This window comes from Pelmatolapia mariae, linkage group LG18 (genome assembly GCF_036321145.2).
Source record: "Pelmatolapia mariae isolate MD_Pm_ZW linkage group LG18, Pm_UMD_F_2, whole genome shotgun sequence".
In the NCBI taxonomy this organism is placed as follows: Eukaryota; Metazoa; Chordata; class Actinopteri; order Cichliformes; family Cichlidae; genus Pelmatolapia; species Pelmatolapia mariae.
In genome coordinates this window covers 8,046,757-8,099,510 of record NC_086243.1, presented here as the reverse complement: position 1 = coordinate 8,099,510, position 52,754 = coordinate 8,046,757, and the positions used below count along the sequence as shown (strand labels likewise).

The 52,754-nt window shown below is 39.5% G+C and overlaps 3 protein-coding genes across 7 annotated transcripts; 2 read left to right on the top strand and 1 right to left on the bottom strand.

Annotated features, from left to right (window-relative positions):
* Positions 1-7,119: 7,119 nt before the first annotated feature.
* LOC134617621 (caspase-8-like) lies at positions 7,120-20,197 on the top strand. Of its 2 annotated transcripts, none has more exons than XM_063462928.1 (9): positions 7,120-7,181; positions 15,801-16,535; positions 16,621-16,709; positions 16,839-16,985; positions 17,077-17,252; positions 17,394-17,499; positions 18,369-18,499; positions 19,268-19,317; positions 19,735-20,197. In XM_063462928.1, the coding sequence occupies exons 2-8, from the start codon at positions 16,199-16,201 to the stop codon at positions 19,272-19,274; spliced, it is 993 nt and encodes a 330-aa protein (XP_063318998.1). In that variant the 5' UTR covers positions 7,120-7,181; positions 15,801-16,198; the 3' UTR covers positions 19,275-19,317; positions 19,735-20,197. The 2 variants fall into 2 exon arrangements, with proteins under 2 accessions (XP_063318998.1, XP_063318997.1); XM_063462927.2 differs by lacking the exon at positions 7,120-7,181 and adding an exon at positions 12,054-13,644 and having other exon boundaries at positions 13,795-16,535.
* Positions 20,198-34,260: 14,063 nt separating this feature from the next.
* On the bottom strand, positions 34,261-43,995 carry LOC134617618 (caspase-8-like). Of its 4 annotated transcripts, none has more exons than XM_063462923.1 (16): positions 43,928-43,995; positions 42,232-42,310; positions 41,608-41,671; positions 41,171-41,514; positions 41,067-41,086; positions 40,746-40,886; positions 40,483-40,658; positions 40,235-40,340; positions 39,419-39,551; positions 39,287-39,324; positions 39,137-39,197; positions 38,953-39,011; positions 38,737-38,848; positions 38,445-38,572; positions 35,312-35,670; positions 34,261-34,665 (listed from the first exon to the last, which is right to left on the bottom strand). In XM_063462923.1, the coding sequence occupies exons 4-16, from the start codon at positions 41,490-41,492 to the stop codon at positions 34,506-34,508; spliced, it is 1,815 nt and encodes a 604-aa protein (XP_063318993.1). In that variant the 5' UTR covers positions 41,493-41,514; positions 41,608-41,671; positions 42,232-42,310; positions 43,928-43,995; the 3' UTR covers positions 34,261-34,505. The 4 variants fall into 4 exon arrangements, with proteins under 4 accessions (XP_063318993.1, XP_063318992.1, XP_063318995.1 ...); XM_063462922.1 differs by having other exon boundaries at positions 41,171-41,499; XM_063462925.1 differs by lacking the exon at positions 42,232-42,310 and having other exon boundaries at positions 41,171-41,499; positions 43,928-43,966.
* A 1,310-nt stretch (positions 43,996-45,305) lies between these two features.
* Positions 45,306-48,535, top strand: LOC134617620 (caspase-8-like). Its single transcript, XM_063462926.1, has 6 exons — positions 45,306-45,409; positions 45,541-45,884; positions 45,972-46,003; positions 46,133-46,235; positions 46,327-46,870; positions 46,959-48,535. Exons 2-6 carry the CDS (start codon positions 45,548-45,550, stop codon positions 47,119-47,121), a joined length of 1,179 nt encoding a protein of 392 aa, XP_063318996.1. The 5' UTR covers positions 45,306-45,409; positions 45,541-45,547; the 3' UTR covers positions 47,122-48,535.
* Positions 48,536-52,754: the final 4,219 nt, after the last annotated feature.

The window sequence follows — 52,754 nt, the reverse complement described above, 5'->3', positions numbered from 1 at the left end:
TGGAACACCACCAAGCCATTGGTTCAGATATGTGGATGACACCTGGGTGAAAATCAAATCTCAGTAAGTACCACAATTCACAGATCACATTAACTCAGTGGACCAACACATCAAATTCACCAGGGAGGATATGAAAAGTGGCAGGTTAGCCTTCTTAGACTGTGAGATTTCCATCAGTAATGGGGGACATCTAAATGCTGACGTGTACCGTAAACCTACACATACGGATCAGTATTTAAGGTTTGACTCTCATCATCCACTGGAGCACAAACTGGGTGTCATTAGGACGCTACAACACAGAGCGAACACCATCCCCACTGGCACAGCGGCCAGGGAGGCAGAAGAACAGCACATCAAGAAGGCCCTGAGTAAATGTGGTTATCCCAGCTGGACTTTTGTCAAAGCTGGAAAGGCACCTAAAGAAAGCTCCAGCCGATCCAGGAGAGAAGGACAACCGCTGCCTAAGCGAAAACCTGTAGTGATGCCATATGTGTCAGAAGTATCGGAGCAGTTGAGACGCATTTTTTCTAAACACCGGGTTTCTGTGGCTTTTAAACCCCAAAACACGCTGCGCCAAAAACTGGTCCACCCCAAGGATCAGGTCCCCCAACACAAACAGAGTAACATAGTGTACGCTGTTAAGTGCCAGGAGGATTGCCAGGATTTATACATCGGGGAAACCAAACAACCTCTGGCGAAGCAGATGGCACAACACAGAAGAGCTACCTCGTCAGGCCAGGACTTCGCAGTCTATTTACACCTACAGGCCAGTGGACACTCTTTCAAGGATGAGGATGTACACATCTTGGACAGGGAGGAATGCTGGTTTGAGCGCGGAGTCAAGGAGGCCATTTACGTGAAAAGGGAAAGACCATCTCTGAATCGAGGAGGGGGCCTAAGGGTACATCTTTCGCCATCTTACAATGCTGTGATTGCACCCATTCCCCAACTCTCTGTGAATGGTACTCATGGCCATTGATCAGTGGTCTTTGATCAGTGGGTTTTGGTCAGTGGTTGTTGATCAATGGTCATGGGAATTTGCATAATTAAGATTAAGAAACTGACCTCCCAGCCCATTGTTCCTTCAGTGGGGTGGTTTCAGTCATTATGCAAATGTACTGTTTATAAGATTGGGGAAAACTGCAGTCAGCTGAGACTGAAGAAGTCACTTGGATGAGTGACGAAACGTTTCTTCCACAAAACGCTACGTCCAGATGAACAGAATCAACTTTTGGAGAGCACCAAAGGTACCACACAGACTATGCAAATTTCATGGAGAACATGATAGCATGTGGTGATGCAGAGAAAATGGGGTACACCACCCTCAAAAGCCCGGCAAAATATGCGTAGTCTTTGACTGCTCTGCACAATATCAAGACACCTCGCTGAAAACGCACCTGCTTACAGGGCCTGACCTCACAAAGACTTTGGTGGGAGCGCTCCGTAGGTTCAGGAAGGGCTTCATTGCTGTAATGTGCGACGTCAAACAAATGTTTCACCAGTTCCATGTAGGACTACTTACGCTTCCTATGGTGGGAGCATGGTGACCTAAGCGTTCCACCCTCAGTCTTTTGAATGAAGGTTCATCTCTTTGGCGCTTCTTCTTCTCCTGGCTGTGCCAACTTTGGTTTAAAACATCTAGCCACGCAAGGTGAGAGAAAGCTCACTCCAAACACTGTGAGGTTCATTCAAAAGAACTTTTATGTAGATGATGGACTTGTAAGTGTTATGTCGGAAGCAGAAGCCATAAAACTAGTCAAAGAACTGTGTAGAGAACTGTGTAGCACAGGTAAACTAAGATTACACAAGTTCATCTCAAACAGTGAAAATGTGATAAAGTCATTGCCGAGAGAAAAGTGTACAGAAAGTATTAAGGACTTAGATCTGGCACTTGGAGAGCCTTTAATGGGAAGGGCACTTGGTGTTCAGTGGTGCGTTTCTGCTGATGAGTTTCCGTTCAGAATAACTGTAAAGAGCACCCAATGACAAGAAGAGGAATCCTGCGCACAATAGCATCAGTGTATGACCCACTGGGATTGGTCGCACCCTTCATCCTAAGAGGAAAGCAAATCAGTTATGTCAAGAGAAAGTTGGATGGGATGAGCCACTCTCAGATGATCTCCGCACACAGTGGGAATCCTGGCTCCTAGATCTTCAAAACCTAACCTGTCAAAGGTGAAAGTTCAAAGATGTGTCTTACCTGCAAACACAGACATTGCACAATGTGAATTACACCATTTTTCAGACGGTAGTGTGACAGGCTACAGACAGTGTAGTTATTTAAGAGGAGTAAAATCCAAAGGGGATATTCATTGTGCCTTAGTCTTGGGAAAGGCACATGCAGCCCCAACCAAGGTCACTACTGTCCCTAGACTTGAACTAACGGCTGCAGTAGTTGCAGCAAGAACAAGTGTAAGGTTAAGAAATGAGCTGGAGATAAGTGATCTTGAAGAACACTTCAGGACAGATTCCAATGTAGTGCTGGGGAATGTGAATAATGATGCTAAGAGATTTCACGTGTTTGTGGCAAATAGGATTCAAAGGATAAGGTCACTCACAGACCCATGACAGTGGCATCATGTACCATCTGAAAGTAATTCTGCAGACCACACATCAATTGGACTCAGTGTCCAACAGCTACTCGACTCTAACTGGTTTAAAGGAGTTTTTGTGGCAAAGCTAGCTACCCATTGAAAATGACAAGTTTACTGAAGTCAAGGCAAACGATCCAGAGCTAAAAACAGTAGATGTGTCCAACACCAAAGTAGAAGAAAGGAGAACAATACTAGACCGTCTTACCAAATTCTCAGACTGGAGAAGAGCTGTTAAAGCTATTGCTTGTCTACAGAAATTTGTGAAAGATTTTAAAGGACTCACACAAACAAAAGGTGAGAACACAAGTCAGACAAAAGGCGGAACTGTTCATAATAAAACTTGCACAAGAAAACACATTCAGCAAAGAATTTAAGGACTTAACTAGAGGAAAGGACATTCAACTGAAGGATAAGACACACAAGCTGTACAGCCTAAGTCCATTTGTTGATGAGCAGGGAGGATGTTTAACAAGAGCAACTCTGCACCCATATATCAAACAATCTGCCATTATTCCCAGTTCAAGTTATGTGTCGTCTTTACTTATTAAACACTATCATGAAAAGGTGCAGCATCAAGGAAGGGGAATAACTGTAAACGAGCTGCGCTCCAACGGGCTATGATCACAGGATGCAGCAATGCAGTTGCTTCTCACATCTACAAGTGCACAACCTGCAGAAAGTACAATTTGAAAGTGAGTTTGTTCTGAGGACCCCCTCTTCAAGCCACATGGGAAGTGTTTGGGAGAGGCAAATTAGTACTATTAGAAGTGTTTTAACTTCTATTCTTTATTAGAGTAACAACTAAATATTAATAGCATGATGAAACATGTCAGGTCCCAGAAAAACACTTTTTGAATTACCAGAAATACATGAGACCTATTTTCCATACTCTGCCACCATAAAGCCTGCAAAAGTTACTATTAGCCTGTTATTGTGAGAGGATGATCTAAAGTCTTTGCTTTCAATATTATTTTTGCCTATTTGTCAATGCTGGTACGAAGCCTGTCTGTGCTGTTTTGATCCCTTTGCAAACGTTTCTTTCAATAAATCTCAGAAAATCAGTTTGGTTTTAATGCTCAGTTTATTTTTCCACAACACTTTGATCATCTGAATATTTCGTAAGTGTGGTTTTAGTAACAGCCAGTGCTCAGCAGCTACTAGACAGTGTTTTCCTTATTTGTGGCATGAAGTTCTCTCTTTTTCTTATGTGTACTTTCAAAAATTCATATTTGAACATCTGAAGCTGCTCAGCATTAATAAAGAATTACACCAAGCTACAGCTGAAACAGTCATCAGCAAAAGTGCTGCTTGCACATAATCACTTCAGCAAAAAAAGATTCTACACACAGTATGTAAAACTATTAAGAAGTCTATGAATGTCCTGGCAATTCCTGAGCCGTTTCAGCATCCACCTTTAAATCAGCTCCCTTACAACTCGTACTATACAGCTTCCTGCTGTAATGATGAAGACGAGTTGAAAACACTTAAATCTCAGTAATGTGCAACTCACAGACTGCACTTGTGGAACTCATTGGAGATGGAGGTCAATGCTGAGTGTCTAACAGCACAATTTGGTTAGTGTTCACATATTTTTCTGAAAGCAGGCTCAGTTGGGGGCAACTACCTGCTGCGATGAACAACCTAGATAGGAAGTTTAGGCATAAAGCAAAGAGTGTTTGTAAATAACTCTGCTTGTAAAGAACAAGGATGACAGATAAAGATGCCATATTCTGGACCGTATGTGGGTTTTTTCCACATGGGTCACAGTTTGTATAGCTTGGATCGAACGTCACATAAGGCAAAGAGAGAGTTTGTGAAGAACTCTCCTTGTAAAGAACAAGGATGACAGATAAAGATGCCACCAGGCACTTCCAGATTCTCAAAGTCACAGCCTCAGAGGGTGCACACACACAAACACACCACATAGGAGGGTGAGCGGGGTCGGGGGGTCAATCCTGAGGGTCCAGCAGCACAATTTTGTTAGTTTTTACACATTTTTTTGTCTCTTTCATTGTCCTCATCATCATCATCCCGTTTTCTCTTCTGTCCTGCTTCTGTGTCAGCTGATGTAGAGGGTGATGACACCGTGTCTTCATTTTCATTATCCTCACTTTCAGAGGTGGTGTCTGATGGTTCGTTGCCTGAGTTGAGGAACCTGAATCTCTTCCTGTTCATCTCATTACTGTCACCATTATTATTTTCCTCTCTTTGGCGCCTCCTGGAGCCAAAGAGACCGCTTTCATCAGCTTCCTCTCTTGGAGGGCTCCTGGATTCTTGAGGTTCTGGGATGATAGGTATTAACTCTGGGACATCATCATCAGATTCACTGTCAAGGTCGCTTTCATTTTCAGTGCCAGAATCAATGTCACTTTCCCAGACCCACCACATGTCATCAGCAAACTGATCTTCTTCCCAGGGCAGATTAATGTCCACGTTTACTGCTGGTAGATGAAGACCTTGATGGTCCCAGGGATCTTCAGCTAAACCGGCCAGGTTGTTTTCCATGTCAGCTGCTGGAACAGGTAGCCCTTCATCGTCCCAGGGACCTTCTACTCCTACTGCTGGATTTAATCCTATGCCAGCTGCTTGCAAAGCTAGGTCCACTCGTGCAATATCGTCAATATTCCCAAGCCCCAGAGTATTATAAAAAATTTCTATCACAGTTTCCAGGCTGAATTCATTGAACAGACCACGCATTATAGTATCCCGGAGCAAACTCATCTCTGGACCTACTGTGTCGTAATGTTCAAAGCGCTCCACTAAATGAAGCAGCGGGCGAAATCTTAGCTGCACATCTAGAAACAGAGAAATATTTTATAGTGAACACTCATGATGAGAGAACAGTCCACAAATTCCAGTTGGTGCTATATTACATGCAATACAGGCGCACCTGAAAACTAAGTGCTAAAAACTACATAGGTGAGGTTACTACTGTATGCACTGCAGTTCTGATGAACTTATTAGCTTTGAATATCAGGTTTTCCTCAGGCCACAGTCACTATTATAAAATACTACAAAACTACTTAATCTTACTCTTTCCCTTTACAAAATAATTCAATCTTAAAATTAAACTGAAAATAGCATGCAGCACCAGCATTTAAATAAGCCCGTGAAACATCCCTGCTTAGACAAAAACATGTATATTCTCCAATCCCCCATTGGCGGTCACAAAACAGTTGATGTACCGGGAGAAACACTGTACGAAACGGAGGTATCTAGACTGTGTGACCGAGGCCTTTACGAGCATGTGTTGTAACAAACTGTCAGATAATACATCACAAAATTGAAATGCTTACTTTGGTTAGGGCCGTTGATCTCACCGTCTCCGCTATCCATTTTAAATATGGTTCAAATCCACTGGACTGGAGGAAAGTGATCAGTAAGCTGCAAACTTAAACTGGCTGTTTACAATTTTCACTGTAGTTAAAATAGCTGAAAAGTTTAGAAACATTTTCTGCTGTAGCTGTTAACACGCGAAGAAACTGCAATCTGTGCTGCAAGAAACGCTGCTAAATGTTTTTTTACAGAACGTTGTCATGGATACACGGGGTTCTCACAATGATTCGTGAAGTCATACTGGACGTCGGATTCAAATGTGACGTCAGTGCTTCGAACGTGGACTTTACCAAATATATATATATATATATATATATATATATATATGTATTTCTTTCACAGGAAAACCCAGACCCAGGACACGCTGGACAGATTATATCTTTCGGCTGGCCTGGGAATGCCTTTGGTCAACTTGGTCAACGCCGGATAGGCTGGAGGAGGTGGCTGGGCACAGGGAGGTCTGTAGTGATGGTAAATTTGATTCTTTTTACTGAATCGAGTTTTAATGAGTCACTCACCAAAGTGAATCGGGTTTTTTGAGTCATTTGATTCACTGAGTCAGTTGACCAGAGAGTGCAAAAAATGTACATTTTCACTCAAACTTAATTTCTTTTCTCTTTTCATGTAAATCCTACTGCTAAGATGAGTGATTCTAAAAGAAAACAACAATTTTATAATGCAAAAAAGAGCAAAAAAATGTCTAAAGGGAACATTTATCTTGTTTATTTTTATTTTATTAGTATTTTCCTTAAATGTGTCAAGTATATATTTTCTCATCTAAATGTCCACTGAGCCGTGAGCCAGGGGGCGGTAATGCGCCTTAACATTGGTTGCCAACCAAGAAGAAGAAGCTGTGAGCCCGGAGGGAGGGGGTGAGTGAGTGAGTGATTCGTTCGCTCTATGATTCAGCACAGGAGGGAGGGGGTTAGCGAGTCCTGAGTGACTCGCTGGCTCTATGATTCAGCACAGGAGGGAGGGGGTTAGCGAGTCCTGAGTGACTCGCTGGCTCTATGATTCAGCACAGGAGGGAGGGGTTAGCGAGTCCTGAGTGACTCGCTGGCCGTTTATCAATGCCCAAGTACGCGAGTACGTACTCGCGTGCTCGGTGAGTACCCGCCGAGAACGCAAGCACGGACTCGTGGGCCGTCTCTCAATTCTCAAGTACGCGAGCACGGACTCGTGATTTGTACCAGCGTACGTGATGATGTCACAGGTCCGGAGTTTTTACTGCCGTCCCCTCCTAATTTAACTGTGAGTAACATGTTATGAAGCTTAACTTTAATCACAGCCAAACCAGTTTACTCAGGAACAAAGAAAACACTGAAATAAACCAAACATTAACATTTAGAAGTGATCTAAGTGACTTATATATCATTTTTAACCTCAGTAGTGAAACCTCTATTAATAAAAATAGTGTACATGTACATACGTGTACATACCTTAATAAAAACAAGCAGGTGAGATGTTAGAACGCTTTTATTTCTATTCTAGTGGACACTCAATACTATAGACAGCTGCTGGAGTTTCTTTAACCTGAGTAGTGAGAAGACCGCGAGCGGGCGGGGAGGGGAGGGGGGGGGGACGATGTGCCGGGAGTCCGCTGTTGAGTTTTGGACGAAATGCATTCTGGGATATATAGCTGTACCAAGTCTACACCGATGCATGCTCGATAAAACGGGCGGAGCGAGAACACATCCGGGACTTTTTTCGCGTTCTCGGCTTGATGCGTACTTCGAATTGGAACAGTACTTGGTCTCCGACTGATGACGTATCACGAGTACACGAGAACGCAAGTACGCACAAGTACGCATATTGATAAACGCCCGCTGGCTCTATGATTCAGCACAGGAGGGAGGGGGTGAGTAGCTCAAATGTGCTGTTAGCATGTTAGCAGAGCGATGCTACTGTGAACCGAGGAGCTATTGTCTTGATGTGAGCTTCTACTCAGGGTTTTTTCTTCCAGTTCAGAGCAGAAATGTTTTTGTTAAGATACTGGATGTTGTGTTTTTCTCCACAATTTTAATTATAAGCTAGATATATTGCTGCTAACAGCAACAGGGATGAGTCAGTGAGTCAGTTGGGCTTGTGAATCATGATTCATGAGTCAGTAAAGTGATTCTCGAGTATTGAACGATTCGTTCATGATTCGCGCATCACTAGAGGTCTGGGCTTCTCTGCTTAGGCTGCTACCCCCGTGACCCGGCCCCGGATAAAGGGGACGAAGAGCGATGGATGGAGGGAGGAAAACCAAACGAACACAAATTACACACCTCATACAAAGGAGACTTTTTTGGCGAATAGCGCACTGTTTGGCAGACGGTCTGACAAACTGGTGTTTGCTAATAAGCTAACGAAACTCAACATGGACATAAGAAGCTTTTTAAAAGTGGGAGAGACGCGGATGAGGCGAGAGAGGTAGATACGCAACTGTCTCCAGTTGCAGCACAGTCGTCATCACTTGTTTTACATTGTGTGTGTTTGTATATTACATACATTTGCTACGAGAAAGTGAGAAGAGACTTCAAAGTAAAAGCCCTTCAGATTCCATTCAAACAGCTATTTATTCGTCTCAGTTTAGAAAGATGTTAAAAGGAGGCTTTGTGGTTCCACGTGCAAATTTCACTTTAGATCAACAACATACACCATCATAGTGTTACTCGTTCAGTCCGAGTCAGTCTGATTTTAATTTCAAAATAATAGCCCTTTGAAATCAAGAATGTGGCTCACTGTGTGGCACTGATGACATTTTTAGAAATAAAACACAAACCCTTCATTTGAGTGCATTGTGTGATTTGCCCATTTCCATTTCTTTGTACTTTTCAAAGATATGCATGTCTGTGTATTCAAATTCTGCCATAAAGAAGAAGATAGACGTTCATTTACAGTGTGAGGTCACTGTGGAGTCTAGTAGATATTTGTGTGTGAAATCAGTCAAATATAGAAAATGGAAAACAATGATAAAAAACAATGTAAATGGAGTGTGATTATTAAAACTTTATTAGAATTATTATTTTTAAATGCTGCCAAAATGAAAGGAAAGCATGAATTTAGAAATGATGATATCTGTGAAGACAGACATCATTTGGTGGAAAGGTCATAAAATCAGACAGAAATAAGCAGCCAGCAGAATTCAGACTGATGTACATCTGTGGCTGCATGAAATATTGTAGTTCTGATGGCATCAAACACTGCATTAATAATTAGCTGTTCTGCAGTCTGAAATGTCTTGAATAATAATCACAATGTTTATTGTGATTTGGGTCAAGTTGACAAATAATATGAGTTAATAACACAATAATCAGAAAATCAGGAACGATGAAGAAGAGGTGAACATCCATAGGATGAGACACTTCAATTTTTGTTCAATTCACTTTTATATGTATAGCATGAAATCACAACAGAAGTCACCTCAAAGCACTTTATATTGTAAGATAGAGACCCTCCAATAATACAAAGAAAACCCCAACAATCAAATGGCCCATGTGATTAAGAATTTTTGCAACAGTGGGAACAAAAAACTCCCCTTTAACAGGAAGAAACTTCCTGTAGAACCAGTTTATTTGAGGGGCAGCAATCTACTGCAACCAGTTAGGGCTGAGGAGAGGAAGCAAGGACACACTGTGGAAGAGAGTGTTACACCTAATCTTAAAAGTAGAGATGGTATTTCCCTCCCAAATCCAAACTGGGAGCTGGTTCCACAGAAGAGGGGCCTGTAACACAAAAGCAGGTTCGTGTATGCTTTGTGTTTTAGCCCTACAAGCTGGGACATCTTCAAACAAAGCAGCTAATGACCACACCGACTTAGAGGAACGCACTGAGGCTGTTACAGCATACAAATTAATAGGGTTGATATTGAAAGAGTCAGTGAAAACAGATTTCCAAGGTGATGATAGTTAGACTTAGTTGGAGAGCACATGTTAAATATATTCATTCCAAAGTACTTGTTTAGTACTCCAGTACTAAACAAAGAAGAACAGGTATTACATGACAAAGAAAAAAATGTTTAATTTCTACAAGTTTAGAAATACCAAAGGCCTGCCTCTGAATTTCTTCAGCACGCCGTCGCTGCCTGACTCCAGGCTATCGTGTTCTCTGTTGTTGGCTGTAACGCAACAAACACAGCTTCAAGTGTGGTGTCATCTGTAAAAGATAATGTTCTAATCATCTCCTCTCAGACCGTTGGGCTGTCGGAGGCTGGTATTAACCCTCAGACATAAACAATCAATTTTGTGGTTTAGGGCTGCAACCACTAGGGGGACCACATGACTTTCTGTGTTGCTTGCTCAGCACACTGTGATCGTAGAACTTCTATGTATAAAGTTTTGTTACATTTAAATCTTTGTCAGGTGAATTCTATAAGACTGAATAAGCCTATTAGCACCATATAAAGCTCAGTGTAATGTGTACAATATTTAGGGGTGGTGCTCAAGGTCAAAAAAGCACATTTGGAGACAGAACAAAGACAGGATAGAGGCATGCATTATTTATTGACTCTGAATGAATTTGAAAACTGAGTTTCTTACATCAAAGTTGTGTTTGAACATATATAACAGTAAATAGCCATATTTAATATTAATCTGACCTAATAGCTGGACATAATACATTTAGATTATAACTCATCATTCATGGGTCTGAAGCATTTTTTTCTGAGAACATGCTTGTTTTTTGTCAGCCTGCTAGCCAATCCAAGAGGAACTGTAAGCATGACACTGACAGTACTATAGATCCTACAGGCAAAAAAAAGGTTTATCAGGAAACCAGGTTGTAGTCATGGGGAGGGCAAGTAAGCACTCGGAGTTGATAGGTGTCTTAAAATGGAGCTGCAGTACCTGCCAGAGTCTGACGTTTGATCAAATTAAAGACTTTGCAGAATAAAAACAAAAATCCTCAGTTCATACTAAATACATGTCTGTGTCAATATGATATAAAGGCAACATTACAAATCAACGTTTTGCTTATGTGGCGGTGCAAAGGCAGAAAACCAGTAAAGGTGACTAAATGGTGCTGACAATGCCACCTGGGGAGGGAGTTACAGCCCAGGAGAGATTACAATAGCAATAGTGCAAATGTTGTGCTAGTTACAGAAGCCCACAGACTCGTTATTTACAAGCAGAGGTGAGGCAGGTCATTTTCACAAAGCAAAGTTTATTGGACAAAACTACTAAAAGCATAGCAGGAAAAAAGAACGTCTTTAGGCAGGGCTGGCAATACTAAACTGTTAATTATAACACTTTATTAACAAACATTAATAAAAAGGACAAAGTTCGCTGCCACAGTGCTACTCTAGTTAAAATAGCAACAACTTTGAACATATATAACAGTAAATAGCCATTTTTAAAATTAATCTGACCTAATAGCTGGTCACAATACATTTAGATTATAACTCATCATTCACAGGTCAGGGGCATTTTTTTCTGAGAACATGCTTGTTTTTTGTCAGCTTGCTAGCCAATCCAAGAGGAACTGTAAGCATGACACTGACAGTAGAGTAGAGCCAAAAAGGTTTATCAGGAAACCAGGTTGTAGTCATTGGGAGGGCTAGTAAGCACTTAGAGTTGATAGGTGTCTTAAAATGGAGCTGCAGCACCTTCCAGCGTCTGAAGTTTGATCAAATTAAAGACTTTGCAGAATAAAAACAAAAATCCTCAGTTCATACTAAATGCATGTCTGTGTCAATATGATATAAAGGCAACACTGCAAAACAATGTTTTGCTTAAAAATAAATATATATTGAATGAAATCTGCTGATCAGAGTATTGCCTGTGTTCGTCAGCAATAAGGTACACATGAGCCTTTCTCTCCAATAGATGGGGCATGTTCCAATACTCCATTTTTGATTGAATTCTGGACCGTATGTGTGTTTTTTCCAGATAGGTCGAAGTTTGTATAGCTTGGATCGAATGTCACATAAGGCAAAGAGAGAGTTTGTAAAGAACTTTCCTTGTAAAGAACAAGGATGACAGATAAAGATGCCACCAGGCACTTCCAGATTCTCAAAGTCACAGCCTCAGAGGGTGCACACACACATACACACCACATAGGAGGGTGAGTGGGGTCAGGGGGTCAATCCTGAGGGTCCAGCAGCACAATTTTGTTAGTTTTTACACATTTTTTTGTCTCTTCCATTGTCCTCATCATCATCATCCCGTTTTCTCTTCTGTCCTGCTTCTGCATCAGCTGGCATAGAGGGTGATGACACCGTGTCTTCATTTTCATTATCCTCACTTTCAGAGGTGGTGTCTGACGGTTCATTGCCTGAGTTGAGGAACCTGAATCTCTTCCTGTTCATCTCGTTACTGTCATCATTATTTTTCTCCTCTCTTTGGCGCCTTCTGGAGCCAAAGAGACCGCTTTCATCAGCTTCCTCTCTTGGAGGGCTCCTGGATTCTTGAGGTTCTGGGATGATAGGTATTAACTCTGGGACATCATCATCAGATTCGCTTTCAAGGTCGCTTTCATTTTCAGTGCCAGAATCAATGTCACTTTCCCAGACCCACCACATGTCATCAGCAAACTGATCTCCTTCCCGGGGCAGATTAATGTCCACGTTTACTGCTGGTAGATGAAGACCTTGATGGTCCCAGGGATCTTCAGCTAAACCGGCCAGGTTGTTTTCCATGTCAGCTGCTGGAACAGGTAGCCCTTCATCGTCCCAGGGACCTTCTACTCCTACTGCTGGATTTAATCCTATGCCAGCTGCTTGCAAAGCTAGGTCCACTCGTGCAATATCGTCAATATTCCCAAGCCCCAGAGTATTATAAAAAATTTCTATCACAGTTTCCAGGCTGAATTCATTGAACAGACCACGCATTATAGTATCCCGGAGCAAACTCATCTCTGGACCTACTGCGTCGTAATGTTCAAAGCGCTCCACTAAATGAAGCAGCGGGCGAAATCTTAGCTGCACATCTAGAAACAGAGAAATATTTTATAGTGAACACTCATGATGAGAGAACAGTCCACAAATTCCAGTTGGTGCTATATTACATGCAATACAGGCGCACCTGAAAACTAAGTGCTAAAAACTACATAGGTGAGGTTACTACTGTATGCACTGCAGTTCTGATGAACTTATTAGCTTTGAATATCAGGTTTTCCTCAGGCCACAGTCACTATTATAAAATACTACAAAACTACTTAATCTTACTCTTTCCCTTTACAAAATAATTCAATCTTAAAATTAAACTGAAAATAGCATGCAGCACCAGCATTTAAATAAGCCCGTGAAACATCCCTGCTTAGACAAAAACATGTATATTCTCCAATCCCCCATTGGCGGTCACAAAACAGTTGATGTACCGGGAGAAACACTGTACGAAACGGAGGTATCTAGACTGTGTGACCGAGGCCTTTACGAGCATGTGTTGTAACAAACTGTCAGATAATACATCACAAAATTGAAATGCTTACTTTGGTTAGGGCCGTTGATCTCACCGTCTCCGCTATCCATTTTAAATATGGTTCAAATCCACTGGACTGGAGGAAAGTGATCAGTAAGCTGCAAACTTAAACTGGCTGTTTACAATTTTCACTGTAGTTAAAATAGCTGAAAAGTTTAGAAACATTTTCTGCTGTAGCTGTTAACACGCGAAGAAACTGCAATCTGTGCTGCAAGAAACGCTGCTAAATGTTTTTTTACAGAACGTTGTCATGGATACACGGGGTTCTCACGATGATTCGTGAAGTCATACTGGACGTCGGATTCAAATGTGATGTCAGTGCTTCGAACGTGGACTTTTAAAAAAAAAATATATATATATATATATATATATATATATATATTTATATTTATTTAATATATTTATATGTATATTTATATTTATTTAATATATTTATATGTATATTATTTATTTTTGTTTTACAGGAAAATCAAAAGAAAACCAATTACACACTTCATACAAAGGAGATTTTTTTTGGCAAATACCGCACTGTTTGGCAGACGGTCTGACAAACTGGTTTCTAAAAACAAATCCTCAGTTCATACCAAATACATGTCTGTGTCAGTAAAAGGCAACATTACAAAACAACGTTTTGCTTTTGTGGTGGTGCAAAGGCAGATAACCAGTAAAGGTGACTCAATGGTGTTGACAGCGCCACCTGGGGAGGGAGTTACAGCCCAGGAGAGTTTACAGTAGCAATAGTGCAAATGTTGTGCTAGTTACAGAAGCCCACAGGCTCGTTATTTACAAGCAGAGGTGAGGCAGGTCAATTTCACAAAGCAAACTTTATTGGACAAAACTACTAAAAGCATAGCAGGAAAAAAAGAACCTCTTTAGGTAGCAGGGCTGGCAATACTAAACTGTTAATTATAACACTTTATTACCAAACATTAATTAAAAGGACAAAGTTCGCTACCACAGTGCTGCCCTATAGTTAAAATAGCAGCTCAGTAAAATTATTACATAAAATGGTGGAGACCGGCCACTTGGAGAGGCAACCTACAGGGAGGAATGCCCAGGGGTGCCACCAATTGCTCACCCGTGTCTTACTGCTATCTGAATGGTGCATTATACCCATTTCCCAGTGTGTACACTCACTATTTACATTGTTGGATGTATTTATAATACATCCAACAATGTTGGCCAAAGTGCTACAAATATAAAACAAAGAGAAAACAGTTTAAATTACATATAGAATATCTTAAAATTAAAAATGATATAATTAATAAGAAACATTAAGAGACATCAACAAGTCCTGCTGTGCTTAAAGCCAAGGTAAATAGATATGTTTTAAGATGTGATTTAAAAACAGATAAGGAAGGTGCCTGTCTAACATGTAAAGGCAACTCATTCCACAACTTTGGTGCTGCCAGCAAACGTCCGATCCCCTCTGAGCTCACAATTTGTCCTGAGCACGCTCAAGAGGAGCTGGTCTGCCGACCTGAGGGACCGGGAAGGTATGTATGGATGAGGAAGCTCAGAGAGGTACAGAGGGGCAGCAATTGACAAACATTTAAAAACAAATAAAAGCAGCTTAAAATGGATCCTAAAATGCACACGCAGCCAGTGAAGTGAATATAAAACTGGGGTGCTCGCGTCTATGAGTGCCAGTTAAAAGACGTGCAGCAGCATTCTGAACTAGCTGCAGTCGAAAAACAGAAGATCGACTCACCCATATAAAAGAAACAAGAACAAATATACTCTAAGAAACAACTCTTTTTAAAAACATGATTAAAATATAACAAACAATTTAGAGTAAAATACCATAAAACAAGGAACCAGTCAATGCCAGCACATAAATGATTGTAAAACAACAAGACTACAACAATACAGCAGCAGTGTGTAGGCCTGTAACAAAAGAGGGAAAACAGTCATCCAGAGTCCATCCTATTATATGCCATCTTACTTACCACCCTTTAACAGTTATACAGAGTAAGCAATTGCCAGGGGGAAGGAATCTGGTCTGCAACATTTAACAGCCTGTGATCTTTGCTGCCTTGAACAGGAAAGAGTGCAAGTTGCCAGAGCACATGAGTGGACCACAGCTGTTCCTTATAACTAACCTCTGATTTACAGCTAAGGGAGGGGTGAATGTTCATGCTGCATTCACAGACACCATGTATGACCCAACATCCACCAAATATAACCCACTACACTTAGAAATAAATATATAGAATGAAATTTGCTGATCAGAGTACTGCCTGTATTCCTCAGCAGTAAGGTACACATGAGCCTTCCTCTCCTACAGATGGGGCGTGTTCCAATACTTCATTTTTGACTTGTAGACATTAGTATGCTCATGAGGCTCTTTGAAAGTGAAACAAAACGAAAATCATATTTGAGATCATATTTGCGTTACACACAAATCCCATTTGTACATCTCAGTTTAAGCTTGAGGGTCAAATCAATCATACACTCAACTGTCTGACAGATTGCTCTCTCCAGGCTGTTACCTCGTTGCTCCTGATGGGGCAGCAAAGAGCGCAGTGACGGCTGCTGCCACCAGAGAAACCAAAAGCACTCTTCTCCCGCGTCACTTGTTGAAGTCTAAACCGACACGAAACTTGTGTGTGGGATGACATCATGATAACACCTGAGCAGAAGCAGTCTATGGACACTACACAATGGCACCGACGTCTTCATGGGACTTAGTTTCTCTCTGAGTTTTGAAAGTGAAAGCGTCCTAAGTTCCGAGAGCGTCCGAGATAACAGGAAGAGGGAGCGCCGGCTAAACGGCGTTTGTGTGTAATAAACAATAACAGTAAATTATATTGTGTTGCTATAATTTCAAGAGTTACGCTGTGTAAACGTCTGTAATGTAGACTCAGCATGTCTGCCAAAGCCACCGTGAGGAGAAACAAAACAGCCATTCAAACGATTCTGTCCGGAGACTACAGGCTGATCCTCAACAAAGTTTATGAGAAGGAGCTGATCAATCAACGGGAGTACAACAGTCTTAAAAGTATCAACAGGGAAGATGCGGAGGGACACGTTATTGAGCTCGTGGATAAGATCATGAATAAAGGAGACGATACGTGCGGAGCTTTCCTGAACCTCCTGCAAACTGATGAAGACATTAAAAGTACTTTCCCTCAGCTGAAGGACTTACAACTGAATGAGGCCCTCTTTGTACCCAGGCCGGTCGAAATTTCTCCACCTCACAATGGTAATTACAAACATGTAAATCCTGTGTCTGAGAGCAGATGGTGCTAACTGAGATCTGTAACTCTGTTTCACTGTGATTCCTTCAGGCGTCGAGTCAAAAGGTATACAACATGACTCCAGCCAAAGGGAAACGATGTTCGACGACGGGAAAGGAAAAGGAGCGCAACATGTGACGGTGCTTATTTCAGAGGAATAATAGATAATTTAGTCACAGAATATTGAAAGACAAGGTCATCTCAAAGTCTTTTGTTATGCTCTTATAGCCTTTATTAACTCATTATCTATTGTAATTCTTCATATTCAGCATAGCTTCCAGCCCTGTTCCAAAAGGAGCAGGTCCACGAAAAATATTCGGACTTTGTTGGACATAAACAACGAACTGGAATCTTCTGAGGTGGCAGCGCTTTGCTTCTTGTGTAGTGATGTTGTCAGTAGGAAACATCTGGAGGAGGTGAGCACCACATGTGTTACGCTATTTACTCTAGTTTCTTTGGCATTTGTGGGAACCTTTAAAAAAAAACAAAAAAAACTTTATCCTACAGATCAGGCAGGCCAAAGACCTGTTCTCAAGGTTAAGTGAAAAAGGTCTACTGGAGAACAATACATTCCTCAAGGAGCTGCTCCACACTATCCATCGAGAAGACCTCATCATACGCTTAGAGGCACACAGTGGAAATCTAGAGGAAACAGATGCTAGACGTGTCCTGTCAAACTTCAGGTAAGGACAGTTTCACTTTAATAGTACAGCTTATTAATACAGCAGTACTGAAATACTCATTTAAAATTTGATGTCTGTTTTTTTTTCTTTGTTTCTCATTCTCATTTTTTCCCTCTTTGACTCTTTTGCTATGACTCTTAGAATAATGCTGTACAAAATATATGATGACATGACTGTAGACGGTCTTGAAAGCATGAAGCTTCTACTGATGTCAAAGCTGGGCAAAAGACACCTTGATCACTGCAAAGTGAGAACACACCCACACACCTTTAAGTGTTTAAAATTCAACTCAACACAACCACAAATGACAAAATCCTAGCTTCACATCTTGTTTTTGCTCGTATCTAAAAAGTAAAGCTAGCTCTCACGCCTGTGAAATCAATCCAGCAAATAGAAGTCTGGTTGTAATGACGGTCCAACTCTCTTGTGTCATCTGTGACTGAAGTAAACACTTTCCTGATGAGTTTATGTCTCAGTCGCTATTTTCGAGTCGTACTAATGACAACACGAGGTCACCTTTTTAAATTATGACGCTTAAGGGCAAATCTGCACTCTGACTGATGGGGTTTTGATCTGTCAGAGCCCACTGGTGTCTGCGTCAGATCCGCCCCTCACTCATCACGCCTAGTTTTAAAACACCAACATCATGATGGCATGAAACCCTCTGCATGAAGCTTTAACCCTTTCATGCATGAATTATGACAATCGCAATCAGGATTTTTTTTCTTAAGTATTTTTATTCATCTTTAGGCATGAAAAAAACATGTACTTTATGTACTTCAAAGAGCTTTTTACATGTCCACTTAGGTGGACCAGTGGGTGGCAGGGTATGGAGTGACACATCAGTGTCCAATGTAGTGGTTTATGTGCAAGTATACCATCAACACTGACACAAATACAAGAAAACAGCCTTTGAATAGCTGTCCACTGTAGTGACCACTATGCATGAAAGGGTTAATGAACACAGAATGAGCAGTCACCAGTCTAATGTCCAGCCTTTATCTCACATACTTCTCTATTACAGATGACTTTCTATTACACCTGAAGTGATTACTAGTTTTACATGGTGTGTTCAGAGCCTCTGTGAACTGAAAACTTCTTTTCTGTTGATTCCAGACAGCGCTGGATGTGTTTGCCGAAATGGAAAAGAAAGAGTTGATTTCAGACACACATGTTGATGAGCTGTATGACGTGCTACTAAAGCTGGACGCAAAACTGGCGAAGACTGTGAAACACTACACCATGAGGTACGAGGGACGCTTCCACGTACCAAAGATTTGAGTTTGAAATTCAGGTTTTGTACTCTCTACAAGGGTCCATGGATAACCACGACTGTGTGTGTCTGCAGTGTGTAAGTTCAACGATGATCCCATGAGTCACCAAATGTTTGTGTCTAAACTGGTTGAGGAATGCATGGCTCATGTAAACTCAAAAGTGAGTGTGCGAACACAATCAGACATGTATACTAAAGTGTATAGGTTTGCAGGGCATATAAAATGTTTATCGATGCTGCTCTCCTCCAACCCTAAAACAAAACTAACCAAAAGTAATGAAAGTAGCTGATCCAAACAACAATTCTGAATAATGCAAAGCAGTGGCACTCAAACCACAAGCTAAGTTAGCTATCAGCAATTATTGAAGCTCTAACCTGAGCGATGGTTTTGGAGATTCTGGATATAGTCCCATGTTCATGAACTGGCTCAAGGTATATGACAAGGAGGGAGTCCACACAAGACGTGTAACTTGAATAAAAGATCATTAGTAAAGATAAACCAACAAAACAAAAACCACTAAACAGAACGGAGTTTAGAGCCTAGAAGGCCCAAAGTGAGCTGGATTAGCTTATAATTCTCTTAAGGCAACCAAAAATAAGTAAGAGAAGATCAAGATTTCCTTGGGTATAGTGGAAGAGACATTAGTATATGTGTTTGTAATTCTTTTTTAAAATGTCCAACTTTTATTTTTACCATTCTCATAGTAGAGGTGTAAGTTCACAACGTTCTTTCTGTTTTCAGTCGGTGAAGACTGTGATGGACAGCCAGACACAGAGCCTGCCTTTCTTCAGGTAGACTCTCATTGGTTCGTGTATTCTGTTGTCAGTAACATTTATGCTGATGTACAATGAATTACTTGATTGTTCCTTTCAATTTCACTGTAGTTCATTTACCAAAGTGAACTGTATAGTATTAATAAATGATTTCTGATTTTAAAAATATATATCTAAGGTCTATAATTCAGGGAATGTTAAGAGTAGTTTGTGATGCATATTTTAGCCATAACTGTCATGTTGTTACTGACAAAATTATGTTATAGAAGTTCAATATACACCTTATTTCTCTCCAGAAAAAAGTCCCCCTTATAAGGAAAATGATGATAACATTATATCTCTGTGCAAATTCGTTTTTTTAGATGTGGCGCTGACGGAAAACTTTGTACTAAGAGTTTCCTACAGTTCATGATGTTTGTGATGTTTCCCTTGCAGCCAGGAGATGGATGATATCTCGACTGTCCTGGCACGTGTGAACAGGGAGATCAACAGAAGAGAGTATTTAGATGCCAGAGCCCAGATACACTGTCACCAAGAGGCTCATCCTCAAATATGTGAGACCAAGTACAACACTGCAAGGGTCCCAGATTTACACGATCATAGACATTATCAGTCTGGTTTGCAGTGTGTCTGTGATTTTATTTATGGAAGCGTTTGTGCTTTTTTATTTTGTCACAATACACATACAGTATCTCAAAAAAGTGAGTACACCCCTCAAATTTTTGTAAATATCTTTTCATGGGACAACATTAAAGATATGACACAAAGTAGTCAGTGTACAGCTTGTATAACAGTGCAAATTTGCTGTCCCCTCTAAATAACTCAACATACAGTCATTATTGCCTAAACCGCTGGCAACAAAAGTGAGTGAAAATGTCCAAATTAGAGATGGTCCGATCTGATATTACGTATCGGTCTGATACTGACCTAAATTACTGGATCGGATATCGGAGAGAAATAAAAAATGTAATCCTATCCATTAAATATCAAAAAAGCACCTCACAAAACTTGCGACATGGCATAACTCGGCTCATAACCGTAGAACGTCGGAGCAGTATGCATCACGTGATAGAGCGGCTGTGGCGTGTGAGACCTGTCGGCGGTCTGGTTGAGCATTTGGAGCCTCGCTACCAAACCGGCATTTCATGTCCGAGAAAGTTATCCCAGAGAGAAGAAAAGCAAGTGTGTAAGTTCATCTCTGAATGTTTGTAAAGCATTCCAGCGTTAAGCTTAACAACCGATATATGGAGCGACTGCCTCTTCTCTCTCCCTCCCTCTCCTGTTGCTACTTCAATCATGAAACTGATCAATGATCAGCTGATCGGCTTTCCTGTCGTGAGTCCATCTCTCTTGCTTGTTTGTGGCCCACTTCGCGCCTGAAAGAGGAAACCAGGGGCTGAACAACAGCAGCACGTTTAAACTTGATCAACTGTTGTTAGAATTTATTTAATATTACTTTCTACACCGGGATCCTTTTCTAAGCAGCTGACGGCTAGTAACTGTGCAGGGGCGGATCTAGCAAAGTTTAGCCAGGGGGGCCGATAGGGCATGAACAGGGAAAAGGGGGCACAAAGACATACTTTTCTTTCTTATTCTCATTTAAAATGTCTAGCTTTTAATAAATAATTATCTGAATCTTACACCCAAAGTTTTAATCTGATGTAAAATGTATAGAAGTCCATTACTGTATATACTAACTGTTAAGTCTAATATACCCTAGTAAGCTATAGTACTTTTTCCTTTGGGAACCATCTGTGCAGTGTGCAATTCTGTTGAAGAAAGATGTTGAATCTATTTAATTATTTTTGAAAAATAATTGATTTCTGTGCATTTTTTTTCACACTGCATCAAATTAAAGTTGATTACGTTGATTAAGCATCATGAGGTGGAGGGTAGTTCCCTATTTTTTTTTTTTTTTTGCTGGGAGTTTGCAACCCTATTAGTTAGGTTGCTTACTCTTTAAAATACCAGAATAGGGAGGATGGAGTAGGTTTAACTTTATTAGATTGATCAGTATTGTTGAACTATGAAATATTTTGGGTGCAGTGTATTTTTTGCATACAGGTATAACAGAATAGCTTTAGTGTTTTTGTTTTTTAAACGTGAGTTTGAACTTATACAAAATGCAGCAAGATATTAAAAAACAGTTTTATTGATTAAAAAACACACTATATCGGATTCATATCGGTATCGGCTGATATCCAAATTTATGATATCGGTATCGGACATAAAAAAGTGGTATCGTGCCATCTCTAGTCCAAATTGTGCCCAATTAGCCATTTCCCTTCCTGGTGTCATGTGACTCGTTAGTTTTGCAAGGCCTCAGGTGCAAATAGGGAACAGGTGTGTTTAATTTGGTCTTACTGCTCTCACACTCTCTCAGTCTGGTCACTGAAAGTTTAATGTGGGACATCATGGCAAAGAATTCTCTGAGGATCTGAAAAAAAGAATTGTTACTCTACATAAAGATGGCCTAGGCTATAAAAATATTGCCCATACCATGAAACTGAGCTGCAGCACGGTGGCCAAACCATACAGCAGTTTAACAGGACAGGTTCCACTCAGAACAAACCTCGCCATGGTCGACCAAAGAAATTGAACGCACATGCTCAGCGTCATATCCAGAGGGTGTCTTTTGAAAATAGATGAGTGCTGCCAGCATTGCTGCGGAGGCTGAAGGCGTGGAGGGTCAGCCTGTCAGTGCTTAGACCACACACTGCATTAAATGGCTGTCGTCTTTAGAAGGACGCCTCTTCTAAAGATAAAGCACAAGAAAACACGCAAAAAGTTTGCTGAAGACAAGCAGACTAAGGACATGGATTACCTGTGGTCTGATGAGACCAAGATAAACCTATTTGGTTCAGATGGTGTCAAGGGTGTGTCATATTTTTAGTGTTGTCCCATGAAAAGATATAACAAAATATTTGAGGCATGTACTCACTTTTGTGAGATGCTGTATATAGTAGTTATCTAATGGTTTGAAACAAAGTGAATTGTAATCAAATTATAAAATTTTTCCCGTTCAAGACCAATGAACTGTTGCCACTGGAAAAATGGAGCTAAACTCTGGATTTCTTTATAATTTGATAGTAGATTTTGTTTTGTGTTCGATTACTTAAAATTCAGCTGTGTTTTTCACAGCGACTGCCTTTTGTTGATGTCATTTTCCTCTGTCCTGAAAGTTTAGGTTCTGTAATTGTAAGTGTTAAATTATCTATTTGCTGAAATTTGCTTATTTTTTTATTTTTCCTGCATTATTGTCTGTATTACAAGATAAAAAAACAAAAAACAAAAAAAACTTCATACACTATCTTTAAGACTTGGGTTATTTTGGGGGGGGGGGGGGGGGCTGCGTATGACATGGGAATGGGGTGCTGTGATGTCTGCCTGCTGCGACGAGGGGTGCTGCAGCACAGCTACTTCTCAGCGTCTACACCAAAGGCTGTGAACACTTTATTCCCGCTGTAGAGATGTAGAAGGCTGTGGAGGCTGGGTCAGCTCGCCAAAGACAGGAGGCTGAGACGGCTGAACGGAATGAACAAACTTCAAAATGTCAGGGGGTCAGAGGTGGTTAAGGCCCCAGGCTCAGTCTGGGTAGGCCCCGGGGAAGGTTTTAATCACCAGGGGGCCCATCTTGGCCACACAAAAAACAGTCTTAAAGAGAGTGTCCTTGAAGTCAGTTTGGTGGCTTAACTAGTTCTTTATTGTTTTGTTGCATGACAGACACAGAATTTACATAGGTTCAAGTTAAAAATGGCTGCTGTGTCTGTTTACTCACTCAGAAGCCTCAAACGAGCAAAGAGCTCCACACCCAGGCAGTATACACTTTTATTGTGGGTCACAGAAACAGAATGTTAACATTTCTTAATGCATGCTCAATCATCCAGGTAAGTAAATCCCCAAAAGTTGATTTTGTTCAGTCCCACAGTGGGACTTAAAATCCTTAAAATCACAGATCTTTGGTTTCAAAAAAGAAAAGAAAAAACAAATGAAAGAAAACAATTGAAAATAGGATTTCTGTATTTCCTACCCTAATACGCAGTGATGCCGGTAACGCGTTGCTTAGTAACGCGTTACTCTGAATATGACCACTTTTTCAGTAACGACTAATCTAACGCGTTACTATTTCCATAACAGTAGTCAGATTAAAGTTACTTGTCCAAACCACTGTGCGTTACTATTTTTTTAAGCAAAAAGATTTGGTTTCTTCTTTTCGTCTCGGCGGATGACAAACGCATACGTGTCGTGAAACGTCACATAAGCGACAGGTCACGTTTCCCGCTCACAAGCAGCCAGCGACATAAAACAGTGTAAACAACAGTGGAGGGAGAGAGATGTTCGTTCTTTAGCTGGAAATATGGTCACTATTTTGAGTTTCTGTCAACTAAAGATTTCAATATTAAGGTTCGTTGTACACTCTGTGTTGGCGAAAAAGTGTTATTTACCTTCAAAAACACTACGTCAAACTTAAAGAAACATTTGGAGTCGCAGCACGGCACAGTCAAACTCACAGAGAGAGTCTCACCAAGTGGTCCGAAGCAGAGAGCCGGGACTTCCGCAGAAGGTCCTACACCCCCCAAACAACAAAAGTTGGACTTTGGTGCAAAACCAGTAAGTGATGAAGAATTGAAGAAGTTGGTCGCGCAGTATATTGTAGAAGAAATGCTACCTATAAACACTATTGACTCGCCCTCGTTTCGTGCCATAATAAAAAAGATCCCTACTTCTGCCGAGCTGCCTCACCGAACGACTTTTAGTTCTTGCTTGGAGAAGGAGTTTACAGAAATGGAGAGAAATTTGAAGGCCGCACTGAATGAGATTGACTTTGTTTCAACTACCGCGGATATATGGGAGTAACGCTCCACTGGATCAGTAGAACCACATTAGAGCGCCACAAGGTTGCATTAGCATGTAGGCGAATTCGTGGTAGACACACGTATGATGTCATTGGTACAAAAATCTCTTGGACCTCTTATGGATTACTCAACAAAGTAGTTGCAACAGTTACTGATAATGGATCCAACTTTGTTAAGGCGTTTCAAGTTTATCATCCTGTCACGGAGTCCGATGATGAGACGGATCTTTTTCTGATCTGTCAGAAATCCTCTCGGCTGAGAATGAAAGTGAGGGTCAGCTGTCTCTTCCCCCGCACCACAGGTGTGCTTCGCACACCATCAACATAATTTGCACATGTGATGTGGAGAAACATTTAACAACCAATGCACAGAGCAGGGCTGTGTATAGGAGCAGCACAGCAAAATGCACAGCTCTTTGGACCAAATCGAGTAGATCTACACTTGCATCAGAAACAGTGGAAGAAATTAGCAAAAGAAAGCTCCTAATACCATCCACAAGGTGGAATTCCTTTTTTGATGCTGTAAAGAGAATTGCAGAAAGCCCCATGGGTGAGCTGAATACTCTGTGCACAAAGCTAGGACTGAAGTGCTTCAAAGATCAAGAATACCAGTTCCTGCATGAGTACTGCATGGCCATGAAACCTCTGACTGCAGCACTGGACATTTTACAAGGCGACTGTCCATATGGAACTTTACTACCAACACTTGAAGTAATGATGCAGAAGACCCAGGCTGTGAAAGATGACCTCTCCAGGATGACTGCAGGCCTTCCAGATGCCATTGTACAGGTACGCTCCATCTTGAAATTAGTCAAATTTTTTGCTTCATACCATTCACAAACATGGAACAGAATATTAATTATCATTGCAAAATAAGATTAAAACAATTAAAATGTTTATAAGTAACCTAAAACAAAATTAAATCAATAATACTGATCTGATATTAGGCATCGTTTGCAAGTAATTCAATAACATAATAAATTGTAGGCATAAAAATATCGATTATGTTTTTTAGGCTATTCAGACTCATTTCGCCGGTGTGCTGGACGACAAAGATGCCCTTCTCGCAGCTGCCAGTTGTCCAAAATTCAAACTCCGATGGCTGAGAGATGCAGGAATGAGGGAGCGAGTAAAACAGCTTCTGACAGCAGAGTGTTGCACCACTGTTCCTCTGGCAAAAAACCCTGCCAGTGTGCCCAGTGCTACTACATGTAGCAGCCAAGGTGAGATGGACTTTTTTACTTTTGAGGCAGAGCCAGAGGAGGAGACCTATTCTGCAGAAAAAGAAGTCAGGGACTACCTGATGTCAGGCTACGATCTTCAGATTCTGCATAAGTTTTCAAGCATAAAGACAATTTTTTTAAAGTATAACACTCCAACCCCATCAAGTGCTCCTGTGGAGCAACTTTGTAGTCTGGGAGGTTTGGTGCTCACGCCTAAAAGAAATCGACTTTCTGACAAAAGGTTTGAGAAGTTTCTGTTAATGAGGTACAACCACTGGTTTACTCGCTCCACTCTACTGTTTCCCCCATAACATGCGATGACAACATATACTGAAAAAAAGAGAATGGGAAATCCAATTTAAATTACTATTTACAAGTAATTGAATTAAGTTTATCAAAGTCACTTAATAAACTTATTAAAGTTTTCAAGTTGATTAACTTAAATCAATTACTTGCAAGGAAGTAAGGCAATTTATTTAAGTTGGCTCTGCAGTCTCTTTTTTTTCATAAGATTAGTAAAAAGTTACAAAAGCGGACAATAGTGCTTACATGTGGATATTATAAAAAGTATCTTAAGGGAAGTCAAGAAAGACTCTTTGTTTGTTTGTTTTTATAAAAAGTATTTATGTGAAATGAAGTCACAAGACTGTGTTTATTTTCATACAAAGAAGTATTTCTGTCAGGAAAAAAGTTTTAAGTTCAACTTCAAATGTCAGGTGATATATTGTTGACATTACTGTTAAAATACACTTCCAATAAAGTGAGTATTGGCAAAACCGGTTGATGTTTTTATGTTGAGGCAGTGGGGAGTGTTATTGGCAGCTTCTGAAAGTAACTAATAAAGTAACTAGTAATCTAACTTAATTACTTTAAAAATAAAGTAATCAGTAAAGTAACTAAGTTACTTTTGGAAGGAGTAATCAGTAGTCCGTAATATATTACAGACTACCGTATGGCAACACTGCTAATACGGCACCACTTTTGGCATAATCGATGTTTAATGAGGGGGCTATAGCTTGAATTAGTGTCCTGGAATTTGACTCTCCAACATTTAATAATAATAATATTATTAATAATAATAATACATTTTATTTAAAAGCGCCTTTCAAAACACCCAAGGACACTGTGAAGAGCAAATGAGACGGGCATAAAAACAGGAAATAATAAGAGAAAGTTTAAGAGCATGGAGAAGTTATATTGAGTAGGCAATCTTAAACAGTTGGGTTTTGAGGGTGGCCTTAAAAAGAGGGAATGAAGTGATGTTTCTGAGGTCAGGGGGTAGGGAATTCCAAAGTCAAGGGGCAGAGCGACTAAAAGCCCCGCCCCCCATGGTAATAAGACGAAAGGATGGAACAGGAAGGAAGAAGAGAAGAGGTCATGCTGTTCATTTGCAAATGCAGCAAAACGGCAAAAACATGTTCTTTGAAGGTTGCTCCAGCTGCCATGTTGCTCCTTTCTGTCCTGTAGATGATGTGTGGCTGCTTCAAAATGCTGGAGTCTTGAATACGACTGTTGTTTTCTATAATGTCAATTCTTTAAGTGTAGTTCATCAGTGCTTGTCATTCTCCCTCCATTTTCTGAAAAAGGACAGCATTCACAACCCTAAATTCTTCAGAAACACCGAATTAAAACAATTCAGCATAATACTGTTGCAGCTTGAGTTGGAGCTTCTTTAATGGTTTTGAAAGGATCTTCTTCCTTGTAGGGAAGCTTCCTCCTGCTGTGGTCCCACTTTAGGTTGTCCCATCCACTGCTGGGTGGCTCTTTTTCCACTCTCTCCACCGATGTCCTACGTCTCCACAATTATTACAGGTACTAAACATCTTCTTTAAGTCTAGAGAACTCCTTTGGATCCATATTCCATCCCATGATATTTGTTGTCGATGCACAGTGCAGTAGTTTGGAGTCGACCCCAACATTGCTGGAGCTGGTGGGTTCTGCTGTTGTTGTGCTAAGGCCGCAGCTACTGCTTGCTCTAGATCAGCCTTCAGATCCACATCTGTGGATCTGAAGACGCCCAGAGAAACCGTCGCCTTTATTTTATCCGCTTTGGTGTTGGAAATCAATCTCTTTATGAATTAATGGATGTGACTTTCGCACAAATATATACAATACATTTCTAAAGCACAAGGCAGGAGAGAAACATCTTGTTCTTTAACTGATTTTAAGAAAGAAGCCTTGGAAAGTCATCCTAGTCAGACCACTGACCATTCTGATGTCCCTGAACTCAACAATGATGAATGCTCTAGTGATGTTGATCCAGAAAGTGCATCTTGTGCTGTTCTTCAAGGACTTAGCTTACTTCTACTTGAGTTAGAAAGCACTTATAATGCTTCAGTGAGGTGCATTGATGCTTTGGTTGAAGGTCTTTTCTATATTTCTTCTGCTGCATCTGTGGAGGCGGTTAAAAATATAATTGATTCAGCACTGAAATCTAACAAATGCACAGTTGACCACACTATCATAAAGGACTTGGCTGAACAGTTGCGCAGCTCGCATCCCATTAGTAGAGCTCTTGGAGCAGGCGGGCCACTTGGTTCAGCTTTAAGAGAAACAAGTATTTTAAGGAGCATTTCCAGTTTGTGGATCCTATTGAATATATTCTTGATGCTGAACAAAAAGGTTTTCAATATGTACCAGTTCTTAAGACTTTGCAAGAAGTACTGAAGAACAAAGATATTGCAATGGAAGCTTTTTTGAGGTGCTCAAGTAGCACTGGACATTTTAAGTCCGTTTTTTATGGTACATGTTTTAAGGACAATGACTTTTATGCTGTAGAAGAAACAAGACTCTCTATAATAATTTGTGTTGATGAATTTGAGGTGTGTAACCCATTAGGAACCTCTTGAAAAAAAAAACATAAAATAACTGTAGTTTATTGGGTTTTGGCCAATTTGCCATTGAGATTACTGTCTGCCTTAACATCAGTACAACTAGCTTTACTTTGCAAATCTGTTGATGTGAAACAGTTTAAATACAAAGTAGTATTCAATTCAATTCAATTCAATTTTTATATAGTGCCAAATCACAACAAAAGTCGCCTCAAGGCGCACGTATTGGATCCACTTTTGAAATATCTTGTCACTCTTGAAAAGGAGAGGGTTTTTATTTCATGTTTAGGGAGAAATATTAAAGGCGCCCTACACTGTGTTGTAGCCGATAACCTTGGTGCTCATGCAAATAGTGGACTTGTTGAAAGTTTTAATGGGCCATATGTTTGTAGATTCTGCTTTGGACATTCTTCAGAGTACCAGACACATAAAGTACGGTCTGGGGTCTTCCCACTTCGAAAAAGGATGACTATGTTTTACATGTACAAGCTGTCAGAGAAAATCCAAATTTAGTGCCTCATTTTGGCTTAAAGCGGTCATGTCCATTAACTGATCAACTTAATCATTTTCACTTTGTGTCTGGATACCCACCAGATGCCCTTCATGACCTTTTTGAGGGAATAGTGCCAAGAGGGTTAGCATTGTGTTTTCAAGATTTTTTTGAAGAAGCACTGCTTCAGTTTAACTTAACTGAATAATATAGTCACATGTTTTCCATATAAGGGCTCAGACAAATTTAACAGTCCAAAAGCAATCCCTCCAAATTTTGCTGGTTGCAAAAATATACAAAACTACAACAAAAAAAAAAACTTGATAACATGTACATCTCCCAAGTATTTGTTTTTTGCAACATTTGGTGTGTTGAAGTCTGCTTTTTGTTTTATAGTTTTACATCTCAACTGTTGTATAAACAAAAAGTAATAAATAATTTTATTTAATTGAAGGTAAGGCAAGGCAAGGCAAGTTTATTTATATAGCACAATTCAACAACAAGGTGATTCAAATGGGAAATGTAAATGGGAAATGTAACTCTGCCCATTTACATTTTATTCTAGGTTGAACGAGATGGAGGCAAAGCTTTATGTAATTATTGATGACCAAATCAAGAAGTTGGTTCCTCCATCAGGGATCCCACCAGCAGTGGAGGAGCTGCAGAGTGTTATGAAGTATACCTTTGGGATTTCAAACAACTTCAGTCGTCAGTATTTTGACCCAGAATTTCAGGACTACTTCACTCTTCACAGAACTGACCAGATAAAAGACAAAGACACTGTGAAGGATTTTGGCATCACCCCGGTCATCCTAACCTTGAGTCCGGTTGATGACAGTTTTGGCATCCCCTCTGTCCAACTGTCAATGGACTATGACTCCTCATATGCTGAGTCAGTTGTATCCAGTGCAGACTCTTCTGCAACCACATCTTCTCAGGACACCATTATTCTCAAAAGGCAGAAGACCACAGAACGTCGTGAGCCCTGGCCGAAGCAGTTTCCCATTCCACAGTTTGCATATGAAATAGAGATGTACCTGGAAACAGCCACTGAGGAGTATAAAAAGAATGGAAATCTTCTGCCCACCTCCAAAGTAAAGACTGACATTCTTGAGAAGTTGGCTGAAACTATATTTACATTTACAGCCTATCCTTCAAGTGCACAGGTTAGTTATGTTGCTGAGGCACTTGTGACAAAATACCCTTATCTCAAGGAACCTGGCTGTTTCTCAGGTTATTATGGTTAGCAACAAAGCATCAAATACAAGATGGCCAATTATCATACAAAACTTAGAGGGTTTGGTGTTCCTGAGTTGACATGCAATGCCATGAAACACAAGAGTCCAGGTGACCAGAAGTCTGCAAAGAAAGTGAAAAAGCCTCAAAAAAACGGAGGTAAATTACCTTCCGCCATATCCAGCAGGTGAAGATGAGGACAGTCAAGAAGAAGAGAGAATTCAGTTGCTTACTGAAGTCAAGAAAAGAGACAACAAAGTGATAAAAGAAAAATGGCCAAAACATTTGCACATAGACTACATGAAATCATCAACCTGTCCCCCAGCATTGAGGACATCGAAGCCAGATGGCCAGCTTTGTTTGAGGCATCTCATGTGAGTTCCAAATTCATTTTGGGTAGGCTTTTGGGTTTGTTTGTTTTGTTTTTATGTAACATTTCAAGTTTCAAATATTTTGAGGCTTTATCATGTTTTATTTGTCATTCAGCTGCAGGATGAGTTCTACAGGATCACCCTGGTACACCTTGAACCCAAATTCATGTCCATTCTGGATGAGTACACTCCCAAGCTGTTGGCCCTTTTCCATCCCAAGGGGGGAGCCATGGGATTGAAGTTGCAGGCTATCATAGCCAAGGTATTTTCCACAGACATTTCAGCTTGGAATTTTATTTAAAGAATTTTGTTGTCAAATTTCAAAACTCATTTGCATGGTGCACAGTTCCACTAACTTGTTTGCATGTTTTTGTCAGTGCAAGAGGACATCAGGAAATTTTGGAACATAATTAACAACACACTTATGGTTTTCATGTTTTAACTGTATTATAAATACACGTCTGTTCTTAAAAAAAGGAAAGAAAAAAACCCTCACACAAGTACAGGTATTGCTGGGTTTTTGTTTTGTCCTAAGAAGGAAAAACACTTTCTCACTTATATGGTCACTTATATGATGGTAATTTTTGGATTTCTTGGTTATTTTCAGTCACCAAGCAATCCTAGCAATAACATAACCAGAAATCTGGTTATTCAGTGCTTGATGGTGTACCTTGGGGAGTCCATTGATCAACTGATCAAAGAGTACAGTGTTGAAAGTGTTGAAATAGAAACATTTTTCTGTTTTCGTTAATCATGTGTGTATGCATTTGTCAAGTTTCAAATAATTTGAGGCTTTATCATGTTTTATTTGTCATTCAGCTGCAGGATGTGTGCAGGAAATAATTCATGTGTGCAATTACAGTCAGAAAAGCCCATGTTTTTGTTGTTTCAGGATGCTGATGGGGATGCCTGCTCTGGGTAATTTTCCAAGAGCATGCGCAATGCTGGTTGGATTGACATATGCAGTTGATCCCAAAGAGCTAAAATACACCTTGGAAGTATTCCAGAAACTTTTCCTTGAACTGGATTGTGCTAGGCTCTCACCAAAAGTGAACAGCCTCAAGAATAAGTTGATGGCTTAAACAAGGACTCTGAATGAAAGGGAAGTAAGCGCACTCAAAACTTTTGGTTTGTTTTTGTTAGATGTGGCTTGTTAGATCTTTTTAGTTTTCAAGTTAATTTCAACTTGAAAAATGACCTGCAATGTGTCAGGCTGTATTTGTGCTCTTTATTTTAATGTTTGTTTTTTATTACCTACAAGTTTCTTAGGAATGTTCTGTTTGAAAGGCAACAAATTGGAGGAATCACTAGTGAAGCTTTTCTTTTTTATATTTTATGTTACTATAAAAAATTAGTTTAAAAGTTGTTTGTCTGCAATTCTGTTCAATTTTAATCTAGTCCTGTAGATGTGTCTTAGATTTTCTCAGCTTAAACTTCCATATTGGGATAAAAGGTTGATTTACATTATTGATATACCATGTTGTACATGAGTGATAAACCTTTGTTCTACAGTTATATTGAGTGATTCAAATTTTGTTAGTCAATCATAAATCAGTAACAGAGATAAAGGAAATTGAGTAAAGGATATTCAAACTTCAGGTTCATGTTGACATTAGACTCTAATCTAAAGATTTATTTCTTTTTTACAAAACTGGTCTACATTCATGAAGTTCCTTCATGTTGCTGTTGCTCTGTACACAGAGCTGTGTGATAAACTGTTTATCACACTACAACAAATTCACACCAGGTGAATGTATTTAGGAGATTGTTGATAAGAATTCAGTGTATACAAGTAAAAATTAAGCAGAAAATGTTATATTATAAATTAACATGTTTTATTTTCCACAATAAAACCAATTATTGTTTCGATGTTTTCTTTGTGAAAATGATTAATTTTACTAAGAGAAGAAGTTAAATTCATTTGATTTTATCTTATCATTCAGTCATTATTTATTAAGTTTAATTGGAAAATTATTTAATCCAATTTGAGTTTTACTAAAAAAAAAAAAAAATGTTCCATTTCTTTGTAATGGATATTTTAGGAAGTTTTTACTAAACCTTTGCCAGATAGTTAGTAAATTCAAAGTAATTTTTCTCAGAGATTTATTTATTATCAATATATTTTTGTTTTAACCTTCAATTGGAGATTTTGTCCCTAAATCCACAGTTAAAAAAAAAAATCCTAGAAAAACAGTAATATTCCAGCAGCTGGGGCGCCAAAATAATACCATCAAATAACAGAAAATAACTTTCTCATAAAAATACGGTTATTTTCAGTAATGACAATACAGTTTGTTGCCCTAATTTTACATGGGATTTTGCCTTTTTCAAGTGCTTTTAAACATTAAATTAGGAACACTTTAATGTGATTAAACAATGAAATTATCTATAAACAAGGTCAATGAATGTGGTAATATGAATAATAATACTTAAATGTATAGAAATATACAGTTAACAGTTGGTTTAAATAACAACGGATTGCATGCCCTGGGACAGAGGCGAGGCTGCCATATCGCACCATCGGCCCCTCTGGCTATCACCAGTAGGTGGTAGGTGAAGTGTCTTGACCAAGGACACAACGACCGAGAGTGTCCGAGCCGGGGCTCGAACCGGCAACCTTCTGATTACAAGGCGAACTGCCAACTCTTGAACTCTTCAGTTTATAAGAATCATTTCATATATTTTTCCATAGCATTACAATTGAATTTAACAGTTCAATCTTTCAAATAACGGACAAATATTTGTGACATCATGATACATTTGTGAATGTATTTTAACAATCTAAATAAGCATATGTACTGACAAATACATTTTAAAAACAAGAAAATTATGTTTTATTACATTACAATTTTACATTAATTTACATTTGAAATGTGAAATCACAGTCTATTTATGTAAATTTAATGATATTCTAGAAGAACAGAACAAAACTGTAAAATACACAGTAAAATACTTTTATATTAGGACTTTTTCTTACAGTGCAACACATATTTACAGTTTAATTCTATTAATATCTACTTTTGTTTTCTATTTCAATTAATTAACATTTTCTCTACATTTTACATCTTTTGAAAATAAAATCTACTTAATTATTTTAAGTGTCACTTTGTTGCCATAACTTTCAGTTCTGACTGAGGGATTTCTAACAAATGAGAACGTACAGCTCTGCTATCGCTTCGGACGTAAATGAAGACAGAAAACTAAACAGTAGTGACGTTTGTAGAGTTACTCAATGTCTTCTGGCCATTAATTAGAAAAAGAGAACTTCTAAAAACACATAAATATTCCCGCTACATTTATGTTCCATTTAAAGTAACCAGACACTAAACCTGAAAATGAAGTCAATCATACATGAATCCAAAGGTTACAAAATTTAAAATGACTCAAAGCAAGATGCACCTTTTCCTCCTCATGTGGCTACATTAACAAGATTTAACATTTAGTTTTATAGTAGCTTAATAAGAACAAAGCATGTAAATATCAATAAGTCAGCTTAAACTTTTTTGTAACATTAAAATTTAGAAACATAAAAGATTTGGAATGATAAGAAAAGACAGAAAATATTGCAAGAAATATGGTACAAAACCCTCAATTAATCATATATTCCTAATTATGCAGTAAGGTGTGTTGTGGTGATTCTGTTGCACTCAGGTGGCAGCGCAAGTGTCTTCCTCAGGGTGAATTCTCACTTCAGGCCTCAGATTCATGTTAAAATGCCCAACACTACAAAAGTAAAAAACATGTTCACAGCTTTGGCATTTACAGCCAGTTTAATTTCCCATAAAAGGGCCAGTTGGGAATACGTTAAAGGAATCGAGACAGCCAGTGTATACTCGAATTAAAAAAAGGGCTGAGGAATTTGGAATAATTAAACACCAAAACCAAATTTTTTTTTAATTAAAATATAAAGAAAAACAACAGCAATGGTAATAGTAATGAGTTTTTAAATGTGGAAGAATGGTTTTTAAAACAGATGACCACCGCTTAATTACAACTATTCAGTAGCGTATAATTATGTGGCAGGGGAAAAAAGAAAAATGACATGACAAAAATTTCAGTCACAACATTTATTTATACCATGATGTTTTCTTTGATTCTTGAGATGAAAGCAAAATACAAATTCATTCATACATATGTGCAACACACACACAGTCAGATACGCTGTAGACAAGACTCATCAAGTCTTTGTAAATATGGGACTTATTTTTGGTCACAGTCAGGTGACACAGATTTGAGGACGAGCTTCTTGGTGAGGGTGTATCTGGCCTCTGGCATTTGTTTGTAATTCTGGTAAAACTCTCTTTGGTGGACCTCCCTGTTCACACGTGTCAGGACAGTGAGGAGATCATCCATCTCCTGACTGCAAGGAAAACATTGGAAACACACAAATTACATCTTGAATTTTTGGAATATTTGAAACACTGTGCTTTCTGACGTTTCACATAAACACATCTGACATCACCAAAAGCAGACCTACATATGCACATAAATATAGTTTCATAAATATCTGTTTTCCCAATTCAAAAACAGTACAGTTAATAACAATGTGCTATAAAGATGTCAGATTGTGTCAGTATAAAGACGACAGTTGTGATTCATTAGGTTTTAGTAAAGGATCATCATTATGGAACATGTTACAACTGACTTAGGGTCAAGTGTGGTTTTAAATTTATTCCAGAGTAGCATTGTATCCTCTTAAACTCCTTTTAAGGCAGTGGTTCCCAAACTTTTTCTGCTAGGCTCCCCCTTTGTTTTACAAGAAAATCTTCACGCCAAATTGTGGCAGGATCAGCCTGATATTATCTGTATCCCACTGTAACTTCACTGTATAAAGAGCTAACATCTCCAAAATGTTGGGAGTAGTTACTCATTATAAGTATTTGTGAACTAAAAATCAATAATGTGGGATACTGTTTATCTGTGATTTGGACAAGCTCTTTTTTTTTTTCTTCTTTTTTTAAGTGCCCCCCACTTTGGGAACCACTGTTCTAAGGTGTCTCTCTCACCTTTCTGCTGATCTTGTCAACTGCCTGCAGAGCTCCTGGGTGTAGATGCATCCTGTGACTTTGTTTCGAAATGATATGAACCCCTTCACAGTGGCCATGCCTATCAGAAAGTCTGCTTCTGAATTTCCTTCCAGGAAGAATTGTTTCTCCCTCTCCTCTCCTGGCCCCAAGCTGCTGGGACAGTGACCTTTCTCGTATCCATCACTCTGACTTGCTTCAATGAAGAAGAGTTTGGGCTTCCCTGCTAAGGTTGGGGTTCTTCCACTTGTAAACGGGAGCATCATATCTTGCAGGAACACCTTTTCCCCATCAGTGCCAAAGACACACCCCTTTTCTCCATGGGAAAGCACGCATACCACCTTAAATCAGAGGCATATTGGATAGTTATGGTGTTAAGGACAATAAATGCAAAAGGACAGATGGTAGTGGATTTTGTAAAAAGCATAAAAATAGCTGTGGTGAACACATACTTTAAGAAGAAGGTAAAACATAAGGTGAATTATAAGAGTGGATAAAGGTGCACAAAGGTGAACTACATCATATGCAGACGGTGCAATCTGAAAGAAACAGGATACTGCAAAGTGATGTCAGGGGGGAATGTAGCTAGGAAGATTTAGATGGTACTCTGAATGTTGTCTTTGGAAATGAAGAAGGGGAAGTGAATGAAGGCAGAGGCAAGGATTAAATGAACAAGAAGTACATTCTGCAGTATACAGGCAGATGTTACATGAACTATCAGGGCTGCTTTTCAACCTCTGGTCAGTATGAAGGTAGTATCAATGTTAGTAAATGATACTAAATTAACTAATTCAAATTGATAGCTGCCCTGGACCTAACCCAATCCTGAAGTATGCATTGAGTTGGCTGCAGCTATCAATTATTTTTGTAATCGACTAATCTATTGATTATTCTTTTCCCTTTTGGACAACATCTCATCCCATGCAGGAGACTCTGACAGCACTGAGCAGCTCCTTCAGCGGCTGCGGCACCCACGATGTGGGACGGAGAGATTATGCAGGTCTTTCTCCCTACTGTTGTCAGACTCCACAACAAAGACTTCAACTGATCAAACACACACATCCACACATGTGCAATAGCAATAACACAAGTGCATTACTCTTTCTGGCATCGTTGTATTATACTCATATTGTATATAGCATTTGTATTCTATTTTATTCTATTTTATATAGTATTTTATTTTATTCTATTCTATAGTGTACAGTATGTTATGGATATATTATTCCAGTGTTTTTTTCTTCTAATTTTTCTATGCAACTTTGCACTGTCCACTGCTGTAACAAAACAAATTTCCCACACGTGGGACTAATAAAGGTTATCTTATCTTATCTTATTGATTAAATGAGTAATCGGTTAAGCAAATAAAACATGGCAAATTAGGTATAATTTTTTTTTTTTGATTTCGGACATTTTTTGTAAATCTAAGCATGTAAAATTGTGACTATTTTAAGTTTGACACTGTTTTTGTTTGTTTGTTTTTTATTTAGACTTGTATTTCAGAATCAGAATACTTTATTAATCCTGAAATGAATCACCTCATGTTGTGTAGCTTTCTGGATTTTATACTTTTTGGGCTAAATACTTATTCTTATTTCTGGGCTATATAGTACATAAAATCAAAATTCACGTTTTATGTAACTGAAATGTTTATGTGGGGTAAAAAAAAATCATAAAGTTACAGACTATGATTATATGAAACATGTATAGTTACTGAATTTGATGTATTTTAACCATTTAAAATGTATATTACAGAATGTAACACGTGCGTATGTGTAAAGAAATGGCTCTGTTTTTAGTCCCAAATGTGGGTGAACACAGCTGTGTTAGGTCCATGGCAGTAGTCATCAGAGTCATTAGATTTAGATTAACCTCATGATGGACTTTGGTGATATTAAACCTTTTGGAAAGTGGAGTTAAAATCAGCCCTCATATCTCAGGTAACATCTGCCTGTTTACTGGTAAATACAGATGATAAACTCCAAAGCCCAGGTCAGGTGATGACAGCCTGTCTGAATGGTTTGTGAGTCTGGAGGTGTGCGACCTGATTGACCTGAAGCATCAACCAGAGGGCAGCAGGCCAAACAGGTGGTGCAAGGGCCCTGGTTTTCCTGAGACAGAAGGATCCAGCGATAGCCTTCAGGGGTGGCAGAGGGCAGCCAATGATTTTTTTGGGGGTGGTGTTAATAATACTCTCTGCAGCCTTCCTTTTCTTAGCATTGACCCCTGCATACCAAACACCCAGGCAGTAGAAGAGCACACTCTCCACTGAGGACCGGTACAAGACCAGCAGCAGTTGAATGTCTTCTCAATGTCCACAAAACACATGTAGGCTGGTTGGGCAAAGTCCCATGAACCCTCAAGTATTCTCAAGGGGGTAAAGAGCTCGTCCAGTGTTCTGCACCTGGGATGAAAACTGCCTTGTTTATCCTGTATCCAAGGTTCGAATAACAGACGGACTCTCGTTTTCAGCACCCAGGCATAGGCTTTCCCAGTAAAGCTGAGAAGGTGTTACCCCCTATAGTTGGAGCACATTCTCCAGTCCCTTCTTGAATATAGGAACCATGACCCCTGTCTGCCAATCTAGAGGTAATGCCCCTGATCTCCATACAACAACACTCTGCTTCCTCTATGGAGGATGTGCCAGTGGGATTGATCAGGTAGTCCTTCCACTGATCGACAACCTCGGATGCGGTCAAAGATCCCGCAGACCGGGGCCTCTGCCACACCCTCACTATACGTTTAGGTGTGGCAGGTCTATCCAGCATCCACCCCCACCACCTGATCTGGCACAGCAGCCGGTGGTGATCAGTTTACAGCAACTCCAGACTGAGCCCCTCTCCAGGAGACTGGTTCCAGAGCCCGATCTAGCTGGTACCTCTCAACTTCACGCAATAACTCACTAGAAAAGTGATATTCCATTTCCCACTCGCTAGTCTTGGTAGACGGGAGTCTATCCACCAGGTTTTGCCATGGGGGAGCCTACAAGGGGACAAAAGACCACCTACAACATAGCCTCTGCGATCACAGGAACACACAAACCCAGGAATATGAAATAAATTAAGAATATAGAATGGTTGTTGAGGATACAATTCTGAAGAGGTATGAATCTACTCACCAAGGCATCGTCATTCACAAAATTCCTCTTGCTGTACATTCTTATTTCATTTTGCATTTGTGCTGCAGTCAGGTTGTTGTGTATCAGCACTTTAAAGCCTAAGCGTGTGAACACTGTGTTCAGAGCATCTGTGCCGCATAGAAAAGAAACAAATGAAGGTATAGCAGTAGATTACAAAACCAAAGAATATCTGATCTGTATGTGCAGTAATTGGTACAGGCCTCAGTAGCTTCTAGTTAATACAGTCATACATAAATCGGGTCATGATATGGTTTGAAGACAAGAACTGTACCTGCATCCTTCTGAGTTCCTCTTCGATTATTTAGATTTGTTCCAGTGAAGATCTCATTATTGATAACCACACATAAACCATGAGACTTATGAGTCAAAGTGTAGTATTCTGACTACAGGACACAAAGCAAATGGGAATTATTATGTTTTTACATTAATAGAAATGTTACTGTTCTGAAAAAGAATTAATGAAAGCATAAAAGTCTGAACAAACCACCTGATCAGGAAGAGAGATGGGCTGTGATCGTGCATCAGTGTAAATAATCTCTCCTCTGCCTTAGAAACAAAAGAACAACATATTTACATGTCCAGTATGACTATGACAAAAAAATAAAAAACCAGAGTGATGGCAGAAATTTCTAAAAAAAAATAATTAAATATTTCTGAACAGAGAAACTTACAGGTGGACTGAGTTTCAGTTACAGACAGAGGAAGATGGAATTCATTTTTGTCAAAAAACCTCTGTGGGAATAAACATCACAGTGATCAGCAAACTGACACAGAATTAAATGTTCAGAAACACACAGACAGATACGGCTGTCAATACTGACATGAGGAGGTAACATCTGCTGCTGCTGCTGCTGGATTCCTGTAATGAGTACAATCATTTGATGATGTTCACAGAAACACACTGTTTACATCTAAACGTTTTTCTGCGGTAAAGTGAAAAATGTCTCTCATACCTTGAATGTAGTTCTCTACTATCTTTGCCAGCTCTTGATTATCAAGCTTTTGGAGTACGTCATGCAACACACTGACATTTGTGTGTGATATTAAATCTTTCTTTTCCATCTCAGCAAACACATCCAGCACTGTCTGGAATTAACAGCAAAGATGGTTTTAGTTCACAGAGGCTCTGCAGCTACACTATAAATCTATCAACTGCTTCACAGCAAAATGCTACTCAAATGCCAGTTTAAGGACTTAAGTCTTTAGCTGTTTTAAGAACAAGTGTGCACAGATCATAGCCTGAAGGGCTCTGTGACCTTTAGTTTTTGGTGCTGGCTATACAAAAGAAAAAAAACTTCAAAAAGGAAATAGTTAAATTTTGTGGTGGGTCAAAGCTTTCTACATATAAAGGTAGAAAAGATAAGATTAATAATATTGCAGGGAAAAGGGTTGATACAACTTTCATTTTGCAAATTTAAAACTGCAAGCCATGAAAGAGTTTGGGTCTTAAGAGGTTAAAGCTGAATTTCTGCTGTATTCATTGACAAATAATTTAACCAATTTTTCTTCTCAGTGGTGTTTTAAGAATATGGTGTGTTCTGTTGTAGATGGTCAATTATATTTCAGCCCTGTGTTCCTGTGACTGCTTTTTTTCTTCTTGTGATGTCCTGATGTTCATTTATTGAGAAATAAATGTGCTTAAAAAAAATCAACATAGGAATAAAATCTAAAACACATATGTAATTGTCTCTTAATGACAACATTCTGTAAATGTAGATATAGTGAGTTGATTTTTAAATAGCTGGAACAGTGTGTGGGTGCTATCTCACTTTGCATTGATCCAGTTTGTTTTTGCCCAGCTTTGACCTCAGTAGAAACTTCATGATTGCGAGATTGTCGTTAATCATGGCATCGTATAATTTGTACAGCATCACCCTAACAGTAGGAAAAAAAGACGAAAAAGGAAAAATGTGGAGAGAAAGAAAAACGGACACAAAGATTTTGTAATTCAAACTGATTCAAGCACTATTACTATATGCATGCTGTCATATTAAAGTCAATGTGGGACAGCTTTCACCTGTACTGTGACAGAACAGGACTCTCATCTGTGTCCTTCGATCGTTTGCCATCTATGCCCAGGGACCTGACGAGGTCTACTCGATCAATAGTTGAGAGAAGCTGAGAAAGGAAATGATTGTTCTGCAGGGCACCTTTTTCCTTTAATCTTGAGAACAGGTCTTTGATATTAGTGATCTGTACGAGGGGGGAAAAAAGAAAATCTTTAGAAAGTCTATCAGTGAATATGAACATATCTAACAGTATAGAACATGCAGCACTGACCCCTTTCAGATGACTTCTACTAACAACATCACGACACAGGAAGCAAAGTGCTGCCACCTCAGTAGAGTCCAGCTCGTCTTCTAGAGTTGAGTACAAGCTTTGTATCACAGACCTGCTCCCACCAGCACAGGCCTGGATGGACTGATAGATACACACAATTATTACCACAGGCTATATGAATGTAGCAACAGTCTTTGAGATGACTATATGTCATCTCCTGCAATATTATGTGAAGGAAATTGATTAAACAGCACATTATCTCTCTGACACAAATGTTGTAACTTATTGAGCTGCTCTGCCTTTCCAGAAGTAGGACCTCACCTCCATTTGACTGGAGCCATCTTGTGAGGGAATCAGAGAGAAACAGAGTTACACATCCAACCAGAATATGATCGCAGACACAACATTTCTGTGTGTGTAATTACCATGCTGAAGTAAAGAAGCTTGGTCAGGCTTAGGTAGAAACGGAGTGTTGTTCAGCTGAGGGAATGTAGTTTGTATTTTTTCATCAGTTTGCAGGAGGTTCAGAAAAGCTCTGCAGGTATCGTCTCCTTTACTCATGATCTTATCCACGAGCTCAGTAACGTGTCCCTCCACATCTTTCCCATTGATACTTTTAAGGTTGATGTAGTCCCCACGAGTGATCAGGAAGTTCTCAAAAACTTTGTTGAGGATCAGCCTGTAGTCTCCGGACAGAATTGTTTGGATGGCTGTTTTATTTCTCCTCACGGTGTCTTCGGCAGACATTCTGAGTCTGCATTGCAGAACACTTACACAGTTTAAGTTCGCAACAGCAGCACAATACAGGTTTTATTTTCTTAAGAAAGTCTTCATTCCAAATGTAATAATTATTGCATGTTACCTCTTTCGGTGTCCTCAAGAGTGTACACAGATGATTCAGTGGCCCTGCTTCACTGCATTATGTTCTGCAAATGAATATACAATTCCTCACTCAAAACAAATACTTTCGTTCTTCTGTAAGCTACTGTGTTCACTGCAATAACTAATAATGGCTGAAAAACAAGGCAATCGTTTTGCAAGAAATGTGAATGTGCTTTAATGATAATTTCACGTGTGCCCTTTGAAACACTTCTTGCTTAAAATGTGCATTACAATAACCTGTTGGGAACAACTTGTTCAGACATAAACGTTGATGCCATAGCACTGCAAAATCAGACATGGTTGTAATGTAATGTAGTTGTATGAAATGTATGATAATCTGTTAACCAAATAATTCAGATCTTCTGTCTAAAATGTTAAGTGATAGACAAAATAATAACACTAATGACAAAAAACACATTTTGCCTATATAACTGTTTTGTGCACCTTTAGCGCCTGTCAAAGAGGAAAAAGGCTGGACCTGCAGTGCATAACTACTCTGTAGTCTGTAAATGTTACACACGTGGAGATGTGTGTAAAATTTACAGGCTTAGCTATATGAATGAACTGACCTCCTTCAGCTTATTTTTGAAGATGTGGTACTGACCATTACACCTGTAAATGACTTCCACCAGGCCTAGACTTTCTTCTAAGAATTTTTCAATTGAGGTTCCTTCAGGTTGGCCCTAGTGGGGTACAGAGAACCATGCTTTATTTGTCTGCAGCATCACTAACGATTTAATAAATCCATTGCACCATTTGCTTTTCCTCTTCAGTGTTTCTGCCAAGTGTTATGACTGCCAAGAAGATATGGGGTCCTTGTGCCTCCCTGTGACTAAATGGCTGTTTTCTATAAAAGGATTTATCTGTAGAAACTGCACAAAATCTGATTAAACTCAAAAATCACTGTTGTTACACCGGAAAACACGACTTTAACACGATGACTTACCAAGCTTGCCAGCCATGTTTGGGTTGGAGTTATTGCTGTTAAGACCTGCCTAACGTACATACATTCTCTACTTAAGTGAAGTACAGATACTAGAGTTAAAAAAAATACTCCAGTAGAAGTTGAAGTACTCTCTATTTTGTGTTGCTAATTGTAGAGGGTGACTTTGCCTCTAACCTGGAAAATGTGTACAGTCAGGGGTTAAAGAGGGATTCAGCACGTGGTGAACCCTAAAATTAGTAGTGGCTCAGTGTGGGGAAAGAATCCAAACTCACAATAATTTCTATTGAGAGTTGTAGTAGATTTTAGTATACAGGCTGTGATCAGCTGGTCTCGGCAGTTACTGCTCTGAGGTTCATTGCCCTTTGTGGATGTGCATTACAGAATACAACCAGATGTCAGCAGATGTTTCACAGTTATACTGGCTGATTTCCATCCTCAACACTGACAGTGCACTGTTTATGCTGTCTTTTTTCTAAATGGCATAAAGTTGGTATGAAGGTGAAATTCAATGAACGAATCATCACCTTTACTCTCATCTCTGCTACTCTTTATGTAACCTAACTCTGCCATTAAAACACAGCCACTGTGAAATACTCACAGACTGTTCTTTACTTTAAACCCATCACAGCAAACTAACCTGTTTATTCTGCAGAGGGTTTTCATGCAACCTTTAAATAACACAGAGAATCTACCTTAGTTTGTTTTGCAGCAGGTTTCACAATATGAAAATCATAATGTCAGATGTACAGGCCTGAATTTTGATTTATAAACACTTCCACTGTGTTCCTGTTATGATAAACTACAAATTTACCCTAAATTACTAAAATATCGATATTTTAATGTAAGAATCGATTCTAGAACATAAATGATTGATATCGGAGGAATCGATATTTCAGGCTCGATCCGCACATCACTACTGCTGACCAGGAATATAGTTAAGATGGCTAACTGATAAACGCACATGTAACGTCGGCTTACATTCAACTAGGTTTATGTGCTGTGTTCATTAAAAGTCATTTGTTCCTTGCTGGGGACTTCATTATCAGTCACCATTGCAATAATAAATAAAAGCGCGGGCCCACGATTTTGCTTTCATCTCTTTTTATATCTCCTGGTGATTAATACACGAGCAGGACTGCCTTTCACGTGTTTCTGTTTAGGATCAACTCGATTTGATGTTTCAAGGCTCACAGTGACGAACTCCCTTCAAAAACGTCAAACCGGAAGTAATCAGCTTGTTTTGAATATGTTCGGAGTAAAGGTAAAAAGTTGTCTGAAAGAAACTATTCAAGTAACGTAGGTATATCTTAAAACTTTTTTTACAATAAAGTATTTGTACTTATTTACTTCCCACCTCTGCTGTTGTCCACGCCCAGGTTAATGCATGCAACTGTTGATTCTTCAGCTGATTGGACTTCTTCTTCTTTCCTTCTTTCCCTTTGCTTTCAGCTTGCATTCAAAGATGTTGCACTACTGCCATCTCCTGGCTTTTACTACAACATTACTTCCAAATCCTTAGATCCTCATGATGAGTATTTCTCAAAAAAACGAAAAATCACTCCTTTCCCTTCATCATGACATAACCACTCAAATTTGAGTTCCCTAGTACTACTCATTTCTACCCTCAACAATCTCTTGACTGACATACTTCCTGCAACTAATAAGCACATGTTCAACTGTTTCCATAGCATTACACCAATTACACAAACCAGTCGGATGTTTCCCCATCCTAAAAAGAGTGCAATTAAGAAAACAATGACCTCTTCTTATTCTACTTATAATTATCTCCTCCTGCTTACTTGTTCCTCTATTTCTTTTAACTTCTACTGTGTTTTGTACTCTATATAAATGAGTACAAAACTTGTACTCATTTATAAAAATGAGTACAAGTTTGGCATACAGCTTGATGTCATCAAGCAGTACGCCAAGACAAAAGGAAAATGCAGCGGATGGTGAGTGCGGCAGAGCCGGCAATTGGCACTTCACTAACCCCCCTCAGAGACATTTATACTGGCAGACTTCAGCAGAAAGCCAGTATCAGCATCAAGGACCCCTCGCACACTGGACACTCACCCTGCTGGGATAAGTTGGCCAAAGGAGGAGATAGAAGCCACTGACATCAAGACAAGGAAGCTCCTGACCATGCATGAAGGTTTTCACCCCAAGTCCAGCACCCTGAGGCTGTACGCTAAGCGGAAGGAAGGAGGCCAGGGACTGGTGAGTGTCAGCACCACAGTCCAGGATGAGACAGCGAACATCCACTAATAGTGTTTTATTCTATTCTATTCTGTACAGTTGTGTGCAGTATCGTATTCTTGTTGTATTACAGTGTTCTCTAATCTTTGCTATATAACTTTGCATTGTCCACTTTCTGCTGTGACAAAACAAGTTTCCCACGTGTGGGACTAATAAAGGCTATCTTATCTTATATGTACAAGGGCTCTGCCTTCACCAAAGAAATTATCATATTATACACAATGTACTCATAAAATTTGTTGCTTAAAATGCAGCTTTTGAGAATTTTTATATCATTATTTACAATTCAAAGATCCTACATGGGCACACACATTTTTGCATAGTCATGCAGTGCTGTGATGACTGCCTGCTGCGACAGGGGGTGCTGCAGCACAGCTTCTTCTCAGTGCTACACCAAAGGCTGTAAACCTGTTATTCCTGCTGTCCACAAGTAGAGGGCACTTTTGTACAGCGTCTAGTCGTTTTAGGATCTGAGAGTCACTTGTTCTCAGAACGCGGGATAGTTTTGTTCTGACGGCTGACATTTGATAAGGAAGAAGCGCGGTCTCGTTTTCAAGAAGATAAGGAGTTCCAGCTGACCGTAAGAGAATTACGTTTTATGTAATGTAATTTAGTGTGCAGTTATTAGTACGATAGTAAGTTGTAGTTAAACCACTTCCTTCTCATAGACAGTAGTGTTTAGGATCAGCTCTGACTCTTTCCTTTGCGCAGGTTCAGCATGTCGGCCCAAAATGCAATAACGAGCAATAAAACAGCCATTCATGAGATTCTGTCCGGAGACTTCAGGCTAATTCTCAACAAAGTGCATGAGAATAAGCTGATCACTCAGCGGGAGTACAACAATCTTAAAAGCATCAACAATGCAAATGTGGAGGCACACGTCATTGAGCTCGTGGATAAGATCATGAATAAAGGAGAAGAAAAATGCAAAGACTTCCTGAACCTCCTGCAAACCGATGGCGACGTTAAAGGAACTTTCCCTCAGCTGGCGAGTTTACAGCTGACTTACACCCCCCTTTTATCCAAGCCTGTCCAAGTGTCCTCATGTCAGCAAGGTAACACACACACGTAACACTGTACAGAAACACGGTGTCTACTGTTGTGTTTGGTTGTTTAACTCAGTTTTATTGTCCTTCCCTCAGATGTTCTGCCACAAGATGGAAATAGGTCAAAGGTGAGATGCAGATGCTGAAACAGCCTCCTACACTTATATGTGACATCGCTTGAGGCAGATATGTAGATGAGATTCTGTGGTTACGCAGCCTGTAGTAACACATTTAAAATCTTGGTGTCCACTCTTTAGGATGTTTATCAAATCAACAGCCGGCCCGTCGGCCTCTGCGTGATCATAAACAATGAGGACTTCTTGGATGGTAAACCAAGAAGAGGGACAGATAAAGATGCCCGTAAGTTTCAGGGGAAGATCTTTTTTTCCTTTTCTTTTTTTTTGTCAGTATCTTTTGCTTAAATATTTTTTTCTAATTACATTTTTTGCAGAAAGCTTGGCAGAGGTGTTCAGCTGGCTGGGCTTCAGAGTGCTGATGTGCAAAGACCTGACCAAGGATCAGATGGATCAGGCACTGACGTTTGTCGCTGGCCTGGCAGACATGTCTCAGCTGCAGAAGTTCAACTTTAAAGAGTGGAATGGCAGCAGCTTTGTTGATCCTCAGCAGGTTCTTGAGCACGGTGATGCTTTCATCTGCTCTATTCTGAGTCACGGGGATAAATGTGTTGTTTGGGGAACTGACAAGAAACCCCTCCCCATTAAAGAAATTACCAGAAAGTTCAGGGGGTGTGACCAGTCAGTCCTCACCGGCAAGCCCAAAGTGTTCCTGATCCAGGCCTGCCAAGGAGGTAAGATACAGCGTGGAGTGCAGCTGATGGAGACTGATGATGATACTTCACCATCGACCATCACTGAGGATGCTGATTTTCTGGTTGCCATGGCCACTGTTGAAGATCATGCTGCAGTTAGAAATCCATTAGATGGAAGCTGGTTCGTTCAGTCTCTTTGTGAGCAGCTGAGGGAGCGCTGTCCCAGGTAACTGTTTTAAAATCACCAAACACATTTGCACACTGACCCTGACAGTGATAGCAACATGTTTTTGTATCTCTACAAATGCTCTTAGGGGTGAGGACATTGTCTCCATCCTCCACTTCGTGAACGATGACGTAGCACATAGAAAGGGCTGGTATCGCTCCCCGTCTGGTGAAGTCAAGCCAGCCAGGCAGATGCCTGAACCGAAGTTCACTCTGAGGAAGAAACTTGTGCTGCAACCTCAGCACAGCTGAAGTCATCATGGAAACACAGCACACCTTACTGTGTAACTAGGGATGTATGATTAGCTCAGTTTCTTATAATGTTTCCTAAAATGTTGCTTTTATATTTTCCCTATTTTTTATCATTTTAAATCTTTTATTTTTCTAAATCTTAATCTCACATTGCGGTGTTGCATTTTATACTGTCACAGTTTTATATCAAAGAATAAATCTCAGACTGGGAACGCAACTGGTGAGAAAAATGTTTTTATTCGTGTTGGGAGGTTTTTATATGTGCTGCAGTAAAGCTTCACGGGTGCTTTGCCTAAACTGAGCCTTTACATTCTTGAACCTAGTAACATTACTTAATCAATCAAAAAGCTAAAAAAGTTTTCGAACAATAGATTTCTGTTTAGGCTCAAATCAGTTTGATGTTTCAAGGCTCACACTGATGAAATAATAACTCCCTTCAAAAACGTCAAGCCAAAAGTAATCAGCCTGGTTTGAAAATATAGGAAGTAAAAGTAAAAAGTTGCCACAAAAAACTACTCAAAGTATATATACCTTATAACTCTACTTCCAACACAGTAAAAAATATTTGTACGTCTTTACTGCCCACCTCTGCTGTTGTTCACGTCCAGCTTAAAGCATGCACTGTTGATAGTTCAGCTGAAGTGTAATCACAAGTCAACCTCAAACTTGGTGTGTTGCACATTCTTTTAGATCCAAACTTATTCAATTCAATAACCCTGAAGGAATTTGTGTAACAGACCTACCACACCTACAAGTAGCATTACTGGCCACAGAGTGAGAGGGAAACTAACCCTTCATGGAGTTATTTCAGGTACAAGGGCTTTTTTTTAATCCTTGGTGTTGACTCAGCACTGATTTTTTTGTGCTATCAATTTCTGTTATGTTTAGGTTTTCTGTTTAAACCCTGACTTTGTTGTAATTATGCAATTTAGAGGTTTTGTGCCTTTTTGATAGTATGGCTGGTTTCATTATGTTTATATCCTCAGGCCTTTTTAACTGTACTCTGGCTTCTGTTCATATTTATAGTTTGATTGGGTTCTGTTCCTTGGTTCACTTTATTTTACGTTCCCCATGTTTTACCTGTATCTTATTTAGTCACCATTTCCTGTTTTATTTTGCTAGTCTCTTGTCTCCTGTGTGTTTTTGCTTCCTTGCAGCCTGCATCTTATTATTCCCCAGTTTATTCTGTTTAATGACAGCTCTGTCTGATATTGGGCTGCTGTTTATGTTATGTCTATTTGATTAATAAATCATTATGATGAATAATTGCGAGTGTGCTTGTTCTGTGAGATCCTGCCTCCATGTGGTTGTGTAAATAACCGGTCAACAGGGACATTCAGATATAATCTATTATGACTTATATGTATAGTGTATTTCTCATGTATGTTTGTGACTGGGGGGTAGAACTGCTGATGAACTGGTAAAATAAAAACACAAGCACAGTGCTGAGTGTTTTTCTGACACATGTGCTGGAACTTTGGCATTAAATGGACCATCACTTCTTTCTGCTACTTGTTGGATTTTTTTATATACATGCTATTCTATTAACAAATATGGAAATAAATATATTTTTGTGTGTATTGTCCTATTATACTTAGTTATTAACAATTCATTCAGTAATGGATATGGCTAAAAATATTAAAAAGTACATATGAAGTTTCTTTCTAAAGTTTTAAGATAAGGTTTTGCAGTGACTTCTTCTATTGTAATAGGTAGGTGGAGTTTACAAAAAAATTGTATTTAAAATTGTATTTAAAATATTTCCAAATGTCCTTACACAATTCCACGTTTTGTGACATAAAAAAAACTAATCTGTGTATACAAGTTCGTACGGGTGCGTGAAATCCTTGAAAATGCTTGAATTTTAATATTGTCTTTTAAGGTTTGAAAAGCGCTTGAATTTCAGATGTGGTGCTTAAATGTGCTTGAAAGTATAACTGCATGTGTATTTCATTCGCCACAAATAACTATCGGATTGAATAGTTTTCTTATCAGAGAAATAAAATGAGTCGCAAAATTTAAAAGCAAAATTTCCCCGCCTGGGCTGCCTTGCGTCTGTTTCAACGTGTGACCCCGCCCCTCCCTCGGATAGATGAGTGCGCTAACATACCTGTAGGTTGCTGTTTTAATGAGTGTTTGATGGAAAAAGACAAGAGCGGAGTTTGCGCTCTCCAGTCGCATGATAGGTGAGTCCTAGTAAATAATTTTCCAGTAAGTGTACGTTACACATGCTATCTCTTAAAATTATGATTATTATTTTATCAAACTCGCTGGAGAAATGATTGAAATGCACTAGTGTGATACAGTATGGCAGCGCTATTACGGAATATGCTGTGAACTTAGCTAACATTACTTAGCAGTAATATGAGTTAATTTACTCAAGTGAAAGCTTTAAACATTAGCCCAATACATAACTATCTAATTTAAGGCTTTCTGGTTAACCCTCTGGGGTCCACGGACCCAGAGTCTCCGTTTCAACTTGGGTCGAACGTGCGGTCTTCAAATTATATACCAGTTTTTAAATTGTGTTGATAGGTCACGTACAACCGATGGGGTTTTTTATTTTTCTGAATAAAACAGCGGCGTTTACTCCGGGAAGAAACGGTAAAAACTGTGTTTTCTGAGGAGAGCTCTAGCAAACACGCTTTGAGTGAAAAAAGAAAAAACACTCCTTCCCTATTGGTGAAAAATGTACCATGTCGACAACTCAAAAAATGATATGGCAACATGTGGTATTTGGTTGTTTGGAAGTTTTAGGAGTGACCGGCGAGAGAGAGAGTTTTGATACTTGAGAGCTTTGTGACGTTTACTGTGTTTGGAGTCTCAAGTTAGTGTGTTGTCTTGTGTAGTTAGTAGTGATGGGTAGATGAGGCCTCGTGAGGCGTTTCAGCACATTCCCCAAACTGTATCGATACTGTGTCGACACATTGACTGTAGAAAACATGGACGACGCGACAGCGCCTCCTACCATTGTGCAAAAATGAAGCCAAAATATCCCGCTTGTGGAGGCTGCTATCTTGCAAATTTGGAGCCAGAGTCTGCGCAGTACTGACTTGAGGTGGAGCGACTGTGTAACGCTCCCGCCCACACACCCGCTGGACGTGACCGCAAACACGCCCCCCTACACTTTTTATGTAGCCCGGCTGCTCCAGTTTTTTTGTTGGTTTACCGCCACTGATGACTCCTTTAATTAAGGTAAATACAACCATGTCACTGTTATAAAAAAAGCCACACAGCTTATCGTCTTATAGTTCTAAAATCACTTTGTTGTTAATTCGTTTGCTAGATTAGCCGCTAGCATACGCGCTGTGTTGGAGGCTTGTTGCTAGCTAGTTAGCGATGCTACACACCTGTTACTCTAATAGTCTGTGTTATTGAAGGATTCAGCACTTCTTATGTACAGGGTTCGTACACTTTTTTCAGGGTCAAATTCAAGCACTTTTTAAGCACTTTCAAGATCCGTTTTTAAGCTTTTCCAGCACCCCCCCCTCCCCGCCCAAAAAAAAAGAATGCATGTTTCAATTTGCATCGCCTCAGTAAGACCATGTGAAAAGACACCTTAGCTCCCCTTTTGTCAGGACATACAAAAATGCACCACACAAAAATACTGCAAAAGGAACGGTCACCTTATATTCTTAGTGTATAAACTCAAAATGCACATTTCACTTAAAAATTAAGATGTGCAAATGTGAACAAATCAACTTGTTAGAGATATACTTCTCCTGTTGAAAAAAAAAAATGAAAAATAAAGAAATAAGTCTAGATATTGATGCTTCTTTCCTGTGTGCCAAAAAAAAATAGGAGACAGATGTTTGTTTGTTTTTTAAGTTATTTCCCAATAAAACTGTTTTATTGCTAACTACATTGCTGTGTGTATTATTGCTGAAGTCCTAAATGATCACCTTTAAAGTGTTTGTGCTAATAACATCAAGTCAGACAGGCATGGAGAACAGCACTGACTGTTTAAGTAGTTTAATGTGTAGGTGGCGATAAACACATTTTGAATGAAAGCCGGGGAACTTTGGTAGCACAGAAACAAGTGGCTATTATTTGTGACCATATGGATCACTCATATTACCATTATTTCACCCAAAGGCACCAAATTAATACTCAAAAAAGCTGCAGCAATACACACAAATATAAACAGTACTTGGTGACAACTTTGCTTTTAGCCGTTAACCCTCTGGTGTCCAGGGTATAATTGGCCATTTTTGACTACTTTTGATTTGGCCTCTATATTTCACCTTTAAAAACTGTTTATCTTGCCAATCTGTTATTAACGCATTTTGACATAATGTGTCAGCACAATTGATCTAAATTCAGACAAAATTTAAAATACAAGTAGAAAGTGATATTTTTGACTGTAAAAACCACAAGGATGTTTAAGGAATCATTTTCATAACTTGAAATGCAAATAGAAATTGGACATTTTTAAAAAATATGAACAAGTTTTGCAAACAACAAAGTTATATGGTACTATTTACCTAAAAATGCAGCCAAGGCTCAGACATTTTTTATATAACCATTCAAAACTATTTACAGAACAATCAGGTGTGCTGCATCAAATAAGAAGGCACACAAATTATTTATGCAACTCCAAAAAATAGTTTGTGTCACTATAACACAGATGAGAACAGCACAGGGATAAACCTGCAGGTCTGACAGCAGGTGTGTCACTCAGCGTTTACACTGCAATCTGCCTTTGGTGGCTTTTTTGCAGCAACTGTAACGTTCACTAGTAGAACTGACACACAAAACACAAAACGACTGCACTACACACTAACTACACAAGACAACACACTAACTTGAGACTCCAAACACGATAAACGTCACAAATCTCTCATGTATCAAAACTCTCTGTCTTTATCGCTCACTCGCTCTCTCTCTCTTCTCTCTCTTCCCAACAACCAAATACCACATGTTGCCGTATCATTTTTTGATTGGTCGACATGGTACATTTTTCCACCAATAGGGAAGGAGTGTTTTTCTTTTTTCACTCACAAGCAAAGCATGTTTGCTAGCGCTCTACATAAAAAACACCGTTTTTACCGTTTCTTCCCGGAGTAAACGCCACTGTTGTATTCAGAACCCCCCCCCCAAACCTTGAAAAGAGGGCACTTTCCAGGATTTCAAGCACCCGTACGAAACCTGTATGTATGTTATCCATTTTTAGACAGCGATGAGATCATCTGTACACTCTACAGAGGCCCAGGGTTACTGTTAATATCAAAAATATAATGCTGTCCTTTGAGATTTTAACATAAGACTGTGATCTAAAACTGTTTAAATCTTCAGAGCCCTCTACAGCCTGGTAACATGGAAACTTGGAAACTTTAAAAACGACAGCAGAAGGTTTCAGTAGTGTAGTGTCATTTAATAATAATCCATATTATATCAACAGCTACATTCACCCTGGAGAGAAAGTAGTGAGGGAGACCATGAGGACCAAGCTGGGTTTCCTGGGTCCAGAGGTTTGGAGAAACTTCTTCCCTTTCTTTCATCACAGCTGTCCTGTGCCAGATGTTCTGTTGACCCGCTGAAAGAGGCTTCATTTAAAAAACACCAGGAAGACTGAAGCTCATCACATTGATCAAGCAGGACTCATGATCTTCACCAGCAGCTCCCTCACAGGG

Excerpts from the sequence above, each read along its gene's own strand:
- LOC134617621 (XM_063462928.1), top strand. The coding sequence starts at position 16,199 with ATGTCTGCCAAAGCCACCGTGAGGAGAAACAAAACAGCCATTCAAACG. Across the intron at positions 17,253-17,393 it reads CGTGTCCTGTCAAACTTCAG|AATAATGCTGTACAAAATAT; the intron begins GTAAGGACAGTT and ends TATGACTCTTAG. Across the intron at positions 17,500-18,368 it reads GACACCTTGATCACTGCAAA|ACAGCGCTGGATGTGTTTGC; the intron begins GTGAGAACACAC and ends TGTTGATTCCAG.
- LOC134617618 (XM_063462923.1), bottom strand. The coding sequence starts at position 41,492 with ATGTCTGCCGAAGACACCGTGAGGAGAAATAAAACAGCCATCCAAACA. Across the intron at positions 41,087-41,170 it reads AGCTTCTTTACTTCAGCATG|ATGGCTCCAGTCAAATGGAG; the intron begins GTAATTACACAC and ends TTCCCTCACAAG. Across the intron at positions 40,659-40,745 it reads GTAGAAGTCATCTGAAAGGG|ATCACTAATATCAAAGACCT; the intron begins GTCAGTGCTGCA and ends CCCCTCGTACAG.
- LOC134617620 (XM_063462926.1), top strand. The coding sequence starts at position 45,548 with ATGTCGGCCCAAAATGCAATAACGAGCAATAAAACAGCCATTCATGAG. Across the intron at positions 46,004-46,132 it reads AAGATGGAAATAGGTCAAAG|GATGTTTATCAAATCAACAG; the intron begins GTGAGATGCAGA and ends TCCACTCTTTAG. Across the intron at positions 46,236-46,326 it reads AGGGACAGATAAAGATGCCC|AAAGCTTGGCAGAGGTGTTC; the intron begins GTAAGTTTCAGG and ends CATTTTTTGCAG.